Source organism: Rana temporaria, chromosome 5 (assembly GCF_905171775.1).
Source record: "Rana temporaria chromosome 5, aRanTem1.1, whole genome shotgun sequence".
Lineage (NCBI taxonomy): Eukaryota > Metazoa > Chordata > Amphibia > Anura > Ranidae > Rana > Rana temporaria.
Window position 1 is genome coordinate 360,477,623 of NC_053493.1, and position 72,089 is coordinate 360,549,711.

The window sequence follows — 72,089 nt, forward strand, 5'->3', positions numbered from 1 at the left end:
TAGCACCCATTATATAAAACAGCATAAAACACATACACATAACGGCCCCGATTCAGATACGTTACGCCGCCATAAATTAGGGCGCAAGTTCCGTATTCAGAAAGAACTTGTGCCCTAAGTTAAGGCGGCGTAGCGTATGTGGTCCGGCGTAAGCCCGCGGAATTCAAATGTGGATGATGTGGGCGTGTTTTATCTAAATTAATAGTGACCCCACGTATTTGACGTTTTTTCCGAACGGCGCATGCGATGTTCGTGAAAGAATCCCAGTGCGCATGCTCGAAATTACGCCGCAAATCGCCAATGCTTTAGACGTGAGCGTAACTTACGTACAGGTCGAATAACGTTAAAATGATGAGCGCAAAAATGAGTGAATGGTGGGTATACAAACAATGATGTTATAAATAAGATCCCCAAAGAAGGAGAATAAGCCAATGAGTGAATGTATGCAATAAATCAAAGCACTCAAATCACTGTGACAGTGATAAACAAACAAAAAAGGAGAGTGTCCTGTGTATAAAAATAAAAAATATTTAAAAAATCAATAAATGTCCCAATGTGATGAACAATACACTTGTGTATCCAAAGCAAAAATGTTTAAATCCGATCCCACCGGCAGCCGGGCTCACGGAGCGCTTACCTTCCTGATGTAAATAAACAGCGTTTGGATGCTCAGGTGGAGACTTAAAACTTTCCTTCTGCTCTGGACGAGCCAGTGCACTCCTCTATCTTTTTGCCTGGAGCACGTCACCCTCACTGTGTGTGGTCCGGGGCTTCACCAAAATGGAGGCTCTGTACTCGGAGTTTACACAGACCATCGATGAGATGTGAAAGAGGGAAAGAAAAAGGGGGCTCCAGATGGTGAAGTATTTCTCGGCAAACAGTTTTTTATTAGGTCCAAAAGGTAAAATGCTCAACATGAGCTAAAAAATCAAACTTTGAAACAGCGAGTAACAGATGTGCGGACGGAACGTCACGTCACTTCCGGTCACGTCTATACAGGCCCTGTATAGACGTGACCGGAAGTGACGTGACGTTCCGTCCGCACATCTGTTACTCGCTGTTTCAAAGTTTGATTTTTTAGCTCATGTTGAGCATTTTACCTTTTGGACCTAATAAAAAACTGTTTGCCGAGAAATACTTCACCATCTGGAGCCCCCTTTTTCTTTCCCTCTTTCACATCTCATCGATGGTCTGTGTAAACTCCGAGTACAGAGCCTCCATTTTGGTGAAGCCCCGGACCACACACAGTGAGGGTGACGTGCTCCAGGCAAAAAGATAGAGGAGTGCACTGGCTCGTCCAGAGCAGAAGGAAAGTTTTAAGTCTCCACCTGAGCATCCAAACGCTGTTTATTTACATCAGGAAGGTAAGCGCTCCGTGAGCCCGGCTGCCGGTGGGATCGGATTTAAACATTTTTGCTTTGGATACACAAGTGTATTGTTCATCACATTGGGACATTTATTGATTTTTTAAATATTTTTTATTTTTATACACAGGACACTCTCCTTTTTTGTTTGTTTATCACTGTCACAGTGATTTGAGTGCTTTGATTTATTGCATACATTCACTCATTGGCTTATTCTCCTTCTTTGGGGATCTTATTTATAACATCATTGTTTGTATACCCACCATTCACTCATTTTTGCGCTCATCATTTTAACGTTATTCATTCTATATTTTTTGTTGTTAGCACATCATAGATTTGAGCTGCATTTATTCATTTACATATGTGATTGTATGTACAATTTTATCCCTCACATTGAAAGTATTGGCTAGCGCTTTAGTTTCCCCTTTATACACTTTACGTACAGGTCTATTAGAATTGCCCGACGTCCATACTTAACATAGGATACCCCTCATATAGCAGGGGTAACTTTACGCCGGAAAAAGCTGAACGTAAACAACGTAAAAAAATGCGCCGGGCGGACGTACGTTTCTGAATCGGAGTATCTACCTAATTAGCATATTCCTTGAGTAAATCTACGGAAGCGCCACCTAGCGGCCAGCGTAAATATGCAGCCTAAGATATGACGGTGTAAGAGACTTACACCGGTCGGATCTTAGGGAAATCTATGCGTAACTGATTCTATGAATCAGTCGCATAGATACGACCCCGCAACTCAGAGTTACGACGGCGTACCAGGAGATACGCCGTCGTAACTGCTCTCTGAATCCGGGCCAACGTGTGAAACAGTTCTCATAAGCACAATAACCTACCGTATATACTCGAGTATAAACCGAGTTTTTCAGCACATTTTTTTGTGCTGAAAATGCCCCCCTCGGCTTATACTCAGTCACCTTTTTGCGCCTGATCTCCTGAACTTTGAGGACCGGGTACCAGCCTTTGGACCCCAAACTTGGCGCACATGTAGCCCCACTCTTTGTCTACAAGTGTGCACAATTTTTTGTACGGGGGACCTACGGCCGGGGAGCACCAATTTTTCAAAACCCTTTGCCTAGACTCCCATGTTAAATGTCAGTCTAGTCATGGGCACAGTGAGGCATGGGCATAGGCGTGCGCACAGGGTGTGCCAGGTGTGACCAGGCACGCCCTAATCGCCCTGTGCAGCACACATTACCCCTACTGCCCTGGCTCCCATCTTTCCCCCTGTAGAGCTGCCAGCTTCCCTCCTCTCCTATCTGCTGTTGCTCCTGGGATGTTTAAGGAGAGGGGAAGGGGCCAGTAAATATGTAATTTACCGGCTCCTTCCCTTTCTGAATGAACATTGTGAGTGATCGGTAGTTTGTGTTTGGGCTTTAGGGTGCACACGCTAATGCAATAGTCTGCGCACACCTATGGGCATGGGCACAGTGAGGCACGGACACAGTGAGGCAAAGTGAGGCACAGTGAGGCATGCAGATGGACACCCTAGGCTTATACTCGAGTCAATAAGTTTTCCCATTTTTTTGTGGTAAACTTGGGTGCCTCTGCTTATATTCGGGTCAGCTTATACTCCAGTATATACGGTACTTTAAACTAGATGGTTTTATGACAAATCTGTTGGGGTGTACTCATTTATGTGGACCACTGTATAAAAATATAAAAATGTTATTAAAAATATCACAAATATATTTAAAAAGTTATTTTTTTAAAACATATCCACAGGTTAGCCAACCAAGGATGGCTAACCTGTGGATATGTGTTTAAAACAACTTTTTTTAATACTTGTGGTATTTTCAATCATTTTTTTTTTTTTTTTTATATATAACCAGTTTGTCTATCTCTATAATATACCCAAGGAGGTATATTTGAAGTCCCACACAATTATTTTTATCTTGATATATATTATAAAGTGGGTGTTTCCAAAGACTAGGTACTCTATAACGCCCTACCCCCATACACAAAACTTTAGTTATCTAAGAGGCAGAAATTGCTCATTGCTTAGCCACTTCCATACCAGGCACTTACGCACCTTCCCGCCCAAGCCAATCTTCAGCTTTCAGCGCTGTCGCAATTGAATGACAATTGCGCGGTCATGCTACACTGTACCCAAATGAAATTTTTATCATTTTGTAAAAAGAAATAGAGCTTTCTTTTGGTGGTATTTGATCACCTCTGCGATTTTTATTTTTTGCGCAACAACTAAAAAAAGACCGAAAATTTTGAAAAAAAATACGTTTATTTTTTTCTGTTAATTTTTTTTGTAAATAAGTACGTTTTCTTCTTAAATCATGGGCACTGATGAGGTGGCACCAATGGGCACTGATAGGCGGCGCTGGTATGCTGCACTGATGTGCACTCATAGGCGGCACCGATGGGCACTCATAGGTGGCACTGATGGGTACTTATGGGTGGCACAGATAGGTGGGCACTGAGAGGTGGCACTGATGATACTGATGGTGGCATTGCTAGGCATCAATTTTTAAAATGTTTCCTTTGTTGTGCCCATGTTGAAAGTCAGTGCCCATTTGTGGGCACTGATTGGCATCTATTGCGAATATTCTTTTACATGTGGATGGCCATGGGGTACATACCTGGCCATCCACATGTTGCCCCCTTCCCTGGTGGTCCAGTGTGGGCATCCGCGGGGGGAGCTACGCTGATAAACAATCAGCGCATACCCCCCTGTCAGGAGAGAAGCAGATCGGCTCTCCTCTACTCGCGTCTGTCAGACGCGAGTGAGGAAGAGCCGATCAACGGCTCTTCCTGTTTACATTGTGATCAGCCGTGATTGGACACGGCTGATCACATGGTAAAGAGTCCCCGCCGGAGCCTCTTTACCGAGATTGGAGATGCAGGGTGTCAGACGTCCAGTCAGGATAACAGAATCACTTCCCGGACGTCAATTGTCTATTGACCGGGCGGGAAGTGGTTAAGGAACCCCTAGCAACCTCTGGAGGAACCCTAGTTGAGAAAGGTTGCTCTAACGTGTATTACCCTCCCATGGGGTTAATTGCAGAGAATCCAGCGCTCAAGCCTGTATGAGGGTGAACAGCGTTAGAAAGGGGTGGTCCCATACGGGACTGCAAGTGTGTCCAGAGTTGATAAAGTTGGATGAGATCTTACATCAGCTGTGTGCAGGTCTTTTCTTTCCTACACAGGTTATTGGCAGTTTACAGACGGATGTTACGTTTGTCTGAAAACCCTTTAAAGAAAAGGAAGAATTTGTGAATAGTGCAGCATTTTGTTGCTTGCTCTTTTGCCACGTTCTCAGGATTTGTTACTTACAAAGAAGAGTAAATCTCAAATAAAATAAACTAAAATAAATAAAAATATTAAAGCCCATTACTTTGCATCTAAGGTTACTCAGGTCACACTGTGCAGTATCTGCTGAACCTGTACCTGGTTGTTATGTAGTGTTAAAGTCTACCTACAAGCAGTGTTCATTTTGGCAGCAAATTTCGATTTAGTTTTATGCCGTGTACACACGATCGTTTTTATTGTCCTAGAAAAAACAGAGGGCCAGATTCACAGAGATCTGCGGCGGCGTAACGTATCGTCTTTACGTTACACCGCCGCAAGTTTTCAGCGCAAGTGCCTGATTCACCAAGCACTTGCGTGTAAACTTACGGCGGTGTAACGTAAAGCCGTCCGGCGCAAGCCCGCCTAATTCAAATGGAGCGTGTACCATTTAAATTAGGCGCGTTCCCGCGCCGAACGTTCTGCGCATGCTCCGTTAGGAAATTTTCCGCCGTGCTTTGCGCGAAATTACAGCGCCCTGACGTGTTTTTTGAACGGCGACATGCGTAATGTACTTTCATATTCCCGGACGTCTTACACAAAAAAAAAAATTGAAATTCAACGCGGGAACGACGGCCATACTTTAACATGGCTGTTCTAAATGTAAGCCATGAAAAAGCAGGCTTATGTTTGCGACGGGAAAAACCGACTAGCGACGACGTAAGAGATTGCGACGAACGCGCGTATCTTCGTGGATAATCAGCTAATTTGCATATCCAACGCTGGAAAACGACGCGAACTCCACCCAGCGGCCGCCGGAGAATTACACCTACAATCCGAAAGGCGTACGAAGCTGTACGCCTGTCGGATCTTAGCCAAAAGCCGTTGTATCTTTGTTTGTGAATTACAAATAAAGATACGACGCGGCAAATTTGAAAGTACGCCGGAGTATCAGCAGATACTCCGGCGTACTTTTTCTGTGAATCTGGCCCAAAGTTTTTCTCGATGTGATTCTTGTCAAGCCTGCCTTGCATACACATGATCGTGAAAAAAAAATGCTGGAGCAAAGCGCGGTGACGTACAACACGTACGACGGCACTATAAAGGGGAAGTTCCTTTCGGATGGCGGCACCCTTTGGGCTGCTTTTGCCGATTTTGTGTTAGTAACGTCACCGCGTTCGTGCCATTCAAAAGAACGGCGGTTCTTTTAAATGGTGTGTGTGTACACTCGGCCGGCAAGAGAATCTTGACAAGAATCTTGTCAGGAAAAACGTTTTTTTCCCGACGAGAATCTGGGTCCTTTGTACAGGGCTTTAGTCTCATTTTAGTCTTCTGCAATTGTTTTAGTTTTAGTCGTATTTAGTCGACTAAATCTCCAGTACATTTTAGTTAACTAAAACTAATTTTAGTTGTCTAAAATCCAATGGTTGTAATTAAATTGTAATGCGTTAGTTAACCTTTCTCTACAATTTCCAAACTCATTATATACTGCTGGAGTGAAAAATGGAATATGTTATTATTTATGGTATTGAGGTATGAACATGCACTACAGACCAGTGTTCATTTTGAAGTCAAATTCCAATTTAGTTAGTCTTTTGACTAAAATACCATTTTAGTTTTAGTTGTATTTTGGTCTACTCAATTTTTTTAGTTACCGTATTTATCGCGGAATAACGTAAAGTTGCCCCGAATCCTGTGGAAAAAATGTATTTTTTGTACTTACAGTTTTGGTGTCTTGCGCGGCGTCCATCGGCGGCCTCGTCGGGTCCGGCGTCCGTCTGCGGCTTCGGGTGTCCTCTTTGTCGGGTCCGGCGTCCTTCTACGGCTTCGGGTGTCCTCTTCGCTGGGTCCGGCGTCCGTCTGCGGCTTCGGGTGTCCTCTTCGTCGGGTCCGCCGTCCGTCTGCGGCTTCGGGTGTCCTCTTCGTCGGGTCCGGCGTCCTTCTGCGGCGTCCTCGTGTCCTCCCCGCTCGTTTCCCGCGCCGAGTTTGAATACTGCGCCGACATATACAGAGCGCAGTACACTTGTGTATTGTCGGCAATGCTCAGCTACCCGCGCTGACGTCCTGTACGTCCAGGACGTCAGCGCGGGAGGAGCCGAGACTGCCCGACTATACACGAGTGTACTGCGCTCGGTATATGTCGGCGCAGTATTCAAACTCGGCGCGGGAAAGCGGGTATCGGCGTATACCGCGCACCCACGATTTTGCCCTGATTTTCACGGCAAAAAAGTGCACGGTATACGCCGATAAATACGGTATAGTCGTATTTTAGTCAACTAAAATAGTATTAATTTAGTCGACTAAAATGTTTTAGTCGTCGAAATTAATACTGCCTACAAGGAAACAAAAATGATTATTTAGGACTAGGGTACCAGACAAAGTAGTTTCTGCAGCTGGCACTTGCCTCTTCACTTCATTGGCGGAGTGTCCCTTGACATCCTCACGTCCAATTCAAGGATACGGGTCCTGCATTGTACAGGATGAAGTCAGGGTGAGGTGACCAGATTTTAAAAATGAAATCAGGGGACATTTTTTTTTTTTTTTTACTAGTAATGGCGGCAATCAGTGACTCTCTGCCCGCCACTGCCCCCCTCACAGCCTGTCAAGTCTCACTCTCCGAGCCCCAGCTACTACTGGGAGGGGAGCGGAGGAAGATCACTCCACCAGGGAAGCCAAGGAGATAAACAGGCAGGCGGCTGGCCGAGACGTGAGCCAAGGCAGAAGAACATGCGAGCGGAGATGAATTGGCATGCACCCGAAACTGAAGAAATATTCACTCCATTCTGACCAGCACATGATCATCAGAAAGGGGCACAGATAATGGAAAAAAACACACATCCGTTAAGCTACTAGACGCAGCAGAGCGGGGGGTGTGTAATTCCGATTTATTTTTTAATTCTGCACTGACTGTCTTTGAAATTACCCCAGCCCCTGTTCAAATCCAATCCGGGGACAAACCTGGGGACAGACTTTGTCTGGGGACAGTGTCCTCAATCCGGGGACTGTCCCCTGAAACCGGGGATGTCTGGTCACCCTAAGTCAGGGGGCATGCGAGTACCACTGTGTTGGGGAGAAGAGCTGGCGGGAACTGGTCTAGCAGCATGGAGGGAGCATGCAGAAGTGGGGGATTGAATCAGTAAAACCCCACTGTTTCCCCCGGACTTGTTATGTACGGACTGTAATGTGTGTGGTCAGTTTAATAGCAAAGAAAGGGGGTGGGAATATTAAATATTGATAATCAAACTGCAAAGCAATTGCTGGACACAGATTTCATTGATGGTACAAGCCCAAAGCTTTATTATTTATTCATTACCAATTATTTTTATTACAATCAGAGCATCCAAAAACGAATGATACAGATAGATATACATTATATATTTTCACTTTAAACATTTATAAACAAGTTTTGTGTTTTGCCTGGAGTTCTCCTTTAGCTTCTGTTAAAGTATATGTGAACTATCACCATGTAAAACAACCCGCTGTAAAATAGAAATGAAAGGCAAAACGTGTGTGTGTGTATATATATATATATATATATATATATATATATATATATATATATATAAAAAAGAAAACACTATAAATACCCCCCCCCCCTTTTTTATACGTGATTACATACCCTCTTTTCTTAGCATAAGAAAGCTCAGAGAGCTGGGGGAGGAGAAACAGCAGTACACTGGTCTTCCTGATGAATAACTGTGCGGGGGAGGGGCGGAGGGCTTGGGGGTGAGAACATGTCTGATCATTGGGGGAGAGCAGGCCGAGTTCCCAGCACAGCTAGTAAAACTGACCACGCTGTGTTCTTCTACTTAGTGTGGTCAGTTTTTAATAGGAAAGCAGAGGGTTTGGCAGGAACACCAGGGATTTCACACAAAGAAAGCAATACAAAGAGAACAGGATACTTTTCATACAAGTACATGGTGCAGGAGGCACATATCGGGAATATGATATGCTGGGTTTACATATTCTTTAAACTCTCTTTAGCTGGCCACAAATATCTGTTTTCAACAGATTTACATCTGTTTTAACTTACACATAAAGAAATATGGTAGTGTTGTCCTTAGCAATCAAATCCCATCTGTCACTTATGTGGAACAGGCTGCAATACAAACACATTACACTTCATTTTCATGAACATGCTCCTCTGTATCCCATACAGGGGCACTATAGAAGGTACACACTAGTCCCATGTGCAAACGGTAATATAGAAACCCTTCCAAATACTTTTGTCTGAACTCCAGACAAACTGTTCTAGAATTCTGTTCAGCCATTCTTGTGATCTAGAAACCCTGCCAGACAGCACAGTTGGGTCCTGTAATTCTTTACACTGCAGATAAGCAATACAGGCTGGTACTGGACACACTCGGCTTGTGACTGGCTCTCCATCTGCCAATATAGATGCTGCTGTACAGGGGAATACAAGAGGCTGATATTAAAGCAGAGTTCCACTTTTTAGTTCATTAAAAGTCAGCAGCTACAAAAAGTATAGCTTCAGACTTTTAATAGACACTTACTTGTCCCAAGGTCCAGCGATGCAGGCGCCCGGAGCCTCGCTCCTCTCCCCCTCTTCTCCGTGGCGCCATCATAGCAACTGTGGGCACCCGGCCGTGACCGCTTACGGCTTCACGGTCGGGCGCGCACTGCGCATGCGTGAGTCATGCTGCACTATGCCATTGACCAGGCAATCTTCTGGGACCTGTGATGTGTCCCAGAAGATCGCTGGCAGGGAGGGGCCGCCTAGGGCGACAGGAAGAGTCGCCTAGGCAGCAAAGAAAAAGAAGAAGGAGGAAGTGGGACAGGAAGTTCCACTAAAAATAAGGTACACCCCCCCATCACAAATGACATGCCAATTGTGGCATGTCAGGGGGCGAGGAGTGCTTAAAGCAGAAGTTCCACTTTTGGGTGGAGCTCCGCTTTAAGACAGAATTCAGGTACTTTCGATAGTTGATGTAAAGAGTTTTCTTTTTTCTTTAATATGATTTTTATATAACTGCATGGAGATCAGCCTTAATTGGCTGTTAGGGGCAGTTTGAGGATAATAAACAATATATATATATATAGATATAGAATTTATATAACATGGTTACTCTTTGGCCCTGCATACAACATGATTGATCAATACTATATCCTAGTAGAAATATTTGCTTATACTGCACATCATAGAAAAGCGTTAAAAGGCAATGGCAGCCAAAATGGGTCTTTTCTACAAACTGGAACCAGGCAACGTAATATTCCCAACTTTCATCTTGGCTGTGACTGGGGAGATCGGCTTTTCAACTAAGCAAAGACTGTTGCTGGCTTAGGAGAATATGCTGTATATTCGTATGGAGACTCCACTTAGCGTTTCAGGACACAAAAATTAGGTATTGTCTGCCCATTACAATATATGCTTGGTGTTTGGATTTCTCTGTTATAGGTGGAGTAGTTTTGCTGTCACAATGTAGAGTATAAGATTTCATATCATCTGTGCCCAGTCTTGCCACACAGAGTTAATCCAGCTCTCAGCAATCCTCTTTTATTGTTCAGTGAAATAAAACGAGCTTACAGAGAAAAACCTTGGTCGGTTTTGCCCCCTTGCTGTGAGTGACAGGTTTTTTACATATCTTATGCACTAGCCTGGAGACAGGCATTATTTTTTAATTCCCACCCCCACTCCTTTTCTGAAGTCATGTGGTTACTTTTCTGGATTTTGACTGGATGTTAGTAATCATATCAGAAGTCAGTGTAAGAAATACAAAGGAAAAAATGCATGCTGACAAGGGGAGTGTAGAGGAGGGAGGGGCTGTCTACTGACATCACAACTCCACCCACCGAGCTCCAGACAACAGATCCACCCACAGAATCTGCAGTTTTTCAATTCTTATAACAGACAGAGGGGAGATATTTGACAGGTGAGGATACATGCAGGAGACATCTATATCCTTATAGATCAGCACTATGGCAGTAGTTTAGAAAGGATGAGAGGGGCTTTACATCCCCTTTTAAGTCACTGATATGATAGTGTACATCCAGCCTTCACACAGACCATTCATTCAGAATGCTTTCCACAGACCCATCGAAGCTGCACGTCTTTGGAGAGGTCTGTCAGTTCATGGAACGACCTCCAGCTGCACTGACAAGCATAGGCCCGACTTCCTTTCTTCCTTATCATCTTTGATTGCAATTTGCTGTGTTCAGGCATACTGTTCCTGTAACAAGACAAACGGTTATATATAATGAAACTTACCACATCCCATCACAAAAAAAGGAAATTGCACTGCATATACATAATACACAGTATTACAATATACAGTTAGGTCCATATATATTTGGACACGGCCACAATTTTCATACTTTTGGCTCTGTATGCCACCAGAATAAAATTAAAACAAAATAATCCAAATTAATTTGAAGTGCAGACTTGCAGCTTTAATTCAAGGGGTTGAACATAAATACCAAGTACAAATTTTGGGAACTGCAACCATTTATATACACAGTCCCCCCCCCCCCCCATTTTCAGGGACTCAAATGTAATCGGACAAATGAATATAAATCATAAATAAAATGTTCATTTTTCAAATTTTGTTGAGAATCCTTTACTGGCAATGACTGCCTGAAATCTGGAACCCATGGACATTACCAAAGACCGGGTTCCTCCTTTCTGATGCTTTACCAGGCTCTAACTGCAGCTGTATTCAGTTGTTCTTTGTTTGTGGGTCTTTCTGCCTTTAGTTTTTCCTTCAGCAAGTGAAATGCATGATTAATTGGGTTGAGATCAGATGATTGACTTGTCCATTGCAGAATATTCCACTTATTTTCCTTCAAAAGCTCCTGGGTTGCTTTTGCAGTGTTACATAGTTAGTCAGGTTGAAAAAAGACACAAGTCCATCCAGTTCAACCATAAAAAAAAAATGTAATAAAAAATATCGTACAATCCCGTATATCCAATTCTATACCCACAGTTGATCCAGAGAAAGGCAAAAAAAACAGCAGAGCATGATCCAATTTGCTACAGCAGGGGAAAAAAATTCTTCCTGATCTCCCGAGAGGCAATCGGATTTTGTCTGGATCAACTTTACCTATAAATCTTAGTACTCAGTTATATTCTGTACATTTAGGAAAGTATCCAGGCCTTTCTTAAAGCAATCTACTGAGCTGGCCAGAACCACCTCTGGAGGGAGTCTGTTCCACATTTTCACAGCTCTTACTGTGAAGAAACCTTTCCGTATTTGGCGATGAAATCTTTTTTCCTCTAGATGTAAAGAGCGCCCTCTTGTCTTTTGTATGTTTTTAGATCATTGTCCATCTGTACTGTGAAGAGCCATCCAATCAACTTTGCTGCATTTGGCTGAATCTGGGCAGACAGTATATCTCCAAATACTGCAGAATTCATCCGGCTGCTTCGATCTTCCGTCACATCATCAATAAACACCAATGACCCAGTGCCACTGGAAGCCATGCATGCCCATGTCATCACACTGCCTCCACCATGTTTTACAGATGACATTGTGTGCTTTGGATCATGATCTGTTCCAAGCCTTCTCCACACTTTTTTTTCTTCCCGTCATTCTGGTACAGATTTATTCGTTTCACCCGTCCAAGGAATGCTTTTCCAGAACTGGTCAGGCTTTTTTAGATGTTTTTTGGCAAAGTCTAATCTGGCTTTTCTATTCTTGAGGCTTATGAATAGTTTGCATCTTGTGGTGAACCCTCTGTGTTTGCCCTTGTGAAGTCTTCTCTTGATTGTGGACTAAGACAATGATACACCCACCTCCTGGAGAGTGTCCTTCACGTGTCTAGATGTTGTGAATGGGCTTTTTTTTAACCATAGAGAGGATCCTGCCATCATCTACCACTGTTGTCTTCTGTGGACATCCAGGCCTTTTTATGTTGCTGAGTTCACCAATGCGTTCATCATTCCTCAGAATGTACCAAACTGTTAAATTGGTCACTCCTAATGTTGCTGCTATCACTCAGATGGATTTGTTTTGTTTTTGAAGCCTTCGAATTGCCTGTTTCACTTGCATAAACAGCTCCTCTGAACACATGATGTAGATTCACAGCAATAGATTCCAAATGCAAATACCACACTTAGAATGAACTCCATACCTTTTACCTGCTTAATTGATGAAGAAATAACGAAGGAGTAGCCCACACCTGGCCATGAAACAATTTTTTATTCAATTGTCCAATTACTTTTGGTCCCTTGAAAATGGATGTACATACCCACAAATTAAACCTGAGAGTCTAACATTTCAGCCGATATCCATTATATAATTATAGCTTGAATGTTTTGGTAAATACCTTAAAAAAAAAAAAGAGAAAAGGTGCCTGTGTCCAAATATATATTGACCTAACTGTACATTATGTGTGAATAAATGCTATAAATTAAGAATGCTTTCAGAAATATAAGTGTTAAAGTGGTTGTAAACCCACTTTGACAACTTGCACTTACAGGTAAGCCTAGATTAAGGCTTACCTGTAGGTGCAAGAAATATCTCTTTAATATCTCTTTAATATCCCGTGCGCATGAGGGTCCCGTGCGTGCGTGACGTCATCGCCGCTTCGGCAATGTCACAGCGCCGGAGCGGTGATACCCGGAAGAAGCTCAGAGGGGACATGGCAGCGGTGGCGGAGGGGAACGAGGAGCACTTCGGGGGCTTCGATTTCAGGTAAGTGCCACATAATGAGCTAGTATGCTATGCATACTAGCTCATTATGCCTTTCTCTTGCAGGGTTTTCTTTTTTTCCCGGTTTACTTTCTCTTTAAATAGTTTATTTGTTATCAGTTATCAAAATGGAAAGTAAATGAACAGAAGAGAAATCCAAATCAAATCCTTATTTGGTATGACCACCCTTTGCCTTCAAACCACTTGCACCCAGTTTTTTAAGGAACTTGGCAGATAAGTTGTTCCAAATATCTTGGGGAACTAACAACAAATCTTATGTGGCTGCCTCACATCCTTCTGTCTCTTCATCTAATCCCAGACAGACTCAATGTTGAGCTCAGGGCTCTGTGGGGGCCAAACCATCACTTCCATTACTCCTTGCTCTTCTTTACGCTGAAGACAGTTCTTAACATGGTTCACAGTTCTACCACCCCCCCCCCCCCCCAGCCCCACCTAAATGTTTACCCGAGCTTGATCTCCATTCAGCAATGTACATGAGAGCAGAGACACTCTCCCTCCCCATTGGCTCAGACACAGCAGTCAATCACAGCCAGTGAGGAGGGAGCGGGGGGAGGGTCGAGCCATGCTCTGTGTTTTATGGACACACAGAGGTGGCTCAGGAGTAAGCATGTACGCGTGCTCCCATAGAAAGCGGCATGTGTGGATGATTGGGTCTCTTTTGGGCAAAACCATTAGCCTTCTAATGTTCCACATTTAGTCATGTTTCAACCAAAAACGTAAATGTATTTTATTGGGATTTTATGTGATAGACCAACACAAAGTGGCACATAATTGTGAAGTGGAATGTAAATGATAAATGGTTTTCAATTTTTTTTTTTACAAATAAATATGTGAAAAGTGTGGTGTGCATTTGTATTCAGCCCCCCTGAATCAATACTTTGTAGAACCACCTTTCCCTGATACAGTTGCAAGTCTTTTTAGGGATGTCTCTACCAGCTTTGCACATCTAGAGAGTGACATTTCTGACCATTCTTCTTTGCAAAATAGCTCAAGCTCTGTCAGATTGGATGGGGAGCGTCTGTGAACAGCAATTTTCAAGTCTTGCCACAGATTCTCTAATGCATTTAGGTCTGGACTTTGATTGGGCCATTCTAACACATGAATATGCTTTTATGTAAACTATTCCATTGTAGCTCTGGCTGTATGTTTAGGGTTGTTGTCCTGCTGGAAGGTGAACCTTCACTCCAGTCTCAAGTCTTTTGCAGACTCCAACAGGTTTTCTTCTAAGATTGCTCTGTATTTGGCTCCATCCATCTTCCCATCAACTCTGACCAGATTCCCTGTCCCTGCTGAAGAAAATCATCCCCACAACATGATGCTGCCACCACCATGTTTCACAGTAGGGTTGGTGTGTTTAGGGTAATGTGCAGTGTTAGTTTTCTACCACACATAGCGTTTTTTTGCTTTTAGGCCTAAAAGTTAAATTTTGGTCTTATCTGACCTTCTTCCACTTGTTTGCTGTGTTCCCCACATGGCATCTCGCAAACTGCAAACATGACTTCTTATGGCTTTCTTTTAACAAAGGCTTTCTTCTTGCCACTCTTCCATAAAGGCCAGATTTGTGGAATGCATGACTAATAGTTGTCCTGTGGACAGATTCTCCCACCTGAGCTGTGGATCTCTGCAGCTCCTCCAGAGTTACCATGGGCCTCTTGGCTGCTTCTCTGATTAATGCTCTTCTTGATCGACCTGTCAATTTAGGTGGACGGTCATGTCTTGGTTGGTTTGCAGTTGTGCCATACTCTTTTCATTTTCGGATGATGGATTGAACAGTGCTCCGTGAGATGTTCAAAGCTTGGGATATATTTTTATAACCTAACCCCGCTTTAAACTTCCCCACAACTTTATCCCAGACCTGTCTGGTGTGTTCCTTGGCCTTCATGATGCTGTTTGTTCACCAAGGTTCTCAAACAAACCTCTGAGGGCTTCACAGAACAGCTGCATTTATACTGAGATTCAATTACATACAGGTGGACTCTATTTACTAATTAGGTGACTTCTGAATGCAATTTGTTCCACTAGATTTTAGTTAGGGGTATCAGAGTAAAGGGGGCTGAATACAAATGCACACCACACTTCTCAGATATTGACTTGTAAAAAAAAAAAATTAAAACCATTTATCATTTTCCATTTACTTCACAATTATGTGCCACTTTGTGTTGGACTTCATTGTAAAACTGTGGCTGATGTGAGGACTAACTGAAGACTGGCCTTTGCTCCTCCAATGAAATTGATAGACATTGACTTGGCAGGAGGAGCAGAGGTGTGCTTTCTATGAGCTGTCCTCTTATGTTGCATACACACAGTCACACAAATGTTGTCGGAAATTCCGAACGTCAAGTGGTGATGTACAACACTACGACGAGCCGAGAAAAATGAAGTTCAATGATTCCGAGCATGCGTAGTATTTGTGTTAGTCGGGAATTACATAGAAACGATCAGAATTTCTGACAATAACTTTTCCCATCGGAAAACCAGCTCTCATATTTTCGCTGTTGGAAATTCCGACAGAAAATGTCCGATGGTACCTACATCGAACTTTTCTTGTCGGAAATTCCGATCGTGTGTACGCGGCATCAGGCTGCTTATGCATGTCGGTGCAGGCAGTGTCTATGATTACACAAAAAACAGTGGGTTGATATGGCGCACTCTGGGTATAGCTGTCTAAAAAGAACAATAAAATATAAAAATGGAAAGTGGATGGGCAGGGAAGGGGTTAAAAATCACTATGAGTCCATATATGGTATATAGTCCATGTAAGGAGGTATAAAAGAAAAGTTGCTGATTTTGTAGATGGCTGCCAGTCCAAAAAGCTAGAAGAGGCTCTGAGAACAAACAAGAAGAAAGAGAACGGCGCCCTCTAAGTGCAGCATATTTAAAACATCTGGTGGAATGTACACACTCCACCAGGACTAATGCAGATGAAACACGTTTAACCCTTGACATGCCTGATTATCTCTACTCACATGTGAGTGTTTTTAATCCCTTTGTATTAAAGATGTTTTAACTACTTGCTGGCCAGCCGCCGCAGTTATACGGCGGCAGGTCGGCTCCCCTGCGCGAGAGCACATAGCTATACGTCACCTCTCGAAGCGCCCCCCGCTCGTCCCTGATCCCGACGAGCGTGCCCGGCGGGTGCGATCACCGCCGGGCACCCGCGATTGCTCGTTACAGAGCGAGGATCGGGAGCTGTGTGTGTAAACACACAGCTCCCGGTCCTGTCAGGGGAGAAATGCCTGACCGTCTGTTCATACAATGTATGAACAGCGATCAGTCATTTCCCCTATTCAGTCCACCCCCCCCTTCAGTTACAACACACCCAGGGAACATACTTAACCCCTTCCCTGCCCCCTAGTGTTAACCCCTTTCCTGCCAGTGACATTTTTATAGTAATCCAATGCATTTTTATAGCACTGATCGCTATAAAATGACAATGGTCCCAAAAATGTGTCAAAAGTGTCCGAAGTGTCCGCCATAATGTCGCAGTACCGAAAAAAAATCGCTGATCGCCGCCATTACTAGTAAAAAAAAATACTAATAAAAATGCCATAAAACTACCCCCTATTTTGTAAACGCTATAACTTTTGCGCAAACCAATCAATAGACGTTTATTGCGATTTTTTTTACGGAAAATACGTAGAAGAATACGTCTCGGCCTAAACTGAGGAAACATTTTTTTTTTTATATATTTTTGGGGATATTTATTACAGCAAAAAGTAAAAAATATTCATTTTTTTCAAAATTGTCGCTCTATTTTTGTTTATCGCGCAAAAACTAAAAACCGCAGAGGTGATCAAATACCACCAAAGAAAAGCTCTATTTGTGGAAAAAAAAGGACGCCAATTTTGTTTGGGAGCCACGTCGCACGACCGCGCAATTGTCAGTTAAAGCGACGCAGTGCCGAATCGCAAAAAGTGCTCTGGTCTTTGACCAGCAATATGGCCTGGGGGATAAGTGGTTAAATATGCTGCACTTAGAGGGCGCCGTTCTTTTTCTTCTTGAGTGTCTATGATTACAGCTTTAGCCTTGTCACGGAAGCATGCATTAATGGGTGGCTCCATAGGACCATGAAAACAGGAAAAAGTGTGTGTGTGTGTGGGGGGGGGAGGGGGGTTGGGGGGGTTAGCGGCGATTATGGGACTGGTTGAACAAGGAAGAAAGGAATGCTTTAAAAAGAGGGAGAATCGGAATATAATGTAAGTGTTAAAATATTTAAAAAAATAATGAATATCACTTTAATTCATCCAGTGCACTATATTTCTCCTCTGGTTTCCTTGGCACACAGCAAACATATAACAGGCACATACAGTAAGCTTTTTGCTTTAAATCAGTTCATATTTGCACTCAGTGTTATCTCCCCAGGACTAGGCAGAAAATGTTCCACACAAATCTTGTCAATAGATTACACTTAACTTAAGTGTGGCAATCTCAGAAATGTACCTGAAGAAGAGGTAGTCGCAGGATGAGTCCCATTTGTAGTCATCAAATGACAAAACGCTGAAATCACAGCTGGTACAGCGCAGCTGGCTACAAGCCCTACAGCAGAAAAAAAAGAAAATGTTTTTGAGCTAAAGTAGATGTTGGATGAAGAATGCATAAAAGAGAACACATTAAAGTACATTAAACCTACAAAGATATCATCATAAATGAAAAGACTGCACCTATGGCTGTAAGTACCTACAGACCTCTCAGGAGGCAGCTTAGAGGCTCGAAATTTCAGGACACCAAATTATTCAAGATTCAACTTTAGTTTGAAAAATTACGCTCTATCGCCTCAACTTGCACCTTATTTTTTCGTTGGCGAGGCTGTCCATCACATTAGAGAAAACAAAAAAGGAAGTGCGACTTCCTAGAACGGGTATAACAGAGCTAAAGGGCCAGATCCACAGACGAAGTACGCCGGCGTATCTACTGATACGCCGGTGTACTTTCAAATTTCCTGCGTCGTATCTTTAGTTTGAATCCTCAAACCAAGATACGACGGCTTCTGGGTTAGATCCGACAGGTGTACGTCTTAGTATGCCTTCGGATCTAAGATGCAATACTTCGGCGTCCGCTGGGTGGCGTTTTCCGCGTCGGGTATGCAAATTAGCGATTTACGACGATCCACGAACGTACGCGCGGCCGTCGCATTTTCTTTTTTTTTTTTTTTCACTTCAGACTCTACCTCATAGAGTGCTTCTTTAATGCTCATGATCTGCGTGCCAGCCCATTGCATCTCTAATTTTGGTTTTGCATCATCAGTGTCGCTTTTCTACATGTGTTTTTTTTTTTTTTTTTTTATATATATAAAAGTGTATATATATGCGGGTATGTTTCCACTATCTGCTTAGAGCCTAACAGAATAAGGAAGACATCACAAAGTATATCCTTCCCAGTTTTTACCCCCCCTTCCCCCCCCAACCCCCCCCCCCCCCCTCCCCCCCGTCTCACCCTAGACGTGCTCGGAAACCTCTAATTCTTTCTGATTTCTTCTAGAGAATCTTTTAGGATTCTTCCCTTAACTTTTCTGCGTAACTCCATGATCTCTTAAAGGTCCTCCAGTTATCCCATTTTATACTTTGTAGTATGTTATTTCCCTCTAAGCTTTCTTTCAGTTCTTCCATTTTGTATGTTTCTTCGACCGCATCGATCCATTCCCAGGTTTGGGGGCACTCTGTATCCTGCCATCTCCTTGGGATTAATCTCTTGGCGGCGTTTAAGAGATGCGTTGTAAGTGTTTCCCTATACCTTTTTATGCCTTCTTCTCCCCCATGGAATAGGACAACCCATGGGTCTCTCTTTATCTTTTTCATTGTAATCTCTTCCACACAGCCCAGTATGTTTTCCCAGTACTTTTTTATCTTTGGGCATTCCCACCAAAGGTGAGCCATATTTCCTAGTGATCCACAACCCCTCCAACATTCCCCTGTCTGCTCTTCATTAATTTTTTTTAATTTGTCTGGTGTCATGTACCACCCCGCGATACATTTAAAGCTCATTTCAGCCGTGCGGCTATCTACCGCGGAGGAGTGTGTCAGAGTCAACATTCTCTCTATTGTAGCCTTATCTCTCTGTGAGCCTAATTCCCTTTCCCACTTTTCAATGAAAGGAGGTATACTCCGCTCTCCTATTTTCAGTAGGATCTTGTATAGTGTAGAAATGGTTCCTTTAGTTCTTTCTGTCGTACAGATTTTTTCCAATTCCGACAACTGATCCTCTGATCTCAATGGATGTGGGAGATCTTGAATGAAATGGTTTAGCTGCTGATACCTCCATTCATTAATTTCCATTAAATTTTTATTGAGTTTTAACTCCTGCAGTGTTTTAATGTGATCCCCATTCATTATATCCCTTAATTGTGCCGTGTCTTTTTTGATCCAGTGCCCCCCTATTTGTGTCTTACCCGGTGCAAAGTAATCGTTATCTTTCAGTGCTAAAAGGGGTGAATTATATTCCTTCACAGTTTTTTTATAAACTGTATCCCCTATTTTGAGTGCATTTTTTGTTATCTCATGTGCATTAATATCTAGTGTCCTAAATTGGGGAGGGTTCCATATAATCTTATCCAACCTTACCTGTGTTAATTCGTTTTCTAAGCTTACCCACCTTTTTTCTGTGTTGACTCTGGCCCACTCCACCACTCTTGTTAACATAACCGCCTCGTGGTATCTCCTAACATCCGGGACAGCAAGCCCTCCCTTCTTTTTTGGTTGTCTCAATGTCTGAAGTGATATCCTATGTTTCCTATTTTTCCATATATAATTCATAATTAGTTTATTGAGGGCTGACAGCAGCGTTCTTGGTAGAGCTATAGGGATCATCTGGAATTTGTATAAGATCTTGGGCATGATAACCATTTTACAGTAATTAATTCGTCCTATCCACGATATTGCTCTGTTTTCCACCCTTTTTGTTTCTTTCTTAATTTCATTTAACAATGGGATAAAGTTTATCGCATAGGTTTTTTTAATTGATTTAGCTAGTAGAATCCCCAGATACTTCAGTTCCCTTACCCAAGCAAAGCGATAATTCTCTTTCAAGAGTTTTTCTTCTGTCTTTCTTATGTTTATACTCATGATCTCTGTTTTAGTGATATTTAATTTAAAGTTTGAGAATTCCCCGTATTCATTACATAAATTTAATAGGTTAGGGATTGATGTTTTGGGTTCAGTTAGATAGAAGAGGACATCGTCCGCGAAGGCTGCGAGCTTATGTTCCTCCGCTCCTATTTTAGTCCCTTTTATTTTTTGGCAATTTCGGACCTTAGCTAGAAATGGTTCCATTGATATCACGAACAGTAGTGGTGACAAGGGACATCCCTGCCTCGTTCCATTTCTCATTTGGAATGCTTGCGAAAGGCTACCATTTATTTTTATTTTGGCCCTAGGGGACTGATATAGGGTATCCACCCAGTTCCTCATCCCCTGGCCAAACCCCATGTCCTTTAGGGTAGCTAGCATAAATCCCCAGTCTACCCTGTCGAACGCTTTCTCTGCGTCTATCGACAGGAGTAGACCTGGGGATCTCATTTCTCTCAGTCTCCGGATTATCAGAAGTGTTCTTACTCCATTGTCTCTCCCCTCTCGCCCTTGAACAAAACCCGTCTGATCTGGGTGTACCAGTTTAGTCATTACCTCCCTGACTCTCCCGGCCAATACCCTTGCAAACAATTTTATGTCCGTGTTAAGCAAGGATATCGGTCGGTAGCCCGAGCAGCTCTCGATGTCCTTGCCTTCTTTTGGGATCACAGTGATAGTTGCCTCGGAGGCCTCCTTACTTAGTTTGTATTTTTTCCCTAGGCCATTAAAGTACTGGCATATCCTTGGTAGTAATATCTCCTTACATTTTTTGTAATACATTATTGTAAAGCCATCTGGGCCTGGGCTTTTGCCTGAGGCTGAGCTTGTCAATGCTCTTTTAATTTCGTTTTCCGTGATTGGACTATCTATCTCCTCGGCCTCTAATTGACTAATTTTTGGAAGTCTTGCCTCTTTTAAAAAAGTTTCAATCTTTTTTTCTTTCTCTCCTTTCTGCCAGTTCTTTTGTTTTACTGAGTATAGCTTTTCGTAATATAGTCTAAATGTTTCGGCGATATCTTTTGTTGTATGTAATACCTCCCCTTTATCATTTTTAATTTTGTCAATATAGTTCCTTGATTTTTTTTTTTTTACCATCCGAGCCAGATGTTTGCTCGTTTTATTTCCCCATCTATATCTCTCCCTTGCTATTAATTTGAATTCCTTTCTTGTTTCTTGATCTATGAGATCTTTAAGTTCGTTTCGTTTATTGACCAGGCCCAGGTATAGGTCTTGTTGCTTTCCATCTTTCTTATGCTTCTGCTCTAAGTTAAAGATCTCGTCTATTAGTTTTACTTTTTTGCTAATCGCTTCCTTTTTTCTCCTTGCTCCTTCCGAAATCAAAATCCCTCTAATCACTGCCTTGTGGGCATCCCATAGGGTTGCTGCCGAGATTTCTTCTGTCTCATTAATCTTAAAATATTCTTCAAGTTCTTTTTTAACCCTAGTTATACTTTTCTCTTCAATCAGTAGATCTTCATTTAATCTCCAGTTTTGGTAGGACCTATGATTGCATGCTATGTTTATTGATATACTGATGGGCGCGTGGTCAGAGATCGTCAAGGGTTCTATTCTCGTCTCGACCACATCCTCCAGCATTCTATGGTCAACCAAGATGTGGTCGATTCGGGAGTAGCTGCCATGTACCTGGGAAAAAAAATGTAGTCTCGCTGGTTTGGATTGAAGATCCTCCATGTGTCTACTAACTGACTTCTATGTAGACTTTCTTTAACTTTTCTTAATTGTGTACCCTGCGTTTCTAATGTTATATGTGACTTATCGACTTTCGGATCCATACCGAAATTTAGGTCTCCTCCTAATATTATCTTTCCCCTACTGAAATCTTTTAATTTCCCCAGTATTCCCAAAAAGTATTTCAACGGGGAGGTGTTAGGCGCATATACGTTTGCGAGGGTATACTCTTCCTCCTCCAACTTCCCTCTCAAGAAGAGGAATCTCCCATCCGGATCTGTTAGTCTATCTGTTAGTATGAATCTAGTTCCTTTAGCAAGCCCGATTGCTACTCCTCTAGCCCTCTTGGATATGGTATCTCCATAAAACCAAATGGGGAAGTCAGGTGAGTATATTCTTACATTAGATCCCAATGTAAGATGGGTTTCTTGTAGGAAAGCAATATCTGTCCTATAGTATTTTAACTCCTTTAACACTTTATGTCTCTTGGAAGGACTATTTAGACCTTTTACATTGTATGAGAGGCATTTTATTACTGGCATCTTCGTGAATTATAATATCTCCTTCCAACGTCCCAAAAGCTGGGTCTACAATTTTCTTTTCTATGAGTTACGCTTTCTTCTGGTTGTCTGGGTGAGACGGGGTATCGACCTTTCCTCCCCCTCTCCCCCTTCTCCTCTCCCCCTCCCCCTCCCCACCCCTCCTCCCCCTTCCCCATTTGGCCTATAAAAGGCCCCTGAACCAACTACTATGTCTTGGTTCAGAACACTCTGGGTGAGGTTTTTTAGGATTTTCCTCCCCTATCTTTTAGATAGAGGGGGCGGGGGGTCAGTTACACTCCTCTCCCCCCCCCCCCCCCCCCCCCCCCCCCCCCCCTCTCCCGGGAACCCTCTCGGGCCCCGAAGGCAAAAAGGGGGAGAAAAGAAAAGAAAGAATAAAAAAAAAAGAGAGAATCAAAAAGAAGGACAGGAATAATGCCTGACCGAGGGGGCCATCCGGCACTAAGCGAAATAGGATCTGAAAGAAAAAAAGAACAAGAAAGTATATGTTGTACCGAAAGACCGGCCAGGCCGGAAGAAGTAAGGGAGAGAGTGGGAGAGGAGCTCTAAATAGAGTCCTCTCTTTCACTCCACTCCTCCCCTCAGCTCCAGCCCGGAAGATCGGGCACCCGAATGTCCAGTTTCCTACAGAACTCATGTAAATCTTCGGGGAATCTCAGTGTTGCGGTTCTTCCCTCCCTTGTCCCAATTAAACAGGCGGGGAACCCCCAAGTGTATTTGATATCCAGGTCTATCATCTGTTTCAAAAGCGGTTTTAACAGCCATCTTCTTGCCAAGGTTTCAGGGGCCACGTCAGTGAAGATCTGAAGATTAACCCCTTCAAAAACTAAAGGGGGATATCCCCTCAGCTTCTTCCAGATTTCTTCCCTGTCTTCATAATATCGGAACCTTATTATGACATCTCTACTCCGCTCTGGGGGCGTTCTTTTCGGGTTTCCAACTCGGCCGTCGCATTTTCTAACGTCGTCTGTAGTTGGCTTTTTCCGGCGTATAGTTAAAGCTGGTATTTTTCGGCGTATACATAGAATTGCCATGTTAAGTATGGTCTTCTTTCCCGCGTTGAAATTTGAATTTTTTTTATTATTTGCGTAAGTCGTCCGCGAATAGGGATGGACGTAACTCACGGCTAAGTTAAAAAAGCGACGTCATTTAGCGCAATGCACGGCGGGAACTTTCGGGACGGCACATGCGCAGTTCATTCGGCACGGGGACGTGCTTCATTTAAATGAAACCCGCCCCCAACCCGCCCAATTTCAAATCCGCCGCCAGAAATACACTACGCCGCCGTAACTTACGGCGCAAACTCGCTGAGGATTCAAAAATGCGCCAGGTAAGGTACGGCGGCGTAGTGCATCTCTGATATGCTGCGCCGATCTACATGTATGTGGATCTGGCCCAAAGTCAACAATTCCATTGGTCACTGGTCACCCTGGGAAGACTATCTAAAAGGTACATGCAGAGAGCTCTATGTGCAGCATCACAATTGTAAAAAAGTGCAACACAAGAGTCATGAATAAAAGCCATTCATGACAGTTAAAATTATTGCTGTTAGCCTCCATGCACACTGGACTGAAAAAAACGCCAGTTCCCTTGGCAGAACAAAAACATTCACACGTTTTTTTGTACACAGTTTAGGAGAGTTTAGCATTTTTTCTGCCTGAAACGCAAACCAGAAGTTTTTTTTTTCCTGCCTTTTTCCTGCCTCTCTGAGCTCAAAATATGTCTGTAATCGTCCTAAAGGGAATAGCAACATTGGATGACATTGAGCTGCTTCTACAGGCAAAACACCTGTAGACTTCCCAGAGTAGTGCAGTCTCACTATGGTGACACTGCACTACGCTGGTGACATTATATATATATAAAAAATTGTAAGACTTTATTTTTTATTATACGGTTCTTAATTACCGCCACCCACTCAGTGTCCCTAATCACCACCACACCAGTCACAGTGTCCCTGATTACCACCACACCAGTCACAGTGTCCCTGATCACCACCATACCAGTCACAGTGCCCCTGATCACCACCACACCAGTCACAGTGTCCCTGATCACCACCACACCAGTCACAGTGTCCCTGATCACCACCACACCAGTCACAGTGTCCCTGATCACCACCACACCAGTCACAATGTCCCTGATCACCACCACACCAGTCACAGTGTTCCTGATCACCACCACACCATTCACAGTGTCCCTTTCACATGGCCAGGTTGGTGCGGCTGACAGGTTCCTGCATTAACCTCCCTGGCGGTATGATTCTTTCTGAAAAAAGGTGCTGAAAGCGGTACCATTATTTTGCATGGAAATTTGGCGTTTTAGATTGCAGGCCTGCAATTCTTAGGAATAACTCACCTAAATCTGTCCAAACCAGAGTCTCTAATAGACTATGACAAAGTTTGAAACACAAAATCATAAATTATAATATAATAAATAATAACAAATAATAATTTAATAATAACAATAGTTTTTATTCAATAAATTTTAACAAATAATATATTCAGATACTCTGATTTTTTGGGGGGTCAAACAGGGGTGCAAAATGATAATTCAATAAATGTCTCGCGTGTGGAAATCCTTAAAGCACGGTATGGCGCAAAGTCCAACATCACAGTCGAGACAACAGTAGCGCGTTTCTTTGCGAATTTTCCTTCCGCTGGCGTCGCGCTTGGAGCAGCAAACCACACACATCCGTGTGGGTGCTGCTTTTTTTGGAGTGGGTGGTACATATTCCAAAAAATGTCGACCAGTTAGTCGCTCTGGATTTACAACCCCAGAAGCCCGTCGTCCAGAACGGTTTACCACCGTTGGTGTTTGGTTTTTGAGGAAAATTTGTTCAGCCACCTTCCACATAAAGTCCGCATGGACGATAGACCTGACATTTTTTTTTTGAGCAGGATGAAAGAGTTCCAAAGACATTGCTCCAAAAGATGTCGGAAAATCTTTTTATAATATTTTTTTTGCTGCTTTCTCATTGCAGGGTAAAAAGTCATGGCCTGGTCAGCCCTGTCCACACCTCCCATCGTGTGGTTGTAGTCCAACACCACCTGTGGCTTTAGAACGTCTTTCCCACCTTTGGTATGGACCATGGCGGTCGAGGTGTTGTGGACCGTGCTCAAAAGGGAAACGTCCTTTTTGTCCCGCCACTTCAGAGCCAACATTTTCCCCTTTTGCCATGCAGCTACTTGTCCTTTCCCGAGCTTTTTGTTTGGAAATCCTGACGGCATGTCACGCCGGTTAGGCCTCACAGTCCCATAAGCGTCTGTCCTATTCAGAAGTAGGAACTCGTATAGTTCTGGGGACGTATAGAAATTGTCCGTAGTGATACAGTAGCCCTGGTTGAGCAAGGGCTCTATCAATGAAAGCACTGACGCGGTTGCCATCCCAAAATCACTGAATCTCGGGGAGAATTTGGTCCCTTTGCCAGTATAAAGTACTGAGTTCCAAATATATCCCGAGCTGGACTCACATAACATAAAGGATTTTATCCCAAAGCGAGCGCGCTTAGACGCAATGAATTGAATCCAGCTTAGGCGACCTTTGTAGGCCATGAGACTTTCGTCTATTGAAATGTCCCTCTCAGGTATGTAGGTCCGCTGGAAATTCTGCAGGACCATTTGGTAAATATCCCAAATTTTTTTAAGCTTTGGAGCTGGATGAGACCGTTCGTCAAATTCCTCATTATTTGCAAAGTGCAAATATTTCATTATAAGTGAAAACCGATATTCGGACATTACTGTTCCAAAAAAAGGTGTGGCCAATAATTTATTTGTGGTCCAGTACCACTTTTGGAGTGGTTTTCCCACCACTCCCTGCAAAATTAGGAGGCCAAGGAATTTCCATATATCCTCGCTGGTCACAGGCTCCCATTTTCTGCGTCTTGAAAATAACTGCTGGGTAGCAGATTGCTGTTCTTCATACCGATTGGTCTCCAAAACAATTTTGTCGATCACCTCATCGGTCAAAAATAGTCGGAGGTATTCTAAGGGATTGTCATCCTCTATGTCCACTTTTATTCCAGGTGATCCTGTGAACGGAAACCTAGGGGGCGCTACGTGCTCCGTAGCGCAATCAATTGAGCACCAGGTCCGCACGTCGCTGGGCACAGGTGCAGGATCGTCAACCACATCACTTTCTGCATCCGACGATGAACTTTCCCACGCGTCGCTGTCGCTCAGCTCCTCCGCAATGGATTCGGCATCGCTGTCGCTGTTTGGCAGCAAGTCGCATAATAAGTTTGATGCAGAGGCGCGCTTTGCCATTATTGCTGTGCAATATACAGACACTGATACAGTAATTCTGCAGACAGGGCACTGGAAAGCACTGGGGGGGGCAATCAAAGGTCACTGTATTTTTTAAAAATTTTATCCAATGATATCAGTGTGTTTTTACTGTGTTTTACTTTGTTTTACTTTTTATACGTTTGAATTTCCCGCCGCCCCCCCCCCTCCTTCCGCCCCCTGCGTCGCGACGCTCGCAGGGAAGGGAATCAGGGGAACACACAGCATCGAGCGGACATCCGCCCGCCGTGCACTGCGAGGATTCAACGCTGGATCGCGGAGAAAAGGTAAGAAAACCTTTTTTCTGCATCGAGCGAGGCATGCCCGAGTGTGACTCGGGGTAACCATTCGCAGCCTGAAAATCTCACCCCGAGTCACACTCGGGAAGACCGCCAGGCAGGTTAAGAATCTATGGATTCTTGCTGATGGAATAACCAGACTATGTGAACAGTAGCAATCGATGTCAGCCCAACATTAGTTTAATAGGGCTGGACGGCCACTACTGTTTACAATTAGCAGCACACAGAGCGTTGAGCTGCAGATATGGACAGATGTCTGAGCGAGGATGCAGTCAGCTCAGTATTACAGTACAAAGTTTCTAAACATGACTGTGCAGTCCTCCAGAGGTTTACCTAATGTATTCAGTAACAGAAATAGAAACAGAGGGGCGCCAAACTCAGGGCAGTATAAATTGTAGGTTTAATGATAAAAACAAGTAGTAACTCACAAATTGGATGAATAAAATCTGCTGCTGATTGTATTCATCCAATTTGTGAGTTACTACTTGTTTTTATCATTAAATCTACAATTTATACTGTACTCAGTTTGGTGCCCCTCTGTTTCTATTTCACTTATGGAGTCTAGTGCTTCGCTCTAATGCCGCGTACACGCGATCGGAAATTCCGACAAGAAAAGTCTGATGTGAGCTTTTGGTTGGAAATTCCGACCATGTGTAGGCTCCATCAGAATTTTTCTGTCGGAAATTCCAAACGTCTGTATGCAATTACGACGTGCAAAAAAACATGCATGCACGGAATCAACTTAATTTTTCTCGGCTTGTTGTAATGTTGTACGTCACTGTGTTCTTGATGGTCGGAATTTTGTGTCACCGTGTGTATGCAACACAAATTCTGTCAGGAAAAATATCCACGGTTTTGTTGTCGGAAATTCTGATCGTGTGTACGCGGCATAAGTGTGCATAAGGGTGCTGCCTCCAGGTTCAGATTCAAAAACATTACAGACTATTTATGGACTACATACATAACATTCCTTTCATGTGTGCATGTCCACACACATTTATATATATATAAAATGTGTGTATCTCGGTTATTCCAGTTTTATCTTATCACTTTATTCTAGTGTCACTGTTCACTATCGTTTTACTCAGTAACAGAACTGATGTGATGCGCCCTTCCCTTATCTCTGCAATATAAGTCCATGTACTGAGGGGTGTGACTGTTACTCAGCTATACAAGGACTATGAAGATATTAAAAGACATGAAACTTTGGACGGTTTCACACTGATCTGCTGCACTTTGGCCGTGGCGCAGTATACTTAAAGTGATTGTAAAGGAATTATTTTTTTCCCTAAATAGCTTCCTTTACCTTAGTGCAGTCCCCCTTACTTTCCTCATCCTTCCATTTTGCTTTTAAATGTCCTTATTTCTCCTGAGAAATCCTCACTTCCTGTTCTGTCTGTAACTCACCACCGTAATGCAAGGCTTTTCCCCTGGTGTGGAGAAAACCTCTTGAGGGGGGAGGGGGCGAGCAGGAGGGTCAGGACACACTCTACTTTGCAGATAAAGGAAGGAGCTGTGTGTTAGTGGGTGTCCTGATACTCCCGCTCGCCCCCTCCCCCCTCAAGAGGCTTTCTCCACACCAGGGAGAAAGCCTTGCATTACGGTGTGTAGTTACAGACAGAAGAACAGGAAGTGAGGATTTCTCAGAAGAAATAAAGACATTTAAAAGCAAAATGGAAGGATGAGGTAAGTGAAGGAGGACTGCACTAAGGTAAAGGAAGCTATTTAGGGAAACATTTTTTTACCTTTACAACCCCTTTAAGGTCTTTGTGTGGGTTAGCTGTGCTTTCCCATAGACTTCTATTATGTTCACCAAGCGCACCAAAAGTCCTGCTTGTAGTGTGCACCCACTTCACCCCCCTGTGATTGGGTGGAGGGGGGGGGATTTTCATGTTCCCCCATACTCTAGTATTTCTCAGATGGTCCAGCAGTTGATCAGAGTGGCAGGAGACTGCAGGGGATGTAAGGATCCCTCTAGTAGGGCAAACAGGCCCGGATTTCCCACAAGGCCACTGAGGCCAGGCCTTGGGGCGGCAGGACTCCAGTGGCATGGAGTCCCCCGACGCTCGAAACATACAGTTAAGGGCAGTAAGTTGTGGGGGAATCCGCTCACTCGTTAACAAGTGATTGCGGCGATGTCGCCGAAATCACTTGTAAAATATGTGCTCCCGTCCGTCCTCCCCTCTCCCCCCCCCCACCCCACATACCTCTCTCTGCTGGCTCTGTCTCCGGGACTCCGTCCTCCCCCCGGCCACCTAGTCTGTCTCCTGTCCCTGCTGCCGATGTACACAGTGAGAGGGGAGAGCTGTGCTCTTCCCATCTCAGCTGTGACAGGAGTTTTAGCACAGTGCTAGGACTCCTGTTTTGGAGGTGACAGGGTCAATAAAGAGAACATGTCACCTCCAATTGCTATCACACAGGAAATTGTTAAGTGAATTTTTTTTTTTATAAAAAATAAATAAATAATAAGAAATAATAAATTAATAAAATAAAAACGTAAAGAATAAGAAAAATAATAAGAAAATGATACAAAAATTAAAAAAAGTAAGCAACAAGCTACAAATAAATACAAATAAAAAAGTAAAAAAACAAAACAAAACATATTTGAACTAACCGTGCCGCACATTCTCCGTTGATTTGGGGGGGGGGGGGGGCGGTTGATGGGGAGGGAGTGCATTGTGGAACCTGGCCTTGGGGCGGCAGGGAGAGCAAATCCGGCCCTGAGGGCAAACCTGTACTTTTAAGTAGTATGGGAAATGTACAGATTCACTTTTAGAGAGTATTGCACTGCTCCTTACTTATAAGAAAATTACAATGATTCTTTATTAGGATTGATGCCAAAAGAGCAATGCAATAGACAACACTCATACTTACAATCAATTATCACATGCTATAATAGGCCCCCTATTAACTTGCATGTAGCTTTCCCAAGGTATGATAAAAATAGTATAAGTCATAAGTAATGATATGAAAGTAGCTACAACACGACAAGCCCCGCCTCTTTTCCCACAGTGACACAACTGGAACCAAAACCTGCGACGTCACTACACAGTGTGTGAACGGTTGTTATGCTGGAAGGCAATCTATCATTAACAGCCATATGAGCGCATTAATTATATGGGCTTGAAAAGGCCAAGCAGGTCCATGGAAATCCCCATGTAGATAGGTCTAATATTTATGCTGGAAATCTTTATGAGTCATATTATTTATGAGGGCACAACTGCTACTACGGTGTCTTCATTAAACATCATTATTACAGGAAACAATGTATCACCAGCTCTTATTAACAACCTTTTTCTTGAGTCATTAATTAACGTTCAAGAGAACATCTGAAACAAACACAAGCTCTGATCTCTGCATGGAAGGAGCAAAATGAAAAGACTGAGCTAATGTATGAGAAAGAAAACATTTTGTAATAGCAAGCATTGTGAATGCTGCAATGGTGCCACCTTCTGGTCATAATAGAATATAACGAACAAGGCAGGGAGAGAATGACTGGGAATGTTATCAAGGCAATTTAGCTGGTCATAGACGGGCAGATGGTTCACCGAGCGTGTTGAGAAATGTGCCTATTGCCACTTATTTTACATTTACACTTATTCTATTTTTTAGAAATCTCTGGGCTAGATTCACATAGAACCACGTATATTTGCGGCGGCGTAACGTATCCGATTTACGTTACGCCTCCGCAACTTAGACGAGCAAGTGCTGTATTCTCAAAGCACTTGCTCCGTAAGTTGCGGCGGCGTAGCGTAAATCGTCCGGCGTAAGCCCGCCTAATTCAAATTTGGATCAGGGGGGCGTGTTTTATGTAAATGTACTGTGACCCGACGTGATTGACGTTTTCCCCGAACGGCGCATGCGCCGTCCGTGGAATTTCCCAGTGTGCATTGCTCCAAAGTACGCCGCAAGGACGTCATTGGTTTCGACGTGAACGTAAATGACGTCCAGCCCCATTCACGGATGACTTGCGCAAACAACGTAACTTTTTCAAATTTCGACGCGGGAACAACGGCCATACTTAACATTGGTACGCCGCACTTACGCCACCATATAGCAGGGGTAACTATACGCCGGGAAAAGCCTAACGTAAATGGCGTAACTTTACTGCGTCGGCCGGGCGTACGTTCGGGAATTTGCGTATCTAGCTAATTTGCATACTCAACGCGGAATTCGACGGAAGCGCCACCTAGTGGCCAGCGTAAATATGCATTTACGATACGACGGTGTAACACAGTTACGCCAGTCGGATCTACGGGAAATCTATGCGTAACTGATTCTAAGAATCAGGCGCATAGATACGACCGCGCAACTTAGAGATACGCCGTCGTATCTCGTTTAAGAATCTGGCCCTCTATGTTCAAGAAAGTGAAAGGTTGGATTGTTTTTAGACATGTGCAATTGTTTTTTTTTCCGAATTCGCATTTTGTCGAAAATTCAACAAATTTGTTAATTCAGAAATATTTGAATTAACAAAAAACTGTTTAACAAATTTTTCAGAAAAGTCGTAAATTCAAAAATAAGAATGGAAATCAGAGAATTTGAAAACTCGAAAAATTTAAAAATCCAAAATAATAACTAACTAATAAGAATAGCTATTAAATTCTAGGTATTGGAATTTCCTTTCAAATTTGGCTGTTAGTGAACGTAACGAATACAAATTTATCTGAAATGACGAATTATCCAAAATAACGAATGCCTCTTCTAAACGAATGGAACCTAACAAATAATAATAATAAAAATGTTTTATTATTATTATTATTATTATTAATAATTTGTTACGTTCCATTCATTTAGATGAGGCATTCGTTATTTTGGATTATTCGTAACATTGGACATGGTTTCCTCTGGGTACTGCAGTTTTACTCGCCTCCACCTATCAGTGATGTGGAGGTTACATGCTTCACTGGCTGGTGTCATCTTCTGTCTGGGTGCTTTGGGTTTTTGGCCTTTTGATTGGCCAGCACATGGGAGCGCGTCTTCCGGCACAGCCAAGGTAGAAATTAGGTAGAAAACCATGAGCCTGCAGGTAAGTTTGAATTATGTGCCAACAAACAGTGCTGCACTACTAAATATTTTATAATATGACTAATCCGTAAGCAATATACTAAGTGAGATGCAATAATGTCACACAAATTGATATTAACTATTAAGCGCTTCCATACATAGCAACCAGTCCATAGCAACCAGACCATAGCAACCAGTCCATAGCAACCCTCCATAGCAACCACTCCATAGCAACCACTCCATAGCAACCACTCCATAGCAACCGTCCATAGAAACCCGTCCATAGCAACCAGTCCATAGCAACCAGTCCATAGCAACCGTCCATAGCAACCAATCCATAGCAACCAGTCCATAGCAACCGTCTATAGCAATCAGTCCATAGCAACCCTCCAAAGCAACCAGTCCATAGCAACCGTCCATAGCAACCCATCCATAGCCATCAGTCCATAGAAACCAGTCCATAGCAACCCTCCATAGCAACCAGTCCATAGTAATCCTCCATAGCAACCAGTCCATAGCAACCATTCCATAGCAACCATTCCATAGCAACCAGTCCATAGCCATCAGTCCATAGAAACCAGTCCATAGCAACCCTTCATAGCAACCAGTCCATAGAAACCAGTCCATAGAAACCCTCCATAGCAACCAGTTTTTGATGGGGCAAATAGGATGGTGCAGTTTTGATGGTGCAGTTTTGATGGGGTAGTTTTTGATGGAGCAGTTTTTGATGGGGCAATGGACCGAACTGGATCGACACACTGTTGGATCACATTTACATCTCCAGGGGCACCGTCTCCGGTCAGGAGTATTGGTGGAGACAAGACCACGCCGCACAATTTCCCCAGAAATTTTATCTTTTCTAGTTCATCATGTTAGAACAAAGAACAAAGAGAAAACTAAAAATTTTGTGCGAAACTGAGTAAATCTGCTACAGAGACGTTTAAGTTTACGGCATTGCTGCAATGAGTCGTTTGAGATGTTTTGAGTGGCATGCACGCTTCAAGAGCGGAAGATCAGCACTGGAAAAAGACGAGCGATCAGGAAGACCTTGAATGAGCTCAACCACCAAAAATGTTGAAACCATTCAGCAACCTGTGCTTGACACGTGCCGAAAAGGAGACTACCAGGACACATTCCAGAAGTGCTAGCCCCCTAGCAGTAAAAGCCTTCACTGCCAGTCACATTTATACAGTAATCATTGCATTTTTATAGCACTGTTGAATGGTCCCAAAGTAGCGTCAAAAGTGTCCGATGTGTCCGCCATAATGTCACAGTCACGATAAAAAAAAAAAAAAATCGTTGCCAAATCCTCTGGGGCTGAAGTGGTTGAAGAACAATAAGAGCCAGTTCACACTGGGGCGGCACGACTTCGGGGGCGACTCGGCAAGTCGTCCTGAAGACGACTTCAGAGGCGATTAGCAAAACGACTTCTGTCTAGAAGTCAATGCAAATCGCTCCGAGTCGCCCCCAAAGTCGTACAGGAACCTTTTTCTAAGTCGGAGCAACTTGCGTCGCTCCTATTAGAACGGTTCTGGTGAATAGAATGAGACGCGACTTGTCAGGCGGCTGAGTCGCCTGACGAGTCGCCCCAGTGTCAACCGGCTCTTACAGTCTTACCATCTCCAAATACAAGTTATATTTCACAAAATCGAATGATATTTGTAAGACACAAAACTTACCGTTCAGATATATTTGTCCCAACACCGAAGGGAACCATAGTCCCACCAAGGTAGACTGGACAACACCTACAATACAGAAATGCAATTGGAATCTTCATTTGTCTAAATTATTTCATGATTCATAACAATAAGCACAACTGAGCTCAATGTATTTTTTTCTGGTAGTCTATACATTTCTTAAAGTAGCCACAATCATTTTATTAAAGCCAAAAACAAAAATCGAATATATTGCAACTCACCAATCCCTTAGTAATGGTGGCCACATTTATTTTCTTATTTTAAGCATTTTTCTTTTTTTTTTTACCTGGTGATCAAGCCAGGAAGACACTTCTTGTCTTAGGGTGTCACCGCTTTGACTAGAGCAACGATGGAGACATCTTTGGACAGCAGCTTTGTCAGTCTGGGGAGAGGGTAGTGCTAGATGTACTAGAACATTGGTTCTCAACCTTCCTAGTGCCGTGACCCCTTGATAAAATTTCCCAAGTTGTGGGGACCCCTAACAGTAAAATTATTTTCGTAGTGTGGGTTGTCAGCACGCAAGGCAAGACAAGTAGTTTGAGCCCCTAACCCACGAGACCCTTCCACTCGTACAGTATTAAAACCCTTATGGTACATTTTAGGCTGTACCAAATTCAGAAAGATGATACGACGGCGTATCTCCGGATACGCCGTTGTATCTCTGAGTGTGCGTGGTCGTAACTATGCGACTGATTCAGAGAATCAGTTACGCATAGATTCCCCTAAGATCCGACTGGCGTAAGTGTCTTACACCGTCGTATCTTAGGCTGCATATTTACGCTGGCCGCTAGGTGGCGCTTCCGTATAGTTACGCAATGAATATGCTCATTAGGTAGATACGCCGATTCAGAAACGTACGTCCGGCGCATCATTTTATGTCGTTTACGTTAGGCTTTTTTCGGCGTAAAGTTACCCCTGCTTTATGAGGCGTAGCTAATGTTAAGTATGGACGTCGTTCCCGCGTCGAGTTTTGAACATTTTACGTAGTTTGCGTAAGTCGTTCGTGAATAGGGCTGGACGTAAGTTCCGTTCACGTCTAAATCAATGACGACTTGCGGCGTAATTTAGAGCATTCGCACTGGGATTTTTTCACGAGCGGCGCATGCGCCATTCGTAAAATACCTGGGGTCACAGTGAATTTACATAAAACACGCCCACATCATCCCCATTTGAATTAGGCGGGCTTACGCCGACACACATACGTTACGCCGCCGTAACTAAGGGCGCAAGTTCTTTCTGCATACGGAACTTGCGCTCTAAGGTACGGCGGCGTACCGTATATGAGATACGTTACGCCGTGCCGACAGATACTACAATGTATCTGAATCTGGCCCTCTATGTTCTCCTTTCTTTCCCTTTTATCTCTCTTTATCCTAATTTCTTGTTTTTTTACCCCCATCCGTCTCCAGCTGTCTTTCTTGCTCTTTCTCTCCCTTTTTTATTTGTTCCTCTCCCTTTCATGTATTCTCTATTTTATTTCCTTCTCTTACTCCTTGGTGGGTAGGTGGGGGGTATGGGTGAACGGCAGTTCTGGCGGGGGGGGGGTTTGGGATGAGTGGCAGTGCTGCGGGGAGTTCTGATTGGCCAACTTAGGTGCTCCTGATCATGGTCATCTGCTGATCTGAGTACTGTAGTGGGGACTTTTAATGGCCATTATAATCACAGGTAGTGTTACTCACTGTTTCCAGCTTCACTGTTTCTCCGACTTTGTGGTGTCTCGTAGCAGCGACACCTATGTTGAAATCAGGAGATAGGGTCTCCTCCAGCCCCTCCCACTTCACATTCCTCACCAGTCAGCTGACCTCTAGTCTCTGCCCCCCAGCCATGCTGTGAACTGAATGGGCGGCTGCAAAAACAGTGAGTGTGCAGCCGCAAAAAGGCTGGGAGAGAGAGTGGTGCGGGCTTCGGTAACAGCCCAGGATCTGGTTCCCGACCCCCAGGTTGAGGACCACTGTGCTAGCAGTATTTGGCCGCTAGCGGCCGAAAAAGGGTTAATACTGCCGGCAATGCAACTCTACAGAGGCGCATTGCCGGCAGTATTATCGCGATATCTCATTGTTTTCAATGGGAAGGAGCGGTGGAGGAGCGGTAAACACACCGCCCTGGCCTCTCACCGCTCCAAAGATGCTCCTGGCAGGACTTTTGGAGCGGTCCCGCCAGCGCATCACCTCAGTGTGAAAGCACTCGGGCTTTCACATTGAGAATTTAGTTTTTCAGGCGGTATTTAGGTGCTATTTTTAGCGCTAAACTGCCTGAGAAAATCCTCAATGTGAAAGGGGTCTTAGGCTAACAAATGAAAGCAGAACTCCAGCTAAACCCAGTTTCACATGTGCTTCAGCTTGTATAAAAGCAGTGTAACAGCAAGCCTTGACAAAGCATTTGCAGAGCTTTCACCAGCCTTTTTTGACACGTTCAGTAACCCTCCGTTCCTAATGCGAGTGCTGACTGCCACTTTAATTAGCTGCTAACAGGCTACAGAACTTCTTGAAGCTTGTTGAAAGCCTACTAAAGCTTAACCTTTTCGCTGTCAGAGCCATTTTTGAATTTTGTACACACATTTAAAAAATATTTTAGGCCTTAAGATTACACAAAACCACCAAAGATTATTTGTTTTCTGAAAGCAGACACCCTAGAGAATAAAATAGTGGTAGTTTCAGGTTTTTATCTCACGTTAAAGGTCTAGGAAATGCTAGATTTTAATAAAAAACGTGAATTCTAGGGCAAACAAATGCAATAAACTACCCACATTTTTGGAAAAAATATAAAAGACAAGGTTACACCAGGTAAATAGATACCCAACATACCAAACCTTAAATTTAAATACACCCGTGAAATGGTGAGGAACTTCAATACCCTGTATTTCTTACGATTTAAAAGCCCCTATAGGTCATCAGTTTAGTGTTATGGAGGAGTTCTGGTGCTAGAAATATTGCTCTCACTCCAGCGTGTGTGGCGATATGTAACAATTGTATTGCAATCGACACTTTCTTTTTTTTTTTTTTCAACACTTTCATGCGTCAGGCGCCCCATATGCGTTTACATTTGTATGGACGTATGTATATGTGGGGGCCTCAAGAAAGAGAGTCAAGGGCTGAACAACATTCTTTAACAACTTCAGCTCTGGAAGATTTTTTTAATTGGTCATTAAAACCAATTGTGTGTAGGCTCCAGAGCATTTTTCTCAATGTGAAAAATGGGAATTAAAAATTTAGAACATGCTCTATTTTTTCTCGTTGTGAAAAACGGTCATGTGTAAGCTTTAACGACGGGGAAAAAACGTGCATGCTCAGAAGCATGAGAATGAGAAGGGAAATTTGCATAATCAGCCCAAAGGGTGTCGCCAATCGAATGGAACTTCCCCTTTATAGTGCCGGTGTACGTGTTGTACGTACCTGCGCTTTGCTCGAGCAAGCTTGACAAGAATCACATCGAGAAAAACTTTGGCCCAGATTCTCATACATTAACGTTGCTCCTGGGCAGCGTAATGTATGTGCTGTACGCTACACCGCCGCAGGTTTACAGGTTTACATCCTGATTCTCAGAACACTTACCTGTAAACTTGCGGCGGTGTATCGTTAATTCGCTCGGCGCAAGCCCGCCCAATTCAAATCGGGCGGGCACCATTTAAATTAGGCGCGCTCCCGCGCCGAGCGTACTGCGCATGCTCCGTCGGGTAAATTACCCGACGTGCATTGCGCTAAATGACGTCGCCCCGACGTCATTTGCTTAGACGTTTACGTAAATGGCGTCCAGTGCCATTCACGGACGTCTTACGCAAACTACGTATTTTTTTTAAACTTCGACGCGGGAACGACGGCCATAGTTAACATTGGTTGCCCCTGCTAATAGCAGGGGCAACCTTACGCATCGCGTACACTACGGAAACAACGTAAATTCTCAGCGTCGGATGCGCGTAGGTTCGGGAATCTCGCGTACTTACCTCATTTGCATAGACGACGGGGAAAACGACGATGCGACACCTAGCGGCGGGAAAAAAAATTACTTTTAAGATCTGACAGCGTAACAGCCTTACGCCTGTCAGATCTAATGGGTATCTATGCGCAACTGATTCTAAGAATCTTTTGCATAGATACCCGGGGCCAGATGAGGAGTTACGACGGCGCTAATGGTGTTGCGCCATCGTAACGCCTTTGAGAATCTGGCCCTTTGTTTTTTCCATAACATTAAAAATGGTCGTGTGTACGCGGCATAAGACTTCAGTATCTTTTACATAAGTAATAATCAAAATTTTACTCACTTTTTACTGTGTGGTTGATTGGCTATTTTACTAGTCTTCTGATTCAAAGGTTTTGTCCTATGTGCCTAAAACAGAAATAATACATGTTATCCTGCTGTAACTGGTCAGTAAATCAAACATCGCATTTTATATGGTATATGCACTTTTTTTTTCATTTAGGATAGAGCAGGGGTTGCCAAACTTTTCAATCGAAGGGCCAGTTTATTGTCTTCAAGCTTTAGAAGGGCCAGGCTGTGGCCAGCGGGGGCAGAAAATGTCCTGGGCTTGGCATCATTGAGAATAAATATGGCCTCAGGGTTGGTGGTCAGTAAGAGGAGGAGTAGTGCCCCTATTAGTAGGAGGAATAGTATCCCATCATTGGTATCATTGGAAGAAATAGTGCCTCCTTGTTGGTGTCAGTGGAAGGAATAGTACCTCATATCAGTGAGAGGGATAGTGCCCGAGGGCCGGATAAAGGCTAACAAAGGGCCACATCTGGCCCTCAGGCCGCAGTTTGGAGACCCCTGGAATAGAGCAAGAGAGTGTTAAAATTATAACCCCGTCAGATTTTTTTTTTTTTTTTTTGCCATCTCTCTCCCATTGTGCAGATTTCCCTTAATTTCCTGTCCCATAGTCAAAACAGGAAGTGAGAGGAAATCCCTACAAATTAAGGCAATTCTATAGGGACCCCCACGTAACACCAGAACTAGTGCCCCCCATTGGGAGATTTACCCTCTATTCCCTCTGTATGCTGTAAAATACCTGGTTGATCCTGCTTGTCCCTGTGTCCCTAAGTGTGTTGACTGTGGTAATCATGGCTGCTGATCCAGGATATCTTGGTCAGTTTACATCATCCCACAGTCTCTCTCCTCCTTCCCTCCCTGCCTGACAGCTCAGCGATGTGAGAGCTGATCTGCTCCCCGCCCCTCCCGCTATATCGTGTTGCTGTAAAGTCATTGTGCTTAATTACTGGAAGCCCCTCTGTTATAGCAAGATATACAGTACAATATCTGTGTTTGTTCTTTTTTTTTTAAGAAGCTAAATACAGGACTTAGTGCCAATGTGCGGTCACATGACCTCTCGCCGCTCTCCTCCTCTCCTCCCGGCTGACGTCAGAGAGGAATCGCAGCCCCTCCCACAGGATATTTAGCTGCATAATTTTAAACAGATACTGCACTGTATTTCTTGTTGTAACAGAGGGGTTTCCATCAATAATGCACAATGACTTTACAACCACTTTAACTACCGTATTTATCGGCGTATACCGTGCACTTTTTTGTCCTGAAAATCAGGTGCAAAATCGTGGGTGCGCATTATACGCCGATACCCGCTTTCCCGCGCCGAGTTTTGAATACTGCGCCGACATATACAGAGTGCAGTACACTCGGGTATAGTCGGCCAGTCTCGGCTCCTTCCGCGCTCACGTCCTGGACGTACAGGACGTCAGCGCGGGTAGCCGAGCATTGCCGACAATACACGAGTGTACTGCACTCTGTATATGTCGGCGCAGTATTCAAACTCGGCGCGGAAAACGAGCGGGGAGGACGCCGCAGAAGGACGCCGGACCCGCCGCAGAGGACACCGGACCCGCCGCAGAAGGACACCCGAAGCCGCAGAAGGACACCCGAAGCCGCAGAAGGATGCCGGACCCGCCGAAGAGGACACCCGAAGCCGCAGAAGGACGCCGGACCCGACGAGGCCGCCGATGGACGCCGCGCAAGACACCAAAACTGTAAGTACCAAAAAAACTTTTTTTCCACAGGATTGGGGGCCACTTTAGGGGTGCGCGGTATACGCGGGAGCGCGTTATACCGCGATAAATACGGTATCTTGAAGTTTATACATGTACTTTGTGAAGTTCCTAACACACATACACTTTGGCCCAGATTCAGGTAGATCCGCGCAATATTTGCGTGGGCAAAGGGCAAAGATTTTCCTCTGCGCCCACGCAAATATTTCGATTTGCCCGCGATTCACGGAGCAGTAGCTCCGTAAATTGCGCAGGCGCTATGCTAATTTGCCCTGCGTAAGGGCGCCTAATGTAAATGATTCCGCCGGGGCGGGAATCATTTAAATTAGGCGCGCTCCCGTGCCGAGCGAACAGCGCATGCTCCGTCGGGAAACTTTCCCGACGTGCATTGCGGCAAATGACGTCGCAAGGACGTCATTTGCTTCTAAGTGAACGTGAATGGCGTCCAGCGCCATTCACGAATCACTTACGTAAACGACGTTGAATTCAAATTTCACGAGCGGGAAGGGTGGCTATACTTTAGCATTGGCTGCGCCTACTATGAGTAGGAGCAGCCTTACGCTAAAGTCGCCGTACGGAAACTCCGTACCTTGCGTGCGCAGGGCCCGCGCAACTTTTGTGAATCGGTGGTAGTATGCAATTTGCATACTATACGCCGATCACAATGGCCGCGCCACCTAGCGGCCAACGCAAGAATGCAGCCTGAGATATGAAGGCATAAGGAGGCTTATGTCTGTCATATCCTAGGCTGCAGTCCGCGTAGCGATGTTCCTGAATCAGGGGCATTCGCTACGCGGGAGCAAAACAGCTATTGCGCCGCGCAACCTATGGTTGCGCGGGCGCAATAGCTTCTTGAATCTGGGCCTTTATTGAATTATGTAACATGTATTCACTATGCCCTGTGTGTAGACATTGCTGTGTCACACAAATCACAGAGCCTGCCTTCTGAACTACAGAGAAGCTGAGATGAGGAGTTTCAGGAGGCGGAGTCAGTACAGGAATCCCAGCTTTGCATTTCGCAAGGTACCATGGGATATTGAGTCCTTATAAATTTAAAGTAAACAACAAAAGGAGGAGTTGCAAAGAATGCAGGGAATCCAGAAAGTTGTGCAAAGTTTTCCCTTAGGGCCAGTTCACACCACATGCAGTCCAGTTTGGTTTCTGCATCCAAAACGCATGGAAAGTAGGTTATATATGTTTTTTAATGGCATAGTTCACACCAGTGCTTGCAGTTCCAGTTCTAGAAAAAAAGATCCTCCAGAGTTACCATGGGCCTCTTGGCTGCTTCTCTGATTAATGCTCTCCTTGCCCGGCCTGTCAGTTTAGGTTGATGGCCATGTCTTGGTAGGTTTGCAGTTGTGCCATACTCTTTCCATTTTCGGATGACGTATTGAACAGTGTCTGTGAGATATTCAAAGCTTGGGATATTTTATTATAACCTAACCCTGCGTTAAACTTTTTCACAACTTTATCCCTGACCTGCCTGGTGTGCTCCTTGGCCTTCATGATGCGGTTTGTTCACTAAGGTTCTCTAACAAACCTCTGAGGTCTTCACAGAACAGCTGTATTTATAATTAGATTAAATTACACTCAGGTGGACTCAATTTGATAATTAGATGACTTTTTTAAATCAAATCAAAGTCCTGCGTACATGAGCCAAGTAGTTTCAATAAAGGAGAAGTGTGGGGTACTCAAACAAACATTTATATTCACCTCTATGTCCCTCGACGCCTCTAAGCCCAAGAACTGAGCGATCACATGATCGCTGATCACTCAGCTCTCATTCGCTCAGAGCACAAAGCCGTGACTATTAGTCACCGCTGTCTGCTCTTCCCATCCAGCGCTCTCTGGAGCACCAGGCAGGAGAGGGGGTCATTGGTTAATGCACTTAGTGGGGCACTAAGAGGCTAAGCTAGCTGCCAGTCAGGAGTCTGGGTGGATCCTGACAATAATCTTGGGATCCTTCCAGATTCTGGAAAGGCTCTGTGACATCAACCAACAGCAGGCTTTGGTTTTAGTAAGTGCACCCCTGTGACTCTAATGAAATGTATGACCAAACAAGCTTTGGCCATGCTTCTCTTTTAATGAATATTTATAAGTATATAACTTGAATAAATTATATCGTGAACACATTTTTTTGCATTCAGATTTAGTTCAGAAAGCTGAATGGAGAAGGAAGACATGTTGCCAACGTTGATTTCCACTTCTTGACTACAAACAATAATTACAGTTACATTCTTCAATACATATAACTGAGAAAAGTGATCCCTATAATATGCACCTTGGTGTCTCCGTGTATGTGAACATCAAGTATATTTTCAATCAGGTCATCAACGTCTTCCTCATCGGTGGATACATTCGCATCGGAGGTCTTCCACCTGCAAATAATCAGAGATCCTACCTTAGAATCTATTCAGGGGCAAATCACCTTGATATGGGCCTGTATGTAGATTATTCTGATTATCAGTACATAGCATGGAGCAAACATTTCCACCCAGCTCATCCAATTTCCTCACCCCTCACACCATCCATGGACTTTAGGAACACTTCCAGGTAATTGTATACATTTCAATCTACATCAATTAACCACTTCAATACCGGGCCCTTCCACCCCCTTCCTGCCCAGACAAATTTTCAGATTTCAGGGAAATCTCCCCATGGAGACACAGATACCAAAAAAACAAAACTGACAGGAGACACTCCCTTACTCTATCAAAAAAATAAATAATCAGATGTAAGCCCCTCTGGTCCTTTTCCGGCTATAACTGCCCTATTTCATGGGATATGGCTTCTTCCACAGAAATGCTCAAATAAAAAGAAAGACTTCTCATCGTGCAATATGTAAAAACCTTCTTAGTTTATTAAAAATCCATCATAGTTACGCTCACACTTAAACCATAATGTATAACAGCATAAAAAAAAACAAAATTAATCTGTGCAGCTTGGTAATCTCAGGGGCCACCCTGAGGAAGTCACGTGACTAGTGACGCAACACATTGGGAGGAGCCCGTGATGTAATTTCTGGTGTCTCCAAGACCCAGAAAAAGCGCTGAAAGGTTAGTGAGCTGCACAGATTAGTTTTATTTGTATTAAGCACTGAAGCATAGAAAGCATAGATTCGCACAGAAGCGAGCGGCACAGATTCGTTTGAATTAAAGTAAATTTTGTAAAGTTTTGTTTTTTTCCCCATAAAAATAACAAACATGTTATACTAACCTGCTCGGTTTCAGTGGATTTTCTCATAGCAGCCTGAATCCTCCTCTTATTGGGTGCTCCGCCAGTAAATTATCTATGTTTTGTCAGTAAAAACATGCTGTGGGGGGTGTGGTCTGGACTGCGTCTGGGTGGGGTTAGGAAGAGGGGGCCTATAGCTGTGTCTGTGTGGGGTTAAGAAGGGGCGTGATCTTTCCTGGATGGGGTTAGGAAGAGGTGTGGCCTGGACTGAGTGTGTGTGTGCTTGTCTGGGCTAGAAAGGGGTATGGCCTAGATGGGGTTAGGAAGGGGTGTACTATGGGCTGTGCCTGTGTGAGGGCTAGGAAGGGGTGTGGCATGGATGGTAGAAGGGGTGTGGCCTGGACTGTGTCTGGGTGGGGTTAGGAAGGGGCATGCCTATGGTTGTGTCTGGGTGGGGTTAGGAAAGGGCATGCCCTTGTCTGGATGTGGTTAGAAAGAGGTGTGCAAAAAAGGTGTCCACTACCCCCACCTACAACTGGCCATTTCAGCAAGTAGCATTGGAAGGCAAAATATGATATAAACAAGGCCAAGGATAAATCCAAGGAAAGATCTAAACGTACTCACGACCAGCCCGCTGACAACCGCATCAATCTATCTAACACTATGCGTTAAAACAGGCATTTAGTCTGGCAACGCACTGACACCTTGTGCAGGGTGTTCAGTGTGCCCCTGTACCTTTAAGAAGGGGTGGCTCCCTTCAGTCCACCTGACCTCCACCTATCAGAATGCATGTGCTTCCATTGTGGAGTCACTCATAATTAGCGATAGGACTACAGATACCAGGGTGCCGTGACGAGGCTCTGTGGCTTACGCATGTGTTTTAAAATGTATGCAGACTAAATCCCTGTTTTAACGCATACTGTTAGATGGTTGGTGCCTAAGCTTGGATCTTTCCTTGGATTTATATCACAGGAAGAGGGGTGGCCTGGGCTGGGTGTGTGTTTCTCCGGGCTGTGTTAGAAAGGGCTATGGCCTAGGTGGAGTTAGGAAGGGGTGTACCCTGGGCTGTGCCTGTGATAGGGTTAGGAAAGGGTGTGGCAGTGGCGGAACTACCAGGGTCGCAGTTATGACTGGGCCCTGGCGTTCTGCCATAGGCCCCTCCCCTAGGAAAATCCGGTTTAGACACACTGGGCACTAGATGACCTCCTAGCACTGGCCCCTCCTATCTACCTCCTGCTGCCCCCAGGCCCCTGTGTACTCCTTCATTCCCCACAGTGCTGCCGGCTTCCCCCTTTCGTCTCCTGCCAACTGCTGTGGGGTATGTGTCAGGGAGGAGAGAGGGGAAAGGGCCCTTTCCTTGTCTTAATGATTAGAGTCAGCGATCCGTATCACTCACTGACTCTGTTCATTCATACCTGAGGCATAATAAATTGTGTTTACTATGCTTCAAATGTACAGAACTATTCCTGCTCACTTATTCTGTGCAGCTGAGACGGCAGAGATGGAGATTGAGGGCTGTGTCTTCAGTCTCCTTTCTCTGTCTCAAAGGTGAAACTTTAGAGGTCTGTTTAGACCCCTAATATCTCACCAAAGACCGCCAACACGGCATCTAATTTTTTTTTTTTTTAAATAATGAAAAATAAAAATGTAAAAATAAATAAAATAAAATGGTCAAAACTAATAAACAAATAAAATAACAATGGCTGCGTCTGGGTGGGGTTAGGAAGGTGCGCACCTATAGCTGCGTCTCGGTAGGGTTAGGAAGGGGCGCACCTATGGCTGCGTCTAGGTGGGGTTAGGAAGGGGCGTATCTATGGCTGCATCTGGGTTAGAAAGAGGCATGAGAGGCTGCGTCAGGGAGGGGTCAGGAAGATGCGCACCTATGGCTGCGTCTGGGAGGGGTTGGGAAGGGGCGCACCTATGGCTGCGTCTGGGTGGGGTTAGGAAGGGGCGCACCTATGGCTGCGTCTGGGTGGGGTTAGGAAGGGGCGCACCTATGGCTGCGTCTGGGTGGGGTTAGGAAGGTGCGTGCCTATGGTTGCGTCTGGGTGGGGTTAGGAAGAGGCGCACCTATGGTTGCGTCTGGGTGGGGTTAGGAAGGGGCGTACCTATGGTTGCGTTTGGGTGGTTAGAAAGGGGCGTACCTATGGCTGCGTCTGAGTGAGGTTAGGAAGGGGCGTGTCTATGGCTGCATCTAGGTTAGAAAGAGGCGTGCCTATGGCTGCGTATGGGTGGGGTTACGAAGGGGCGTACCTATGGCTGCGTCTGGGTGGCGTTAGGAAGGGGCGCGCCTATGGCTGCGTCTGGGTGGCGTTAGGAAGGGTGCGCGTCTATGGCTGCGTCTGGGTGGGGTTAGGAAGGGGCGCACCTATGGCTGCATCTGGGTGGGGTTGGGAAGGGGCGCACCTATGGCTGCGTCTGAGTAGGGCACACCTATGGCTGCGTCTTGGTGGGGTTAGGAAGGGGCGCGCCTATGGTTGTGTCTTGTCTGGGTGGGGTCAGAAAGGGGCGTGCCTATGGCTGCATCGGGTTAGAAAGGGGCGTACCTATGGCTGCGTCTGGGTGGGGCTAGGAAGGGGTGTGCCTATATGTCTGGGAGGGGTTAGGAAAGGGGCGTAACTATGGCTGTACCTGAGTAGGGTTAGGAAAGGGGCGCGCCCTTGTTTGGATAGGGTTAGGAAGAGGTGCGGCCTGGGCGGGGTTATAGCAGTAAACTTGCGGACAGTAGCGGGGTGATGAGCGGTAACCCTGGGCCTTGTAGTTCCCCATGCTCCAGGTACACTGACCTTCTGGACTCCTTCCCGCGCTCTCCATCCGCCCGGCACGCCGCTCCTTTGCCCCTAGGTTCGGGCCGGCAGTATTTCCTCTCTACCTCGTCCAGCAGCGAGTCCAAATCACCATCGGCCATGAAGAAGTCCTCCCCGGGTCTAGCGCAGTAGCTTGTTGCTAGGAGACCGCCTACAGGAAGCCGCTGGAGTCAAAAGGCATTATAAACCTGCGCACGCGCAGTAGTCAATGAAGTGACCTGTAATCCAGCGCGCTCCATCTGTTCCCTGCTGACCTCCGCGTCCCTGTCCCGTGCACGGTGTGGCCGTTTTGCAGCGTTCATAAATAAAATCGTAAATTAAAAACGTTCGTAGTCGGCAGGATTTGAACCTGCGCGGGGAGACCCCAATGGATTTCTAGTCCATCGCCTTAACCACTCGGCCACGACTACTTTATGTACCAATTTTAGGACAATCTAATGTATTTCTATCTGGGATCACTATTTTATTATAGATAAAAAGAATCACATTATTTAAAATAATTAAGTAAATATCAATAATACATTAAAATAGTAAATAAAATATCAACAGTCCTTTGGCATAATTTACACGGCATCATTCCTGCAAACAGATCCATTATGGCGCGATTAGATGTGGTTGCACGTGTGTGCATGTTCTTACACGCATTTATACGCATTTACGTCCGCATGTGTCTTGCCGGTCCTGCTGGGCTCTACACATGTGCAGACGTGTTTACACGAGCAAATGTATTAAAAACACAGAAATTTCACGGGCCGGGACGCAACTTTTTTTTTTATTCAAACACAGCAAGCACAAAACGCACAGATCTGAATGGTCAAATTCATTCGCATGGTGTTGTATCAGATGTGCGCTCTTTGGATTTTTTATTTACATGTGAACAAACCTTTTGGGCCAGATTCACATACATTTAGTTAGGCGCAGAGTATCAGAGATACACTACGCCGCCGTACCTTACCTGGCGTATATTCAAATCCTCAGCGAGTTTGCGCTGTAAGTTACGGCAGCGTAGTGTATTTCTGGCGGCGGATTTCAAATAGGGCGGGTTGGGGGCGGGTTTCATTTAAATGAAGCGCGTCCCCGTGCCGAATGAACTGCGCATGCGTCGTCGCGAAATTTCCCGCCGTGCATTGCGCTAAATGACGTCGCTTGGACGTCATTTTTTTTAACTTAGACGTGAGTTACGTCCATCCCTATTCACGGACGACTTACGCAAAAAAAAAAAAAATTCAAATTTCGACGCGGGAACGACGGCCATACTTAACATGGCAAGTCTATCTATACGTCGCAAAATACCAGCTTTAACTATACGCCGGAAAAAGCCGACTACAGACGACGTTACAAAATGCGACGGCCGCGCGTACGTTCGTGGATCGTCGTAAATCGCTAATTTGCATCCCTGACGCGGAAAATGACGCAAACTCCACCCTTCAGGCGCCGAAGTATTGCACCTACGATCTGAAGGCGTACAAAGCCGTACGCCTGTCGGATCGAACCCAGAAGCCGTCGTATCTTGGTTTGAGGATTCAAACTAAAGATACGACGCAGGGAATTTGAAAGTACGCCGGCGTATCAGTAGATACGCCGGCGTACTTGCTCTGTGAATCTGGCCCACTGTCTTTTAGTGGATTGCCAATACCACTGACGGGAGTGGAGGGCGTACCACACAGATAATGGGAAATAAAAAAGTTGTTTAAAATTATGAAATAAATAGAATTATTTACAATAATAAAAAAATATATAAAACAGTAAATAAAACATATTCAGCAGTCCTTTGTCTTTCAGGAGATTGGCAATACCGCTATTGGGAGCGGATGATGTATAACAGATAATGTATAAATAATCCACAATATCTCACAAAAGTCAGTACACCCCTCACATTTCTGTAAATATTTTATTATATCTTTTTATGTGACAACACTGAAGAAATTACACTTTGCTACAATGTAAAGTAGTGGGCCGGATTCAGAAAGAGATACGACGGCGTATCTCCTGATACGCCGTCGTATCTCTGAGTTTGGCCGGTCGTATCTATGCGCCTGATTCAGAGAATCAGGTTACGCATAGATCTCCCTAAGATCCGCCAGGTGTAAGTGTCTTACACCGTCGGATCTTAGGCTGCAATTCCAGGCTGGCCGCTAGGTGGCGCTTCCGTATTTTTACGCAAGGAATATGCAAATGAGTAGTTACGCCGATTCAGAAACGAACGACCGACCGGCACTTTTTTTTTACGTCGTTTGCGTTTGGCTTTTTCCGGCGTATAGTTACCCCTGCTATATGAGGGGTAGCTAATGTTAAGTATGGCCGTCGTTCCAGCGCCGAGTTTTGAATTTTTTACGTCGTTTGCGTAAGTCGTTCGCGAATACGGCTGGACGTAATTTACGTTCATGTCGAAAGCAATGACGTTTTGCGGCGGATTTTCGAGCATGCGCACTGGGATGTTTTCAAGAACGGCGCATGCAGCGTTAAAAAAAAAAACGTCAAATACACGGGGTCAAGCATAATTTAAATAAAACACGCCCCCTACATCCCCATTTGAATTACGCGGCCTTACGCCGCAACACATACGTTACGCCGCCGTAACTAAGGGCGCAAGTTCTTTCTGAATAAAGAACTCGCGCCCAAAGTTAGAGCGGCGTAACGTATCGTAGATACGTTACGCCGGCCGGACAGATACGCGGAGGTGTCTGAATCCGGCCCTGTGAGTGTACAGCTTGTATAACAGTGTAAATTTGCTGTCCCCTCAAAATAACTCAACACACAGCCATTAATTAATGAAACCACTGGCAACAAAAGTGAGTACACCCCCAAGTAAAAATGTCCAAATCGGGCCCAATTAGCCATTTTCCCTCCCCGGTGTCGTGTGACTCATTAGTGTTACAAGGTCTCAGATGTGAATGGGGAGCAGGTGTGTTAAAGGGGTTGTAAAGGATTTTTTTTCCCCCCTAAATAGCTTCCTTTACCTTAGTGCAGTCCTCCTTCACTTACCTCATCCAGATTCACGTAGATCGGCGCATCTTTGAGCGGGCGTAACGTATCCTATTTATGTTACGCCTCCGCAACTTAGACGGGCAAGTGCAGTATTCTCAAAGCACTTGCTCCGTAAGTTGCGGCGGCGTAGCGTAAATAGGCCGGCGTAAGCCCGCCTAATTCAAATGTGGAACAGGGGGGCGTGTTTTATGTAAATGTTATGTGACCTGACGTGATTGACGTTTTTAACGAACGGCGCATGCGCCGTCCGTGGACATATCCCAGTGTGCATTGCTCCAAATACGCCGCAAGGACGTATTGGTTTTGACGAGAACGTAAATTACGTCCAGCCCCATTCACGGACGACTTACGCAAACTACGTCAAATTTTCAAAATTCGACGTGGGAACGACGTCCATACTTAACATTGGTACGCCGCGTGTACGCCTCATATAGCAGGGGTAACTTTACGCCGGGAAAAGCCTAACGTAAATGGTGTATTTGTACTGCGTCGGCCGGGCGTACGTTCGTGAATTTGCGTATCTAGCTGATTTACATATTTCTAGGCGGAAATCAGCATACACGCCCCTAGCAGCCAGCGTAAATATGCAGTTAAGATCCGACGGCGTAAGAGACTTACGCTGGTCGGATCTAATACAAATCTATGCGTAACTGATTCTAAGAATCAGGCGCATAGATACGACGGCTCAGACTCAGAGATACGACGGCGTATCTGGAGATACGCCGTTGTATCTCCTTTGAGAATCTGGGCCTAAATGTGCTTATTTCTTCTGAGAAATCCTCACTTCCTGTTCTTCTGTCTGTAACTCCACACAGTAATGCGACACTTTCTCCCTGGTGTGGAGTGTCGTGCTCGCCCCCTCACTTGTAGTGCAAAGTGGATTTGACTTTCATAAATAACCCCCAATGCCTTCCACCGGACCGTGCTGCTGCTCATCTACTGATTGATTTCTCTCTATTTTGGGCTTAATCATATTATGCCCCAGATGTGGTGAAACAGGTTAGAGGAGGCATTGGGTCTGGTGGGATGCATTTTGATTATACTTATACATCTCATTAACCACATGCCGACCGCCACACACAGATATACATCGGCAGAACGGCACGGGTAGGCACAAGGACGTATAAATACGTCCCCTTTAAGAAGCGGCATTGTGGACACGCGCGCAACCGCCGCCGGCGCGCACACGCACCCTCCACAAGCTCCGTGACTTCGACCACGGATCCCGTGGACTCGATGTCCGTGGGCATACCCGCGATCGTGTCACGGTAAGGAAGAAGGGGGAAATGCTGATGTAAACAAGCATTTCCCCAGTCTTCCTATCCTAGTGACAGGACAGTGATCACAGCTTCCTGTCACTAGGAAGCTAGATATATTTTGGGGATATTTATTTTAGTTAAAGTGGAGGTTCACCCCATAAAAAATTTCTAACAGTACATCCAGCACCGTGCTGCATATAAAATGTCACTGAGCTTTATTTTTTTTTCCCCGTAGATATCGTTTAGGCGTGGAAATCACCACGGCTTCCGGGTAGGGAATCCCGCGGGAGTGGGCGTTCCTATTGACATGCCAATCAATTGGCATGCTAAACGACGGCGCACACAGCGCGCCACGACAATTGATTGGCATGTCAATAGGAACGCCCACTCCCGCGGGATTCCCTACCCGGAAGCCGCGGTGATTTCCACGCCTAAACGATATCTACGGGGAAAAAAAAATAAAGCTCAGTGACATTTTATATGCAGCACGGTGCTGGATGTACTGTTAGAATTTTTTTTATAGGGTGAACCTCCACTTTAAGTTAAAAATATTCTTTTTTTTCAAAATAGTTGCCCTTTTTTGTTTATAGCGCAAAAAAGAAAAACCACAGAGGTGATCAAATACCACCAAAAGAAATCTCTATTTGTGGGAAAAAAGGACGTCAATTTTGTTTGGGAGCCACGTCGCACGACCGCCCAATTGTCAGTTAAAGCGACGCAGTGCCGAATCGCATAAAGTGGCCTGGTCTTTGACCAGCAAAATGGTTGGTTAATGGCTGAATAATATTTTTTATATTTTTTTCTTGTATTTTATACCCTGCAATGAATGGACCTATGTTTGCTGATCTAATATAATATCAGTGTCACCAGAAAAATACATCGATTTGTATCTTGTAATATGCAAAGCCTGCAGTAGGTGGCAGCAGCAGAAGGCAAATCAAGACAGATTCAATTTAGCAGCCAGCGATGAGGCTATTAATGAGAAAACGACAGCTTGGTAGAGTAAGAAGGGGAAGGTAAACAGAGAAGGGGCAAATAAAGGGTCAGTAGGCTGTGATATAATATACAGCAGATAGGAAAAGTGTTACAAAATATCTCTCTAGTCCCTGCAGAACTACAAGTGCAAAGAAGTCTTAGTGGAACCTATGTCTGGTGTGATAAATAGATGTCTATATATGACAATGCAGTAAATATGAAGACAATAATAAAATAATGTATTGCCCTGAAGATATAAATGTCAAAGATAAACTATTGATGTAAATAATGTTATCAATTTGAGTTAATGTGCATCTAACCCCCCAAGAATGTAAGGCCCCTTTCACATTGGGCAGTGGAGGTGCGGTGACAGTATAGCAGCGCTATTTTTAGCGCCGCTATACTGTCGTATTTACCGCAATATTTGGGCGCTAGTGGTGCGGTTCTAACCCCCGCTAGCGGCCGTAAAAGGTCTGCAGAGGCGCATCGCGGGCGGTATTACCCCGGTTTCCCCATTGATTTTAATGGGAAGGCGCGGTATAGGAGCGGTAAACACCCCGCTCCTATACCGCTCCAAAGATGCGACTAGCAGGACTTTTGGAGCGGTCCTGCTACCGCACCGCTTCAGTGTGAAAGCCTTCAGGCTTTCACATTGAAGCCTGCAGGGCATGATTTTTTCATGCGGTATAGCAGCGCTATTTTTAGCGCTGTACCGCATGAAAAACGACTCAATGTGAAAGGGGCCTAATACATTGCAGTTTACTTGTCAGTAGATGTGGCGTCTACATCCGTTTTCTTTTGACAGGCTTTTTTCCCCCTTTATTTTCACTTGGTGGTCTTACCAAAAACAACCTTTCTGTCCTGGGTGACAACCAGCGGCGGTGCGTCCATAGTGGGCGCAGGAGCGCCGCCCCCTCTCTCCCTTGCGCCGTCACTCACTTAGTGTACAATACATAAATATTCATGCATTGTATTGTCGCCGCTGCCACCCACTATTCAGATGACCGCCCCCCTGGTGAGCGCCGGCCATCTGAATAACGGCAGCTGGTTGGCTGTGGAAGTGTCTATCAGAGCCAGTGATAGGCTTTCCGATTACAGCCTGTGGGCTGTAATCAGGGGTGGACTGACAACTTACGGGGCCCTGGGCAATAGAAGATTATGGGGCCCCCGGGCAATAGGAGATTATGGGGCCCCCGGGCAAGAGGAGATTATGGGGCCCACAGGCAAGAGGATATAATGGGGCCCCCAGGCAATAGATTATGGGGCCACACAATACTCATACACACACTGAAAACGTACTGGAGAGGCGGGGCAGCTATAATCTTGGGATTTTTAGACCAAAAGGATGTCGGTAAGGGACATTTCAGGGACATATGTTAAAAAAAACACATATTTTTACATACTGTCCCTGGTTTTACTGAGGCTGGCAACCCTGATGGGGCCCCCTAGTGGCATGGGGCCCTCGGGCAAATGGTCAGTCCGCCCCTGGCTGTAATCGGCTTCCAAATAGTTAACCAGGGGACGCAGGGGGTGTGTGTTCCCTGGTTAACACTGACATGCGTCTCAGCCAATCAGGTTCACAGGGTCTGGTTACCGGTAACCTGCTTGGCTGAAGCAACATTGAGGGCGGGACTCGGGAGAAGACATTGAGGGAGGATGGCTGACCCGAGAAAGGTAAGTGCTGGGGGATGGGGGGGAAGCAATCTGGTGGTTTTTGAGGGGGCAAACTGGCGGCAATTGATGGGCACAGTGGTAACAATTCATGGCACAGTGACTGCGTTTGATGGCATGGCACAGTGAATGCGTTTGATGGCATGGCACAGTGGCGACAATTGATGGCTCAGTGGGGAAAAATTATGGCACGGTGGCGACAATTGATGGGCACAGTGGTGATAATTGATGGGCACAGTGGTGATAATTGATGGGCACAGTGGTGATAATTGATGGCACAGTGGTGACAATTGATGGCACAGTGGCTGCATTTGATGGCATGGCACAGTGGCTGCGTTTTATTGCATGGCACAGTGGCGACAATTTATGGAACAGTGGCGACAATTGATGGCACAGTGGCGACAATTGATGGGCACAGTGGTGATAATTGATGGCACAGTGGTGACAATTTATGGCACAGTGGCTGTGTTTGATGGCATTGTCCAGTGGCTGCGTTTGATGGCATGGCACAGTGACTGCGTTTGATGGCACAGTGGTGACAATTGATGGCACACTGGCGGAAATTGATGGGCACAGTGGTGACAAGTGTTGTCTTGCCAAACAAGCACAATTCAGGCCGAAGCGTTGTGCAGTACCGCGTTTGGCCTGAGGTGCCGATCCGCACCGTTCGGAAATGCACGGAAAGACCCAAAGACAGCTTGGCTGACCTCGGCAAATCTCGGGAACGAAGTCCTTTCCGAGGTTTGCCGAGGTCAGCCGAGGTGTCCGGGCCTTTTCGGCTTTTTCCGAGGCTCTATGGCGCCCCCCGCCTCTGGCCGCATGCGGTATTGCATGCCATTGAAGTCAATGCGGAACAAATTATTTTCGTTTCCATTGACTTCAATGGGGAAACTCGCTTTGATATGCGAGTACTTTAGATTACGAGCATTCTCCTGGAATGGATTATGCTCATAATCCGAGGTTCCACTGTATATATTGTAAGTGCAATGTATTAAGGCTGTTTTTAAATTTGGTGTGTTTGACGTTATTACACTAGTGGAGCCTTTTCTTTGTTATTTCTCCCCATGTGATTGCACCTAATCATTCATTGTGTGTGGAGAGGAACAGATCGTTGGCTTAACCCTTTGTGGGTAATGCACTATTGCTGAACACGTGAGTGTAAAGCAATATTTTTTGGTGAGTCTAATACTGTCGGGGAGTGGGCTACAAGACACATTGGGGGTTATTTTCTAAAGGTAAATCCACTTTACACTATGGGAAGAACTACGATGGAGCATACACACAGCCGGGATTCCTGGCCAAAGCTCCATTGCAGTTTTCCTATCGGGAAAACCGGACGTGTGTAGGGGGAAAGACTGACCAAGCAGGTTCTCGGCTTTCCCCTCGGGATTTCCGATAGGAACTTTTCCCGTCGTAAATCCTGCATGTGTGTACGGGGCATACTAGTATATATATCGCTTCTGTTATTCTCAGAGTGGGTTAGGTATTTTGTTCCCCAACCATATAGCTGGTTATTGTCTTTTTATAACCCCTTCCCGACCGCCGCATGTACATATACGTCGGCAGAATGGCACGTACAGGCACATTGGCGTACCTGTACATCCCTGCTTTTCCGCGGGTTCCCACGGGGAGCGATCCAGGACAACGGCGCGGCTATTTGTTTATAGCCGCTCCGTCGCGATCGCTCCCCGGAGCTGAAGAACGGGGAGAGCCGTATGTAAACACGGCTTCCCCGTGCTTCACTGTGGCGGCGTATCGATCGAGTGATCCCTTTTATTAGGGAGACTCGATCGATGATGTCAGTCCTACAGCCACACCCCCCTACAGTTGTAAACACACACTAAGTGAACACTAACCCCTACAGCGCCCCCTGTGTTTAACTCCCAAACTGCAACTGTCATTTTCACAATAAACAATGCAATTTAAATGCATTTTTTGCTGTGAAAATGACAATGGTCCCAAAAATGTGTCAAAATTGTCCGAAGTGTCCGCCATAATGTCGCAGTCACGAAAAAAATCGCTGATCGCCGCCATTAGTAGTAAAAAATAAATAAAAATAATAAAAATGCAATAAAACTATCCCCTATTTTGTAAACGCTATAAATTTTGCGCAAACCAACCGATAAACGATTATTGCGATTTTTTTTACCAAAAATAGGTAGAAGAATACGTATCGGCCTAAACTGAGGGAAAAAAAATGTTATATATGTTTTTGGGGGATATTTATTATAGCAAAAAGTAAAAAATATTGATTTTTTTTCAAAATTGTCGCTCTATTTTTGTTTATAGCGCAAAAAATAAAAACAGCAGAGGTGATCAAATACCACCAAAAGAAAGCTCTATATGTGGGGAAAAAAGGACGCCAATTTTGTTTGGGAGCCACGTCGCACGACCGCGCAATTGTCTGTTAAAGCGACGCAGTGCCGAACTGTAAAAACACCTTGGGTCTTTAGGCAGCATATTGGTCCGGTCCTTAAGTGGTTAAACTTTATGTAGTGACTAAACTTTAAACCCAGCTTTTTTGTTAGGTTTTTATCCGATTAATTGAAACAATGATCAGCCAACTAATCAATTATGAAAACAATTGTTAGCTGCAGCCATATAATGCATTATACAGTACTTTCTATTGAAAAGCAATTTTTTTTCTATTTGGATAGTGTTGGATACAGGTGTATAGAATTACAAATCCTTTGGCAGGTAACACAGAAAACATGTACAGTATTTAAACGGTATTTTGTGGTTTGCCTGGAGTCTTGTTCTAGGTTTTATGGGTTCGGTTACGTTTAGGGGTCAGGGAAGTGCAGGGAATCACCTTTTCTCAGTTGCCCTTTTGCCAAAACTCAGCACGAGAACTAACATCTCCAGTTTTTTGTGGATGAAAACCAACATGTTACTAAATATGACCAATTAACACTTTAACCTATGTTCTTTGGAGTGGAATTGGAATTTCAAAAGGAGGTGAGTTTTTTTCCTGGCTCTGAAATCTCAGCTATGACATGCTGACTTCTAATAAATTTAGCTATGGGAGTCTTCTAAGAACAAAAGAGCCAGGAAAGTTCTGGTGGTGAAATAATTTTGGGTGCACCTTTAAAACAGAAATGCAATCAGGTGCAACTTGGGTCACGCAGAATCGCATGCAAATGGGAATCATATTATTTTCAATGGTGCCCGTTCACTTCAACACAGCACAGCATGGTTTTGGAAAAGGGTCCTGTGCTACTTTGGTGCGATTCCAACGTGATTTTTGCCCCATAAAATATACAAACCACATAAAAGTTGCATCCAAGTTGCACTACATAATTGCACTCAAAATTGGATGGCAGTAGTGTGAACCTAGCCTAAATGTCTATTGTACCCCATTTTAGCTTGATCAGTGCAAAAATTCTCGAGCACACTCTCCGGCTAGTAAAACTTTTTAAGGCTGGGTACACACTAGTCCGGTGCGAATTGCAGCTCTGGTTTTCCTGCAAAGATAAAAATCAGTTGTTCAGCGGTTCCTCAGCATTTTAGCTTCCTGATCAGCTGCAAATTCAGAAGGAACATGTCAGGTATTTAATCAGAGCTGCGAATTCTGTGCAGGTGTTCCGTCAGATTAGGCGACCCGTCAGAATTGGTAACTGAAGTGACGTTCCGTCGCCGCCATCTTGCTACACCCCGCATTCCTCCACAGTAATGACACACCAAGAAGGGGGCAAGTGGACATCTTGTTACACCCACCGGAGTTTTGCATTTCACAGTTATTTTTAATGCAAAACTGAGCTTATATGCTTAAATACAGGATTTACATGCTGAATTTCTAAAATCAGAGGTGTTCTGTCACATTAGCAAACCCGTGGGATCAGCAGGTTTGCCGCTGCTTTTAAAATTTAACATCTAAACAGTCTTGGATTAGGATTTCCAAATACTGTATTTAAGCATATAAGCTCCGTTTCCTGTCAAAAATAACTGTGAAATGCAAAACTCTGGTGGGTGTAACAAGATGTCCGCTTGCCCCCTTCTTGGTGTATCATTACTATGGAGGAGTGCAGGGTGTAGCAAGATGGCGGCGACGAAACGTCACTTCCGTTACAATTCTGATGGGATGCCATATCTGACGGAAAACACAGGCCAATCACTGTTAGATGTGTATGTGATGTAATAAAAGGTAGTCATAAAAGTAATAAAAAGTAATAAAAGGTAGGTCACTACCTTCCTGGACACTTCCTGGTTGAACAGCAGTCTATATTGTGTGGATTACTGTTTTTTCCAAAATGTGTGCTGCTCTGCCCATGATCATGCCAACAGTTGTTGCTGCAACAGCGACAATCTTGCTGGAAGTAGAGAAGAGGAAAAGGAGGAGATGAAGAAGATACTGGGTTTATACCATAATCGCAAATAGGGAGGAGAGAGGCCAGTTCATGATACTGTATGAAGACCTCCGTGGGCATAAAGAATTTTTTTTTAACTACACGCGCATGTCAAGAAATATGTGAGTAGTTTATCGGCCCAGCAATCCATATTTTTTCCCAAAATATATTTTAAAAATGGCGTGGGTTCCCCCCAATTCTATAACAGGCCCTTAGGTCTGGTATGGATTTAAAGTGGAACTCCACGTAAAAAAAAAAAAAAAACGGCGTGAGGTCCCCCCTCAATCCATACCAGACCCTTATCCGAGCATGCAGCTTGGAGGTCAGGAAAAGGGAGGGGGTACGAGTGAGCACCCCCCCCTTCTGAACCGTACCAGGCCACATTCCCTCAAAATAGGGAAGGTGCTTTGGGTTCCCCCCATGCCCCTTATCCCCATGTTGATGGGGACATGGGCATCATCCCCACAACTCTGAACGGGGGTTGTGTGGGTCTGCGAGCAGGGGGCTTATCGGAATTTGAAAGCCCCCTTTAACAAAGGGACCCCCAGATGCCGGCCCCCCTATGTGAATGAGTATGGGGTACATTGTACCCCTACACATTCACACAATCAAAGTTGTGTAGTGTGACAAAAAACTAGAGGCGATTTTTGACAAATCCTTTCATTCCAAAGGCCTTTTGTTTTCTGCTTCCCTCTGCCGTCTTTCCCCGTATGTCTTCTGCCTCATCTGTCGTCTGCCTTCATCTGTCTTCTTGCTCTGTCTGTCTTCTGCCTCTAGATGTCTTCTTGTCCCGCCGCCGCTGCCTACCCAAAGCACTTCCAAAATCCTGGTCCTGTTCCGTTGCTGTCTGACGCCGTTATGCGCGTTCTGTTGTGTGAAATTTTTTCAAACACAAAGGAGCCTGTTCATCTTTAGACGTCACGAGGAGAGCCTGCCTCCGTATGACATCTCCGCCCGGGCCTCATTGGTCGTGACATAACAAGGTCAACAACCCGATCCCACCACCCCATGTGAATGAGTATGGGGTACATTGTACCCCTACCCATTCACCCAAAAAGTAGGTTAGAGTGACAAAAAACAAAAGATGGTTTTTGACAAATCCTTTATTCAAAATGTCCTTTTCCTCCGCCAATCTTTTCCCCCCGCCAATCTTCTTCCTCTGCCAGTCTTCTTCCCTTGCTGCTGACACCAACTCTCTTCTTCCTCCACCAGTCTTCTTCCCCTGCTCCTGCCACCGCCTCTCTTCTTCCACCACTAGTCTTCTTCCCCTGCAGTGGAAAAGAAAGGGAAATTAGGTTGGGCTAAATAATCTACAAAACATAAAAAATTGTGCAAAAAGTGAGTGTACTGTATATAAATGAAGTAAATAAAGGTCGATGCCCCTCCAGGGGATAAAGACTATATACCACACAAAATCCCAACTGATGAGTGAAAAATGTGTCCAAAAATCAGTAAGTAAAATATGAATGTCCAATTCACAATAGTGATTTAAAAAAGCTGTAATAAAGTGAAAGAAAAGTCCACCACCAATTCAATTGAAAGTTGATTGAAAGAAACTGCTCCTCGCGGTCACACCAGGAAGAAAGGTAAGTGAGTGCCCTTACCAGAGTTGTTGGACCCCCTGTTAGATGAGGTCAAGAAGGCCTGAACATCCACCCTGTCAAGGTGATGAAAAATCCCAGGGGCTATGTGTTGCTTCACTCCCAGCAGATCCTCATTCGGCTCAGGTAGGTGACTGTCCCTCCAAAAGGCAATCCGCTCAGGTTAAATTAGATGAGTTCAGTATGTGGTGAAAAATCACCAGTCCTGGAGTCTCATAAACATCCCATTTTGGGTCCTGTTTTCCCTTTGCAGCCTGGGGCACTGGTGTGATCTTACAGGGACCCAGAGAAGGCTGGGAACCAGGAAGCAGGAAACTAAAAGCAGCTGGTCGTGACTTCACGACCACCGCCTCTCTTCTTCCTCCACCAGTCTTCTTCCCCTGTTCCCGTCGCTGCCTCTCTTCTTCCTCTGCCAGTCTTCTTCCCCTGCTGCCGCCATTGCCTTTCTTCTTCCTCCACCAGTCTTATTACCCTGCTGCAGCCATTGTCTCTCTTCTTCCTCAGCTAGTTCCCTTGCTGCCGCCGCCCCTCTTTTTCTTCCCTCAATGTCCACTCTGTCGTGTGTCATTTGCAATGTAACTAGGGGGCGTGGCCATCTGTTGCAATCATTAGTTTACCCAGCACCTTGTTACATTACAACCCATGAGGCCCGGGCGGAGATGTTAGTAACTGATACAAGATTGTTGCCGTAGGAGACAGTGGTCCTAACTATACAGAAGTGGTGTCCAGCTAGAGGCCTTCACCTGTATAGCTGTCTTCCTATAGAAGTCTCGGAGTCTGCCAATTATCATTGCATCTACTTAAGAGTGTCGTGGCCCTAACCCTCTATCCCACAGTTCCGTTCAAGAGACAATAAATCTCTTTGCATTCAAAAAGTGTCTGGCACATTTCATCTTGCAGTACACCCACCATGCCTTGCAACCCACTCTGCACAGAAGGATGTTGGCTGTCCCTAACTCTGGAGGTCACCATTAGGCCTCATGGGACCCGGGACTCTGCTACAAAGGTATGGGAGAATGATCTTGCAACTGAGGTACAGTATCTATATCTATAAATTGTAAGATATACGGTAAGGTGCCAGTAGTTGCTCACCATGCAAGACTCTATCTAAAAAAAAAAAACCTTTGTGCAGACTGACCCTTTAAGGACAATTAAACACAAAATGCGATTCATCTTAATAAAATGCATGAGCGGGACTCTCTTCAACATGCAGAAGCTTTTATAAAAAATGTTTGAGTCAAAATAATTCCAAATATCAACAGACAGCTGAGTAAGTTGACATTTCTATTTCCGAACATTCAGAAATCAGCACATTTTATCGCTATTGGCATTGCCATGCTTCTGGCAAGCTGATGTTTTCATAAGTGGGACTGAGAAAGAACACGCTGCAATAATAAAATGAAACTCCGAAAACACTTGAATAAATAGATGTATCATTTAACCCAATATCCTATTAAAAGTTCATTTCTTGACATAGTAAGTGCATAAATAATTTCAGAATGACATGCTGAAAACCAGAAGTGAGTCATTTACTCACATGGTATTAGTTGCAACAGTAAATATTTCATTGGTGGCAAGTTATGTTAAGCAGAAATACACCCCAAGCTCGCATTAGAGTGTGCACCCCAAAGCTCAAACACACATGTCTTTCTCTGCAGCATCAGCTGCTCTGGACAGTGAATGCAAATGATAGTGCTGAGCGGCTTCCTGTTCATTCACAAACTGAAGTATAGGAAACTCTGTTTACTATGCTTTAGTTATTACCCCGATCACACTATGAACCGCATATGCTTCAGTTATGAATGAACACAGTGAGTGAGTGTGCATTCACTGTGTTCATTTAGTAAAGGAAAGGGCCAGTAAATGACATATTCACTAGCCTCTTCCCCCACTCTCCATTCTGAAAAATACCCTACAACAGCAAGGGGCAGAGGAGAGGAGGAAAGCCAGCAGCACTGCGGGGGGAAGTCCAGGTAATAGGGGAAACTGGCACACCCCCTGCGCACAAGTATGACTGCTAAGTTACAGTGCCTTGAAAGAGTATTCATACCCCTTGAAATTTTTCACATATTGTCATGTTTCAATCAAAAACGTAAATGTATTTTATTAGGATTTTATGTGATAGACCAACACAAAGTGTCACATACCGTATTTATCAGCGTATATCGCGCACTATTTTCCCCTTAAAATAAGGGGAAAATCGTGGGTGCGCGATATACGCCGATAGCCGCTTCCCGCGCTCAGTTTGAAATCCTGCGCCGACATATACCGAGTGCAGTACACTCGGGTACATTTGGCTAGGCTCGGCTTAGCTCGTGCTCACGCATAAACGTCACAGAGCGTGAGCGAAGCCGAGCCTTGCCAAATGTACCCGAGTGTACTGCACTCGGTATATGTCGGCGGAGGCGTTCGAACTGAGCGCGGGAAGCGGGGACTCGACTTGAGGCGCGCGCTGGAGAAGCCGGGAGGACACCATCGAGGCCGCAGACGGACGCCGGACAGGATGATGGAGGCTGGGAAGAAACCAAAACTGTAAGTAATAAAATCATATAACATTTTTTTTTACAGGAATTTCGGGGGCAACTTTAGGGGTGCGCGGTATACGCGGGAGCGCGTTATACCGCAATAAATACGGTAATTGTGAAGTGGAAGGAAAATGATAAATGTTTTTCAAACTTTTTTACAAATAAATATGTGAAAAGTGTGGCGTGCATTTGTATTCAGCCCCCCTGAGTCAATACTTTTTAGAACTACCTCTCTCTGCAATTACAGCTGCAAGTCTTTTTGGGGATGTCTCTACCAGCTTTGCACATCTAGAGAGTGACATTTTTGCCCATTCTTCTATGCAAAATAGCTCAAGCTCTGTCAGGTTGGATGGAAAGCAATTTTCAAGTCTTGCCACAGATTCTCAATTGGATTTAGGTCTGGGCTTTGACTGGACCATTCTAACACCAGAATATGCTTTCATCTAAACCAGGGGTCTCAAACTCAAATTACCTGAGGGCCACAAGACAAGTTTTCATATGCCATGGGGGGCCGCATGCAAACTTTCAAACTTCAAAAACAACTGGTGTCAGCGAACACATTATTATCCCCCAGCACTGGTGTCAGCGAGCGCATTATTACCACCAGCACTGGTGTAAGGCAGGGTTTGAGAAATTTGCTTGGAATCTAGGAGCCAGCAAACGCACCCTGTCCCGACGGGCTTGCGCGCAGAAGCGAACACATACGCGAGCAGCGCCCGCATATGTAAACAGTGTTCAAACCACACATGTGAGGTATCGCTGCGATTGGTAGAGCGAGAGCAATAATTCTAGCACTAGACCTCCTCTGTAACTTAAAACATGCAACCTGTAGATTTTTTTAAACGTCACCTATGAAGATTTTAAAGGGTAAAAAAGTTTGTCGGCATTCCACAAGCGGACGCAATTTTGAAGCGTGACATGTTGGGTATGAATTTACTCAGGGTAACATTATCTTTCATAATATAAAAAAAAATGGGGATAACTTTACTGTTGTCTTATTTTTTAATTAAAAAAAGTGTAATTTTTTCCCAAAAAAGTGCGCTTGTAAGACCGCTGCGCAAATACGGCGTAACAGAAAGTATTGCAACGATCGCCATTTTATTCTCTGGGGTGTTAGGATAAAAAATATATATAATGTTTGGGGGTTCTAATTAGAGGGAAGAAGATGGCAGTGAAAGTGTAAAATGACATTAGAATTGCTGTTTAACTTGTAATGCTTAACTTGTAATACCAACGGCTCACCACCAGATAGCACCAGCTCAAAAAAAAAAATATTTTTTTTTTTTTTTTTTTTTTACTCTTTGCTCCCCCCACTTCCACCCTGCCTGCGGGCCATTTATAACTGGTCCGCGGGCCGCAAATGGCCCGCGGGCCGGTACTTTGAGACCACTGATCTAAACCATTCCATTTTAGCTCTGGCTGTATGTTTATGGTCATTGTTCTGCTGGAAGGTGAACCTCCACCCCAGTCGGGAAAACTGCCATGAGAGCTTTTGGCCGGGTAAACCGGCCGTGTGTATGCTCCATCTCAGTTTTCCCGACAGGAAAACTGCTGAAAAAAAGAGAACCAGCTCTTTTTTTCCTGCCGGGATTCCTGGCGGTCTTTATCCCGGCAGTTTTCCTATGTGAAAAACTGCGATGGAGCATACACACGGCCGGGATTTCCGACCAAAGCTCCATCGCAGTTTTCCTGTCGGGAAAACCTCTCGTGTGTAGGGGGAAAAACTTACCAAGCAGGTTCTTGGTTTTCCTCTCGGGATTCCCGGCAGACTTTTTACCGCCGGGAATCCCGCACGTGTATACTAGGCATAACATGTTTTCTTCTAAGATTGCCCTGTATTCAGCTCCATCCATCTTGCCATCAGCTCTGACCAGATTCCCTGTCTCTGCTGAAGTAAAGCATCCTTACAACATGATGCTGCCACCACCATGTTTCACGATAGGGATGGGGTGTTCAAGGTGACATTCAGTGTTCTCTACCACACATAGCATTTTAGTTTTAGGCCAAAAAGTGCAATTTTGGTCTCATCTGACCAGAGCACCTTCTTACACATGTTTGCTGTGTCCCCCACATGGCTTCTTCCAAACTGCAAACAAGACTTCTTATGGCTTTCTTTTAACAATGGCTTTCTTCTTGCCACTCTTCCATTGAGGCAATTTTTTTGTGGAGTGCACGACTAATAGTTGTCCTGTGGACAGATTCTCCCACCTGAGCTGTGGATCTCTGCAGCTCTTCCAGAGTTACCAAGGGCCTCTTGGTGGCTTCTCTGATTAATGATCTCCTTGCCTGGCCTGTCAGATGGATGGCCGTGTCTTGGTAAGTTTGCAGTTGTGTCATACTCTTTCCATTTTCGGATGATGGATTGAACAGTGCTCCATGAGATGTTCAAAGCTTGTGATATTTTTTTATAACCTAACTCTGCTTTAAACTTTTCCACAACTTTATCCCTGACCTGTCTGGTGTGTTCCTTGGCCTTTATGATGCTATTAGTTGACTAAGGTTCTCTAACAAACCCCTGAGGGCTTCACAGAGCACCTGTATTTATATTGAGCATAAATTACACACAGGTGGACTCTATTTACTAATTAGGTAACTTCTGAAAGCAATTGGTTCCACTAGATTTTAGTTTGGGGTATCAGAGTAAAGGGGGCTGAATACAAATGCAGATATTTATTTGTAAAAAAAAAATTGAAAACCATTTATCATTTTCCTTACACTTCACAATTATGTGCCACATTGTTTAAGTCTATCACAGAAAATCCCAATAAAACACATTTATGTTTTTGGTTGTATCATAACAAAATGCGGAACATTTCAAGGGGTATGCATACTTTTTCAAAACACTGTATTTATGTTTCAAATGTGGGAGTATCGTATTCAGAGAAAAAGAGGGGGAGTGGACTAGTGGTGCCATGTTCATTATCCCCGTGTTTGGGCTGCCATGGGCCTCAAAAGTGAAACTTGCGCTTTAGGGACTCCTGGCCCCCTTAGGCCTCGTACACACGATAGGTTAACCAGAGGACAACGGTCTGATGGACCGTTTTCATCGGTCAAACAGATCGTGTGTGGGCCCCATAGGTTATTTAACCATTGGTTAAAAAAAAGCCAACTTGCTTTAAATTGAACCGATGGGAAAAAACGATCGTTAGTAGGCACAACCATCGGTTAAAAATCCATGCATGCTCAGAATCAAGTCGACGCATGCTTGGAAGCATTGAACTTCGTTTTTTTTTCAGCACGTCGTTGTGTTTTAGGTGACCGCGTTCTGACACAATCGTTTTTTTAACCAATGGTGTGTAGGCGCGACGGACCATCAGTCAGCTTCATCGGTTAACCAATGAAAACGGTCCATCGGTCTGTTCTCATCGGATGGACTGATCGTGTGTGTACGTGGCTTTACATGCCACATTTGCCATGTCATTTTGGGGGGGGGGGGGTACCTTTGACAGGTACCCAGCAACTGAGGCTTTGGACGGCCTCATCGCTGGATCAGGGGACAGGTGAGTGTGTGTTTATTAAAAGTCAGCAGCTACACTTTTTGTAGCTGCTGACTTTTAATAAACACAGAAACGTCTGGAACTCCGCTTTAAGGCACCCGACACTGCACCAGCCTAAAGGGAAAAAGGCCTTGAACTTATGCCAGAAGATGTGGGTTCTCTGGGCTTCATCAAGATGTGCCTTATTATTATTTTCCAATGGTTGGAAGTTGTACCAATATATTACTAAGATTAAAGGAGGAAGAAGTTGGCTTCTGGTTGAAGGTGTATTGTTCAAGGAGGATGTCTGAATACCTGAGTTAAAGTGTGTAAGGTAGACCTGTATACAGTTAGGACGCGAAGCAGATAGACAGGTTGTGAGAGAACCACTTGGCACACGCTTGGGTTCTTCTGCCAAACAGTGCCTCTTGCCCTCCAAATCGTTCCAGCAGACCAAGAGCTAATACCAGCACCTTTACCCCAAGCATTGTACACAGGCAAGATGTTGAGGTAAACTCCAAAGGAATGACTGTTTATTGAACAGTACTAAAAGTTTTTATACACTTCAAAATTAGGTCAGTTACCACATAAACAATAAAACCGAATATTTACCCAAAACATCACACAATGGTTTAGATAACGAGGTAAAGCTGACACAAGGCTAATACCATCATAGGGACCTAAAATAGTTAGTCAAATTAGGCAACAGACAGAAGCAATAGATGAATGGGAATTCACACCTAGACAATGCTTTGATTAATCAGGAGTCTCAGACTGTCCGACAACAGTATTCAAGAAGACCCAGGGCTGTTCAAATCTCATTAACCAGCTTTCTTTTCACATGCATCTGCTTTTTGAGTTTTAAGTTGGCAGATACCATCATGGCTTCCTTGACTGTTAAATATATTAATGTCCTTTTATATTATTTAACAGGACATCTTCCTAAATGCTTGCAGCTCTCTCAAATGCCAGGGGCCATAGTCAGTAGGCGAGAGGCTAACATGCAGTCCCCTCCAAAAGCCCCTGTCCTGGTTTGGTCTGTCACACAGGTGCTGACTTATAATATTCTATGCTAGTGCACGAGAACAGGATCCTTAATACAAGGTACGCAGTGTAAACTTGGTTGGGTGCTGATAGTTGCTAAAGGGAAGAGGTCTATCCTTCTGAAGGTGAATGGGCCCCAACTGCACAATGAAATAGAAATGCCCGGATCAATGAATGCAGTGAATCAGTGGAGGGCTGACATGACAGGGTTAACAGGGAAAGGAGTGAGAATGAAGAGGTTGGCTTGGGGTGAGAAGGGAGTGGGGTGGAATCTGATAAAAGGTGGCTCCTCCCATAGGAGGTCAAGCAGAGCGCAGGGGAAAGTTGACAACCACCCACCGTCCCTATTGTGTTTTTGGGATGCTGTTTTGTGTTGTCGTTTTTTTTTTTTTCTGTTTTCTTTTCAGGTTTGTGTCAGAGGAATATTGAATGTCGTGGCAGTGGCGGGTGTTGGTCTTTGCAGGGGAAAGAAGATATGGCAGAAGGAAGAGTTGTTTGGGGAAATAGCGTTGGTATGGGTCCTGATGGTGGTTTCCAGCTAAAGGAGGTTAGCTGGTAAGTGGTAATGGGACACTGCGGTCAGTGGCTGTCTCTGAGCCAGCTTGTCGGCTGAAGGCCTATCAATACACTGGGAAGGTACCGCAGTGCATATATGTTTTCCCACATGGGTAGGAGTTCCTGCAAAGACCAATGCTAAGTGGATTTATAGGTTAATTAACAGATGTTTGGGTTATTTATGTAATACTTTATACATTTATATTTGTTAAATAAATTAGGCTGCTACGGCCTTTTTACCCCATAAAATTGGCGTGGTCTCAATTACTGAGGGTAAGGTTAATAGATGGGGGGTAAGGTAAAAGGGGCGTAATGAGTTGCATCTGTTATACAACAGTCATGTCTGAGCCATAGCCTGTAACAACAATGATAAGCAATGCCTTGCAAGTGAATAACTCCTCATTGAACTGAGGGGTCATTGTGTGATGGACCGGGGAGTGGCATAGAGTGGTTTTGAACCTGTCACCCCTACACAGGAAGGCAGACAGTACTGGTCTGCATTGGGCTTTGGGGTGGGAACAGGCAAGTGTTCCAGTCCCCTGAGTAGCCCTGAAAACAATGCTACAACCTACATCTTACTTTCCCCTTCACCTTGACCCTCCTCATCCTCCTACAACTTCTTAATATGCCTACAGGCATACTTACACTAAGGTCATGTTGGTCAGAAGCTAACTAGCAAAATCAGAACAGCTAATAGAAAGACATACTGTAGATAACAAGCATTTTGCATAGAAGATTCATGAGGGAATTCAAGTCAAGACTGCAAATCTGCTCCTCAGACATGCAAACCTCTGGTAACAGGGAATTAGTCAGTGTTAGCTGGTCATTCCTGGGTATCTAGTCTCTTGTCTGTCAGAAATGACAGTCTGTGATGGACTCACCCAGGACAGAGGCTTTTGGAAGGGACTGAATGTTGGCCTCTTGCCTACCGATTATGGGAATTTGGGGGAACGGTGCTCTTTGTGAGCTGTATGCCTGGGGACCCTTAAGGTGGTGTTACTTTGGATTCAGGTCCATGTCCCCCCAAGACACACAGACTCTGATGCTGCGTACACATGGTCGTTTTTCGGCATGAAAAAAAACAACCTTTTTAAAAAACGTAATTTAAAATGATTGTGTGTGGGCTTCATAACATTTTTCGGCTTCTGAAAAACAAAATTTTTTTTTCCGAACATGCTGCATTTTTTAACGTCGTTTTTTAAAATGTAGTTTTTCGGGTTGTAAAAAATGATCGTGTTTGGGCTAAAACGACATTTTAAACCCGTGCATGCCCAGAAGCGAGTTATGAGATGGGAGCGCTCGTTCTGGTAAAACTACCATTCATAATGAAGTAAGCCGTCGTACGTGTTGTAGTCACCGCGCTTTGTTTATCATTTTTTTAAAACAATGGTGTGTGGGCAACATCGTTTTTAATGATGAAGTTGGAAAAACTTTGTTTTTTGGACATACTGAAAAACATCGGTTTTTTTCATGCCGAAAAATTACCGCGTGTACGCGGCATGAGAACCCTGTATATGCCATATTAGAAATAGTGACTGATTCATAATGTTGGAATACATGCTGTTAGAAGATGCTGATGTGAACTCCAGCCACCCGTCTGTCTGTTGTCTGCTACAATGAGTCTAGTATGGTTTCTAAGAGTCTTTCACCCATTGTTGATTGTGTTATTTAACCCTGCTTTTGTATGAAGGAGTTCTATGTTGATATTTATGATAATGTGTAGTGTAATTAGGGAGTTGCATCGGCTGCTTTAAGGGATTAGTTAATTAGCTCATGTTAATTTATGTTTCTGGTTACAGGTATATTGTTAGAGTAATATGCAGGAGGGGGGAACCTTCTCTTTACTGTGTATAAGACTGTATTCTTGTTCTAATAAACAGTCCATGTTCAGCAACCAAACAAGTATCATCTTGTTTTGTGGTTTTTAGCGGTTGGAATATCTGATATCTATATTCAGACTGGGAGGAAGTGGTATATGTCGACAACACTCAAGCGCAGTGTGGGACGTTTCATTACACAGTCCATATTCTACTTCTACTTGTAGGCAGAAAGGAGCTGAGAAAAGGAGCTTCTGCCAGTGCAGTGGTGATTAAATGATAGGGACGCTAGCATGCATTCCCCTTCCGAGGTACACAAGTAGGCCTCTTGGCCAACGGAACTAGAGAAGGAAGAATAAATATGGAGCAGTCTTCTTCATACAGCACTGTGACCACTGCAGCATCCCACCTAAGACACCCAAGCAAAAGGAAGTAAGGAACAGTTTGACAGGTAACAGTGAACATTTGTAAGCCATGCTATTGGACTTTATCATCTTATGCTTTGGACTATATTGCATAAAGCCTAAATTGCTGCTTACACTGGCAACTGTTTAGTTGCTTAGTAAAAGAAACATAAAAGCAAGAAGTGTCTTGTTGATATGTTCAATAAAGACAATCACCATAATAGGTGAAGCTCAGCTGGGTAACTAAGCTCCCGCATCGGAATGGTGAGTGATGCTGCTGTTAAATATGCTTGACTGGTCACAGTCAGTCGGGCTCACCTCTCTCATCCCCCTGTGACCTATTTTAATCAAGAAGGCTATCTACTATGCAGTTGTCTATTGATACCCTAGGGGTCCCCCTGATAGAGTACATGCCTTTGTTTACCACATCTGTGCCTGCTATCCTGAGGTGACAGTAGGGATGGGTGGGGTTTTTGTGAGGGGGTGGGGCCTGCCAATCAGTGGTCACCAGTGTTGGGGGCCGTCTTTGAACATGTGCACACACACACATACCTACCGTATTTATCGGGGTATAGCGTGCTCCCGCGTATAGCGCGCACCCCTAAAGTTGCCCCGAATCCTGTGGAGAAAAGTTTTTTTGTACTTACAGTTTTGGTGTCTTGCGCGGCGTCCATCGGCGGCCTCGTCGGGTCCGGCGTCCGTCTGCGGCTTCGGGTGTCCTCTTCGTCGGGTCCGGCGTCCTTCTGCGGCGTCCTCGCATCCTCCCCACTCGTTTCCCGCGCCGAGTTTGAATACTGCGCCGACATATACAGAGCGCAGTACACTCGTGTATTGTCGGCAATGCTCGGCTACTCTCGCGCTGACGTCCTGTACGTCCAGGACGTCAGCGCAGGAGGAGCCGAGACTGCCCGACAATACACGAGTGTACTGCGCTCGGTATATGTCGGCGCAGTATTCAAACTCGGCGCGGGAAAGCGGGTATCGGCGTATACCACGCACCCACGATTTTGCCCTGATTTTCAGGGCAAAAAAGTGTGCAGTATACGCCGATAAATACGGTATATTAAGGAGGACACACAGGAGAGAGTTACCACGGACCACTTAGGCTTTGAAGAAGGGGGTACGCCCCAGAAACGCGTCAGCCGTCCAGATGTCTGAGGTTCTTCTGGCAGGTGCCGTGAGGTCCAGTCCAGCTGTCTGAAAAGCGCTTACTTAAATTTCCTTGTGAGTAGGACCATTGCTTTTTATTCTGTTTTTAATAAAATTTTAAGTGGTAATACACAAGGTCGGTGCACCCTCCTTTCTTTTTTTTTCGCTGCTCACAAGGACACAGACAATCTCTAGGGGAAAGAGAAATCTAACAGCCTGATTGGGTCCGCTGTGTGTGGTGGTCTAACAACGAAGAATCCATCAGTGGCGGTGAACCATAAGTTTCCCCAGATGCATGTACCCGCCATCTGGGCCTCGATTCTTATGGGTCTCAGGTGTTGATTTGGAACCCATTTGGACTAGACTTGAAACCACTGACAATTTTATGTTCTGTGAGCAATATATATTTTGTGATACCTGATCAGGCCGGGGGGTGAAGTGCTAAGAACCTGAATGTCTATATCACTTGTAGGATAGAGTCAGAGCCTCGGCTTGCTCGGCTTAGCTCCCTAAAAAGTTGAACCATAGGTCCCTGTCCCAGAACTGTAATAACAGCTCAGGAGCCATCTGGCCCCCTACACACTGAGACAATATTCTGTGCAGTGAGACCCGGTTCACACTGGGGCGACTCGTCAGGCGACACAGCCGCCTGACAAGTCGCGTCCCATTCTAGTGAATAGAACCGTTCTAATAGGAGCGACGCAATTGACTTCTATACAGAAGTCATTTTGCAAATCGCCTTAGATGTCGCGTTCATGTCGCCTGGCCGAGTCGCCCCCGAAGTTGTGCCGCCCCTGTGTGAACCGGCTCTTAAGCTTTATGATGTAGACACATTTTTAGATTTTTAAAATACGTGCATTCTGAGATAGTATTTAGTCCCTTTGAGCTTTCCATTATTAGGCTCAATAAAACCTGGCTCAAAGTGCAAGTTTGGTGATGAGTCAACCTTGAAGAATACAGTCTTCCCTAGTAGTCATATTTCTAGTCTCTTTCGTTTCTGAAATTCTCCCAAATGCATTCCAAAGAAGAACATACTGCTGCTTTCCTAATTCCTCAATGACATGCTAGTCATGTACTCATGTCTACCTCTATCACATCATACCATAGCGTTATGATTTCAGAGGAACAGTCCACAAGGTGCAGAAAGAGAAATGTTTTAATTAAATATTATCGTTTAATGAAAAAAATAATATTTATTTATAAGCCTTGGGGTAGATTCAGGTAGGGCTGCGCACTCTTACGGAGGCGCAGCGTACCGTTTTAACGCTACGCCTCCGTAAATGACTTGCGCTACATTTCATTCATGAAGCAGTAGCTCCGTAATTTGCGCGGGTGCTCCGTAAAACTGTCCGGCGTAAGCGCGCGTAATTTAAATGATCCCGTAGGGGGCATGGATCATTTAAATTAGGCGCGTTCCCGCGCCGAACGTAGTGCGGATGCTCCGTCGGGAAACTTTCCCGACGTGCATTGCGGTAAATGATGTTGCAAGGATGTCATTTGCTTCAACGTGAACGTAAATGGCGTCCAGTGCCATTCACGATTCACTTGTGCAAACGACGTCATTTTCAAAAATCGCGACGTGGGAACGACGGGTATACTTAGCATTGGCTGCTCCTGCTAATAGCATGAGCAGCCTTACGCAGAAACCGACGAACGCAAACGACGTAAAATGCGAACGCCGGGCGCGTGTACGGTTGTGAATCGGCGTGAGTTTGCAATTTGCATACTCTACGCTGACCACTACGGGAACGCCACCTAGCGGCCAGCGTAAGAATGCAGCCTACGATACGACGGCATAAGAGCCTTATGTCAGTCATATCTTCGGCTGCAGTCGGCGTATCGAGCTTTCTGAATCAGGAGAAGTCGATACGCCGGCGCAACTAAGCAATTACGCTGCGTATCTATGGATACGCAGACGCAATTGCTTTCTGAATCTACCCCTTTGTTTTTTCCAAAATTATAAAATAACATTTTATGACCAGTTTTCTCCTAAGGCCGCGTACACACGATCGGTTAAACCGATGAGAACGGTCTTTTTCATCGGTCCAAACCGATCGTGTGTGGGCGCCATCGGTTATTTATCCATCGGTTAAAAAAAAGCCAACTTGTTTTAAATTTAATGGATTCCTAACCGATAGAAAAAAAACGATCGTTAGTAGGCACGACCATCGGTTAAAAATCCACGCATTCTCAGAATCAAGTCGAAGCATGCTTGGAAGCATTGAACTTAGTTTTTTTCAGCACGTCGTTGTGTTTTACGTCACCGCGTTCTGACACGATCGTCCATCAGACCGTTTTCATCGGATGGACCGATCGTGTGTACAGGGCTTAAGACCCCTTTTCACACTGGGGTGGGGGCGGCGTCGGCGGTAAAGCACTGCTATTTTTAGCGCTTTACCGCCAATTATGCGGCGCTATTCAGTCGCTAGCGGT

The 72,089-nt window shown here is 44.7% G+C and overlaps 1 protein-coding gene and 1 non-coding gene across 3 annotated transcripts; both read right to left on the reverse strand.

Annotated features, from left to right (window-relative positions):
* Window positions 1–10,513: 10,513 nt before the first annotated feature.
* On the reverse strand, window positions 10,514–46,045 carry C5H8orf37 (chromosome 5 C8orf37 homolog). 2 transcript variants are annotated; one of them, XM_040354733.1, is made up of 6 exons: window positions 45,763–46,045; window positions 42,147–42,243; window positions 38,137–38,201; window positions 33,861–33,926; window positions 17,729–17,824; window positions 10,514–10,807 (listed from the first exon to the last, which is right to left on the reverse strand). In XM_040354733.1, exons 1-6 carry the CDS (start codon window positions 45,945–45,947, stop codon window positions 10,648–10,650), a joined length of 669 nt encoding a protein of 222 aa, XP_040210667.1. In that variant the 5' UTR covers window positions 45,948–46,045; the 3' UTR covers window positions 10,514–10,647. The 2 variants fall into 2 exon arrangements, with proteins under 2 accessions (XP_040210667.1, XP_040210668.1); XM_040354734.1 differs by having other exon boundaries at window positions 45,826–46,037.
* Window positions 46,046–46,174: 129 nt separating this feature from the next.
* On the reverse strand, window positions 46,175–46,256 carry TRNAS-AGA. The gene has a single exon. It is a non-coding gene; the product is annotated as a tRNA-Ser (tRNA).
* Window positions 46,257–72,089: the final 25,833 nt, after the last annotated feature.

Bases quoted from the DNA above. Each gene is read 5' to 3' on its own strand.
- C5H8orf37 (XM_040354733.1), bottom strand. From the start codon at position 45,947: ATGGCCGATGGTGATTTGGACTCGCTGCTGGACGAGGTAGAGAGGAAA. The intron at 42,244-45,762 runs GTCCGCAAGTTT...GATTATTTGCAG, and splicing joins CCGCTCATCACCCCGCTACT to GTGGAAGACCTCCGATGCGA. The intron at 38,202-42,146 runs GTGCATATTATA...TTTCTGTTTTAG, and splicing joins ACATACACGGAGACACCAAG to GCACATAGGACAAAACCTTT.